The following is a 72,089-nucleotide window of genomic DNA, read 5'->3' as shown; positions in this document are numbered from 1 at the left end:
TTTCCAATCTTAATATCCTTTTCATCGAATGTTCTTCGAGATAGATGATAAGATCTTTTGAGTATGTTTATTTTGTGATCTAGGCTTTTCTTGCTTCAAGAGTGGTTCTACGCATTTTTCAATGAAGAACCATCAAGCCAGCAGACATGTGATCTACCCAAGTTCAGTGAAGAACTCTTTAACATAAACAACCCTGTTTTGTTGCTTCTTAGGCAATAAGTACTTTTACTTCAACTTTATAGGTTGCTAGTGATGCTTTGTTTGGAATTACTTATCCAAGCAGTTCACAGATTTGTGGAAGACTTTCTAGCTATATCTTAGAACATAGAAATTAATATTTATTTTCCCACGCAACAACTCATGGTCTCCAATCCCTGTTGCCATTTCAAAACACGATGCTCTATAGCTCGTCCTTATCAATGGTTAACTCCAAAGGGTCTTGCTTAATCCTTTGCCAGTGTTTATGCGTGTAGCATCAATATTTAGCATATCTTTATTTCCTTGAATCAAGAACTATTCCTATGTACCTTTTCAAGTACCATAAGTATTCTTGATCTCAATCTAGTTGATCTTCACTTAGATCAATAGAGATTGGTATATGTTCGTCATGCCTAAAGTCATACGATACGTTTTTGGCAATCCTCATATTATATCATACATGATAAATTCTTTTGCAGAATAATTCCCAATTGAATTCTATTCATGTAACTTTAGCTCATTCTAGTTTCAGTAGATACTAAATCCAGCTACATTCTTTGACATATAATATAGGTTAGGAATCTCATTTAGATCTTTTGATGTTTAACTTAGTAAATGCTTATACATAGTTCAAACATTATTTGCTTAGATTTATTCACATGGGTCGAATATCTTCAATGGAGTATTTCGTGTTTGATTTAGTAAATGCCATTACTTAATCCAAAACAATAATATAAGATCTTTGTAAATAGATCTTAATACCCAGTATGTACTAAGTTTCGCCTTGGTCCATCATTGATGAATAATCTCAAATCTAAGTCATTAGCATTTGAATGTTATTTCACAATAGAGAGATATGTATGTGATACACATAGGACCAATTAAGTTTTACGTACTCCCACTAAACTTCTTATATATCTGTACGTTTTATGAAACTAAAATACTTATTAGTTTCACTAAAATACATTTCCAATTCCCAATTGCTTGCTTAAATCTGTACTTAGATTTCATAAGCTAGCTTTTCTTTTCAAGTATTTATTTGGATCCACAAATCCTATGACATACCATGTACATAGTTTCTTCCAACATTTGACTGAGGAAGATGTTTTGTTATCCAACTGCCATATGTACCAATATGCAATCATTGCTTGAATTATAGACTTAAGAATTACGATTTTGCATGAGGTTTCAACACAATCCACATCGTGAATTTTCTTGTAACCTTTAGCAACTAATCTAGCTTTGTGTGTGAACACAATTTCATATTTGATGGTTTTTATCCTTAAAACAAACTTGCAACCAAAAGGTGTGAAACTATTCTTGCAAATCAACAAAATTTCAATTTTGTCATCAAAACATTGAGTATGTTTTATGGCCTCTAACCATCTAAAACATTTGAGTCTATATATGGCCTCTAACCATTTTAGGGAATCTGGGTTTCGTCATAGCTTTCTTACAAGTCACAAACTCATTAATCTACATGATAATAGTTTGACTGCAAGTTGTAGGTTTCTTCACTATCTAATAGAAGAATCTCATAGTGACTTGAACTCTATGCATACATGGGTTTAGAACATCAAACAACAGAATATCAATAGCCACTTGAAAGTCCTTTGAATATTCTGTTCTCCTTGAAGCACTTGTAAAGTCTTCTAAGAGATGTTTATTCTTTAAAGCCACTTCTAAAGTCCTCAAAGAATAAGTGTTCGGATTTTCTAAAGAACTTCGAAAAGCCTCTGGAATGTCCGTTTATGTTTGTTGTTCGCCTCGAAGAATTTCGAGGTCTATTTTCTCCCACTTGTCATTTTGGAAACGAATCTCCAAAAGGACATTATTTCGAGCAAACAAACATTATGTTCTCAAAAATTCGTGGTAGAAACAATACCCTTGTGTCTCATTTGAATAAATCACAATGAAACATATATCTATACTTGGGCCTTAGTTTGTCGAATGACAAACACTAAGCTCCCACTGAGTTTTGCAACTCTCTAGATATATTTTATGAAAAGTTATTCTGAAATTACTTTTCAATAGCTTTGATGAATTTGGTTTAGTTTGGTGGTAGTTGAGCATTTTGTTTTAGAAATTATAGGAAAAGTCTTTATGATTCATCATTAATCGAATCAAGTACTAATTGACTTCGATTATTCCAACTAAGATATGCCATATCTTATGGACCTAGATTGTGAAATTACAACACACAATCATTGATGATCATATTTGGTCTCAAGTAATCATCAACATGATCTAACCTAGATCTTTATGATTTCTTGCCAAGTGGATTTTATACTTCTGAATCTTTGAACTAGCCAAACAGATTGAACTTATATCACATTTGAGTAATTAAACCTATATTCACTCAAATCCATGTGAAATAATAAAGTCATAAAATCTTTCTTTTAGCTTTGAACTCTATTGTCTAGGCGTTCTAACAATAGTTCATATCTTTTGTTACTTTCAACAAGTAAGACTAGTCGTCTTAAATTGATCTACAAATCAATGAACTTTCAAAAGTCCATCAAAATAGAGCTTTTGAATGTTAATTTGTTGATATGGTCTAAGCAACAATGCCAAAGATTAGTGGAACTCAAATCAAGGGGTTGATTTGAACCTAGTAAAGTTCTTTAAAGAGTTGTTTGTTTTAATCAAGCATATTGACTCAACCTGTAATTGAACATTTCATTCAAATAAACAAACAAACATTGTTTTTGTTCTTCTGAATGTGAGTCTTTCTGTGTTTGAAAACAGAAATTTAGGTATGCTGATTGTGGAACAAAATAGCCATTAAGTTCCAGCCTTTGAAAGGACTTAAAACAAACTAGATGGCCCTACAACTAATGTAGCATTGCCATGCTTCATTTCCCACTTGTAGGCCATTAGTGTAGCCTAGCTTCCATTGTTTGAGTTATTACCGAAGTAAGAACCTCAAGCGGTATATGATACCAAGGAAGTTTCATTGCTAGGCCACTTCTCTTTAAACATAAACTTATAGGTAGGAACGGAATCGTAAATTCCTTTCATTTGTTCCTTGTTTTCCTATTTCTTGTACCCTTTCTTATAGTCTTAAGAATTGAATTCTTTAGTGTTGACTTTTATACTTTGTTTAGACATGTCTAATGTTACTTCAACAAAGTTCTTACCATTTTATTTATGTTGAATGTTTTGTTTCAACTAGATGATCTTACCAGAAGCTTCTAAAGTTCTCTAAGCATCGATCTATTCGAATGTCTAGTGTCTAGACTCATTCGAGAATTAAATGGAAAAAGATTTTAGGTTGTTAACCATTGGTAAAGCTGAGCGTTTAAACTCAATGCTTTATGATCTCAAAACTACATTGTATTTTGAATTCACAAGCACCAATCGGTTCGCCATTCGACTTTGATACTCGAAAACAACCATAAAAGTCGCTAAAAGAAACGTACATTTTAAATTGCTCATTTTCTCTCATTTCCGTGAATCGTTCTTGGATTCACTACCAATCGAGGAAATTTACTGTTACCTTTCTAAAAGGATTTATTGCCGTGCAAGATATTTAATTATAAACAATAATTAAAACATATATTGAAGCATGCAAAGTCTAAACATTTATCATGAGTAATAACTTGAAAATTAAAGCAATCATGCAATTTAAACAAGTTATTAGCATTTTATTCGAATTTATTGTTCCGGCAGGTGTGAATAAAATGATTCCAAGACCCTAAAATCATTGAAGAATTAAGCACAGTTTGTCGACTCAATCCTAAAACATTTTAGGTAAGCAAAAACCTTTTGCTAATAGTATAGAAACTATTCTTGGTTGATAGGTACGTCTAAGAACTTATTAGGTAAACCTATCGATTTTTCCACGACATAAAAGGACTCCTTACTTATATCGTTGAGTTTCACCAAAACTAACATGTACTCACAATTATTTGTGTACCTTGCCCCTTTAGGACCAATAAGTAACACCTCGCTAAGCGAAAACTATTACTAGATTGATGTAAAGGATATCCAAGCAAGTGTATATTTTGGCATGGCACCTTTTAACTCAATTTTTAAGTTTGGAACTTAAGGCTTTTACTATGTTGGTTAGATTTTGAGTGAACTAAAATCCTTAATCATGCAACATAATCAAGCCACAATCTCATGCATAATTAAGACATATTTAAAGCAATAAATAACTTAAAGTATGCATAAGATAAATGTGATCTAGTATGGCCCGACTTCATCTTGAAGCTTCAACTTCAAAGTCCGTCTCGAAAATCTCCGTTGGAGGCACCATTTTATTCAAATAGGATAAGCTATAATTAAACTAATTACAACTATTTGATGGTACGCAGACCATATTTGAATTGAAAAACAATTTTGGTACTTTAGACCAATTACATTCAAATTAATGGTACGCAGACCATATTTTCTATCCTATTTGGGCCATACTAGTCACTTCATAACCTGCAAAACAGTACATATACAATATATACCATTCACCCATTGATGATCATGAATGGCCCACATAGCTGGTTAGTAAAACACGTTATGCATCACAAAAATATTTGCAGCAATTAATCAAGGGCACCAATAATCTACAAATTATTCAGTCCTTATTAATTCTAATCAAGTTGTTTTAACCTTAAGGATTTGTAGACCTTATCAAGAGTTTATGACTAAAAGGGCTCCCACTTAAACCAATAAATTCATATGCTTTACTAATTTTAAACATAAAAATGTATTTCTAGTCTAACCGGAAACATACAAATTTAATTAAAATTTAAAGCTCATATAAATTTATAATTGAATCCACATATTTCATTTATTTTCAGTCGTATTTAAATTAATTCATGATTTTAATTTTAGTAAAATAATTAGAATAAATGAAATTTATTATAATTATAATATTCAAAATTAAAATCCAAGAAAATAACTTAAATTATTAATTTTAAAATTAATTAAAATTACGTAAACTGAAAATTTCAAATCAAAATTTTAAAACGATCTAATCGTAACATAAGGTGCGCAACATCATCACGCAACGCACAGCCATAGGCCACACGCACGCAGCCATCGCTGGCCATGTGCGCGCAGCCTATGTGCTGCGTCGCATTCGTCGCTGCACACCATCGCAAGGTACCATCAAAGCACACGAGGCAACTGCTCGCTGCGCGCGCCAGCGCTCGATGCACGTGAGCCATCGCTCGCTGCGCGCTGTCGTTCGATGCTGGGCGTAGCGCTCGTCGCACGCGAGCCAGCGCTCGCTGCGCGCGAGGCATCGCTCGCTTTCGCGAGGCAGTGCGCGTTGTACGCGACTGCTCGCTGCCTTGCTCTCGCCCTTGCCCACTCGCCCATCGCTCACAGCACACGACACAAGGCAGGGCTGCTGCCTTGTGCTCGTGCACCATAGCCTTGCTCATTGCATTCGTACCGCATGGGCGACGAGCTCCCTTGCTCGTCGTCGCATGCCCGCACTATACAATACCCCTTAAGGGTAACACGTAGCGTCCATTGCTTTGTGCGTGCAAGTTATATGAGCGAATCGCATAAAAATTAAAATTTTATTTTCAAAATTAATGACAAATTAATAAATCATATTAATTTCATAATTTTAGGGCGAAAAATCGAAAATTTATTAATTAATTGATTTCCGATTAACATGGATTCAAGTCTAGGTCATAAAAATTTAAAATTTAACACAAATTTACAATTTTTATGGTGGTTTTTAATCATAGGTATCTAATTAAATTATTAACTAATTATGAAAATCAAATTAATTCTAAATTATTCCAATTTTCAACAAATTACAAATTAGATTGCATAATTAACAAGGCTAGGCATTCAAACTTGTTAAACATATACAGTAGGTCAGTCAAAAATTCAAGATTTATCAACAAGAATCGCAAATATTTAATTTAACATCTTAAATTTACAAAATTTTGCGTTCGAAAAACTAAAACCTCCGAAAAGTTATAGTTAGGCTTCGAATTTGAGAATTCTGGGTTCGGCCGAAAAAAATTGTTTTTGTCAAAATTTTAGAATGCCTTTTACATGCGGAATTGACACAAAAATCACTCGATTTGGATGAGTAACGAAGAAACTGCCGAAAAACTGCGTACATATAATTAAATAAACGCAATTTGCAATTAATTAACAATTACGAAAATTAATCACCCCTTTTAATTTTTGCAAATTTGTAATATTTAACCATGTTTATGAAAATTAGATTAAGAAAATAATAAGAGGCTCGTGATACCACTGTTAGGCTTTGATACATATGACAAAACATAAATCATGCGGAAAAACCTTAATGCCAGGAAACATATTATTTACACATAATCATTTAGCATAGTATAGATGCATACACTTTGTAGCGTGCCCTCCCTAGCTGCGCCCGAACCGAACAAGAACAAGTCTTTAGGACTCCAAATGTCGTCCCTCCGTAGAAAGTCCACAGTACGTCCGGATCCGCCTCAAGATTGACCAACTAGAATCGCCCTTAAGGTGCTTAGGAATTTTCGGTTATTATTGTGCAAGAGAGTGGCTGAATTTTCTTTCAAAACTTACCCTTTTGAATCCTTCAATCGTGTTTATAAATTATGACCCTAGGCCCTTATTTATAGAGGTTTGGAAAGGGGAATTGGAATCCTAGTAGGATTCGATTTAATTAAACTTAGAATCCTACAAGGACTCTAATTAATTAAATAATCCTAATAGGAATAGGAATTTAATCATACACCAAATCCTAATAGATTTAGGAATTGTGCATGGACACAAACACACACGCACGGAGCCACGAGGGCGCCCGCACGCGTGCGCTCGGCCCACGCAGCCCACGCTGGGCAGCCTTGCCTTGGCGCGCTGGGCCTGCCTTGCGGTGGGCCTGGCGCTGCCTTGGGCTGGGCGTTGGCGCGCGTCTTTGCTTGCTGGGCGATGGCCTGGCTTCGTGTTGGGCCTTCGTCCGGCAGGCCTCGTCCGATGCTTATTCGTACGATACGCTTCCGATTAAATTCCCGGTTCCGGAATTCATTTCCGATACGAACAATATTTAATATTTCCGATTCCAGAATTAATTTCCGTTTCGAACAAATATTTAATATTTCCGTTTCCGAAACTATTTTCCGATTCCGATAATATTTCTGATTCTGACAATATTTCCGTTTCCGGCAATATTTCCGATTCCGGCAATATTTCCATTTCCGATAATATTTTCCGATACGTACCATGTTTCCGTTTCCGGCAACATCTACGACTTGGATAATATTTATATTTCCGATACGATCCATATTTCCGTTTCCGGCAATATCATCGTTTCTGGAGTATTCATTTCTTGCTTGTGACGATCTCAGCTCCCACTGAAACCAAGATCCGTCGATTCCGAATATCCATAGATAGAGTATTTAATGCCATTAAATACTTGATCCGTTTACGTACTATTTGTGTGACCCTACGGGTTCAGTCAAGAGTAAGCTGTGGATTAATATCATTACTTCCACTTGAACTGAAGCGGCCTCTAGCTAGGCATTCAGCTCACTTGATCTCACTGAATTATTAACTTGTTAATTAATACTGAACCGCATTTATTAGACTTAACATTGAATGCATACTTGGACCAAGGGCATTATTTCCTTCACTTTATTCTCTGTTACGGCGCCATGTTCTACTTGTTCCAGGGTCTTTGCGGGAGACTTCTTTGTTGATCATGCGGTGTCATGTGCTGGCATCGTGGGTATTAAACATCGGTATAATGTGGTACGAGATACCCTTGTTGATGTTTGTTATCGCTTTGGGATTTCGGCGCGGAAAGAGGTTGATATTGGTCTATCTGGAGGGAACGAGGGGGCTCTCTGACCAGCAGACGTGTTGCTCTACTCTTGGGGTCGGGGCTGTGATGTGTGTGTGGACTTGACGGGATCATCCCCTTTGACACAGTTTGGGTTGGCTGGATTTGTCCCGGGCCGGGTTGTGGCTGATGCGGCTATTCGGAAGCGGGTCAAGTACGAAGCACGTTGCAGGGCCATTGGTTATGGCTTTCTTCCGTTCTCTTTCTCTTCCTTGGGGGAGCTGGATAAGGATGATGTAGCGTTGCTGAAGCGGATTTAGAAGTTTTCTAGGACACGGGACATTGGGGCTCGTGCTGCTGCTCATATTTTCACCAGGATAGGCTTTGCTATAGCCAGAGGAGTGGGGGCCCAGATTGTATCTCGGCTTCCCACTAACTATTTGTAAATTATTTGAATTTGTTAGCATTTGATTTATATAATAATAATAATAATAATAATAATAATAGTAATAATAATAATAATAATAATAATAATAATAGTGTATTAATTACTACAATACTACGTACATTCGCCTCATTATAATAATAATAATAATAATAATAATAATAATAATAATCTGGTCTGATATGAACTTAATTTTATGATCTGATCTGATATGATCTGATCTGAACTTGTTTTTTCTGATCTGATCTGATTAAATCTGAAATTAAATAAGTAATAAGGTCCTGAAATAAGGTGATTAAACATGGCCTTAATAGATATACTGATTTATTATTTCCTTTTTAGGAAGATATAATGACATTTTTGGCTCTGTTTGGCAATTTTCTATTAGCAGGTTTGACTAATTGTTAACTGTTTGTTCTTTGTATTAGTAGGTCTGACAACCTGATTGAATTAGCTGATTGTGTAAGGTGTTTGGTAAATTAGTTGTTAGCTGTTTAATGTGTGAAAGGAACATTAATAACATTGATATAAAATGAGGTAGGTTAGTAAGGGTTATAATTTTAAATAATACTTCCCAGTCTAATTTTACTTGCTCCATTTTCTCTAAAAAGTTCTCGCAAAAATTGTCAAATAGGGCAAGTAAAAATAGACAAAGGAAGTATTAGGACAAAGTTGTCATTTTACACTCACTCATTTAAACTTCTAATGCAAAAGTTTTTTTTTTTTTGGTAAGCAAGCAATATAATTATGAACCAAACAAAGCCATTACAACCTAGCCAACTCAAACATAGAAGGCAACACACCTACTGCTAACTGCCAATCAAAAGGTTTTTCAAAATTAGCTTTTTTATCCCAAAACTCTCTTCCAAATCTGTGTTAACCAAACACTTCCGTTAACCTTTTTAAACGATCTTCTAATTCACCTTAAAAACTCTTTTTTCTCCAAAAATCTTAGGCAAAATTTTCAGAAAGTACCTTCTTTTTGCCTCACTTTTTTTTTGTGAACGTACTAGTATCTTATGTTTTCAATTTTGTCAAATAGTACCTTAAATTAAAAGGTTGTGTTAAAATGGTACATTTTAGAAACATTCCGGCCAAATTATCAATTTTCTGGCCATTGATTCCGTTTGTTGGCACAATTTAAGAGGGAAATCAACGCGTGTGAACACGCGCTCATCAACTAACCACATTCAAAGTTTCCAGCGCCCTTTCTTCTTCTCATTTACTCCTCTGTATTCTCTGCTCAAATTAATTTCCTCAACCACTATTTTCAGTCAAAATTAAACCTCAACCACCATTTATCTCTTTCAAGTTCCTAGATGTTGTCATTGATTCTAATTGTTGTTGTCATCGTCCTTCCTTGTGGTTCAGAAAGTGCCAGTGTACGGTTGAAAAAGAAGGAAATCAGCATATTGAACTTACCATACTTGAAGGTCAGTTTTGTATTCTAACTGTTGAAGGCTGATTTCCCTCTTGAGTAGATCAATTTAGGATTGCAAAATTCTCTTTTCAAGCATCAATTGGTTAATAACATTCTTATGTCGGTCAAGGATACCTTCGTCCACCCACTCAAAAAACTTGCATCCCTTCTTCCAATCGCATAATCATAGAACTTGCAGGCTATGAACTTTCATCCTGTGTTTTCCATTGTCCACGCCTTTAATGGCCTAGAATAAAGAAGTCCACAATAACATGTGGAAGAAATCTTCGAAGAGATGAATGAAAAAGAGAAGACATCTGCAATGAGAATCACTTTCAATTCATTACATTTTGCACCAAAAAAATCAAGAGATGAAAAGATAGAAAATCATACATTTGGATCTTGAAACTAGTTTCTTTCTCCCCAATAAACCAGTTAATTTTCCTCCAAAAAACTTGAGTGTAGATCTAAATTTTTTTGTGTATTGTTGTTCTTATAAGAAGAGTAAATGCGCGTGATTTTTGACTTGGTTGTACTACACACACAGTTTTTTGGAGGGAAGCTTGAATCAATGGCCGGAAAATTGATAATTTGGCCAGAATATTGTTATAAAGTACCATTTTTAATACAACTTTTTAATTAAAGGTAATATTTGACAAAATCGAAAACATAAAATACTAGTTCACAAAGTGAGGCAAAAAAAAATTACCTTTTGACAATTTTGCCAACATCTTATAACAAACACCCTTTTTTAATTTTAGGGGGTTTTATTCGACGTCTTCAATCGCTAAAAACACCATCGTATTTGGGGTGAAATGACGATTTATCCTTTTAAAGAAAATTGCCCCCATCTCCCTTCACCCTTCCCCTTCACATTTTTTAAACTTTTTTTTTGAATCGAAATTAATATATAAACAAATAAATTTTTTTAACAATTTTATTTTTTTTCAATTAAATTAATTATTTTATTTATGACATTATTATTCAATTTATTTTTTTGGCAACACTTTTTAAATTATTCGAAATTAAAAGCGAAAAATAATCTAAAATTTTATTTTTACCCTGTAACAGCCCGCCCTTAACGAGCTGCTTTCTAAACACACTTAGTCTTAATTTAAACAAACTCAACGTAATTACAACTTTAAACCCTGCTAAACAAACATTAATTCTTCAAACAAATTCAAAGATTTAATCACGATTTAGCCTATCTCAAAGACACTAATCAAGACCCATAAACTTAATTAATTATTAAAAATTTCGACAGCACTTCCCCTAAATATGGACAACCTAAAATAATATTTAAGAAATTACGCCAGATTCTCTTTCACCTGGTTTAATGACATCATTCCAAATGTATAATATATCCCAAAATATCACCAGGGTGTCACTATAACAGCCCACACTTAATGAGCTACTTCTAAGCACATTTAACTTTAAACCAAAGAAACTTAACTTCACTACTACTCCAATACAGATATATATATAACCCACAAATATATAAACTAAAAAGCTTTAGGAAGAAATTATACAGCCCTTTAACAAACTCTATGAACTAAATTACATTTGACGAATCCACAATCAACCTTGGACACATAAGGCCATTTGAGAAGTCTACGAACCTTGAATCTGAACTGAGACCTAACTCTTGCTACCTGCAAAACATTTTAACTCTTCCCCCACCAGGACAGGTTCAAAGAACAAAATCAGCGGAAATCTGAATACACACATCCAACCTGAAATGCATTTAATAGGTGGCTTAAAATAACTTTTGTTTTAGTTTTATATTTTTGCTTTGAAAAGCGACTTTGCCTATAAAACCCATTTGGAAAGTATACTTAATAAAACGTCATAACTTCATTGAAATCGATTGCTTTTACATGGCGGGGAAAAAAAAATCAATTTTTTTAACACAAGGGCCGCCCGGAATTCGCGGCCCGAACCATGGATGAGCCGCAAATCTAGGAAGAAATACCATCTAATTAAATAATAAGTCAAATATTTTGTATTAAACTTTGTGCCAGTCAAACCGGTTCAAGTATTCCGGGACGGAGGGTGCAAAAAGAAATTAATTTTTGACAATTTTGCCAAAATCTTATAACAAAACACCCTTTTAATTTTATCCTGGTTGATCTACCTCCGACGAATAATGAGAAAGTATAAATCAATATTTGATATGTATTTCAAGATACATATCACCCACTAAACGACAAAATATGCTAAAGACAAACGTCAAAATCTATTTTTTTTGAAAATGACATCGGATTTTGAAAAATGACATCTATTTTACCAAAATGGCACATATTTTTTAAAAATGACATCTGTTCTTTGAAGATTGGGCACATATTTTAATATATTTGTCTTATTTCTATTTTATCGTTTATTAGGGGTGATATATATCTTGAAATATATATCAGATATTAGCCTATCCGCCCTCCGATTATACGAGCTAGCGTTTACCATCCCTGATATGGAGCACTCTGTAGGATACTAGAAACAAAATCTCTCTATCGAAAAGGACAAAGCTGCACCCTGACATCGAGTGTCGTGCTAAGTTCCGCACATGCCAACACGACCCTCGTCATACTTGTATCTCTCCCCCGCAATCCACTCTCATTTTTCTTCTTCGTCTTCGTCTTCTTCTTCTTCTTCTTCTTCTTCTTCTTCTTCTACTACTATATAGCGTAATAGTACAACTGTATAAACTCATTCCAAATCTTTAATTAATTATCTCTTTTAAAATTACGAGTAATTCTCTATCCCCCACTTTTCTCCCCTTTCCCTTTTGTCCTTTTTTGAGGAGAGAGAAAAAAGGAAAGAAAACGAGTTTTACCCACTTACGGAGTACTTTCCTACTACTACTACTGAAAGTAAGTCTGTGTGTGTGTGAATGTCTGGTAATTCCAATTGAAAAATGATGGATCCACAGCAAATTTCGACGCCGCAACTACAACCCCATGACGGTGGAATTGGAACCGGAAATGGGATGATGAACGGGGGAGGAATTGACGGAAATGGGGGTCATATTGGTGGGATTAATGGTGTTTTGTATGTTAAAGTCATGACTGATGAACAACTTGAAATTCTTCGCACCCAAATCGCGGTTTATGCTACCATTTGCGAGCAGCTTGTAGAGATGCATAAAGCTATCACTGCGCAACAAGATCTTGCTGGTTTTTCTCTCTCCTGTTTTTATGATTATATTTACCTTTATTTACTGCATTTATTGAACTGGAGTTTGTTTTTTAATTTAATTTCCCTGACAAATTCTGGGTTTTTGACTTTTATTTTTTTTATGGGTTTTAATTTTATTGGGTTTTGAGTCTGACAACCTGAAATTCTGGGCAATTTGCAAATTTTAAAGTAATTGATTTTAAGATGAAGCCTTAATTTTGGATATTTCTGCAGTAATTAGGTTAGGTGTTATCCTTGTTTGTGGAAAGTAGAAATTGATCCAATTGAACATCTAGTTCTCACCCCCTTCCATGGTGGTTTCAGTTTCCCATTCGGTCCGAAATTAAGTCAAGTTAAATCATTGATAGTGTAATTCGATCTAGTAATGTGTCGAATATGTTTGAATGGAGGGAGTAGTTTAACAAGGAGAGTGTGAATTTCTTTTGACAATTTATTCTTTATGGGGGAGTTTCTGTACTTGTATGAGAATGTTTTACCTGTTCAGATATCTCATAAATGTTGTTGTTTGATAAATTGTACTTTGTGAATTACATTTGGCACAATGGTCAAGGAAGATCATCATTTATTAAGTATACTGGAGTACAATCAAGTCCCATGCCCTCTTTTGCATTTGGTCTTGTTGTGCATTAATTGTGATTTGGTTGAGCTTTGAAAAGTTTGGGTCCATTTGTGAATGCTTCTTCAGGATAATCTTAGCAACAGTGAAAGAAAATAATGTGTTAAAAGAGTTTAACATAATGTTCTTCAAATGTTCATCGATTTGATGTATTATTTATGATACGATCTCGAACTTACGAGGGCATTTGCTTTATTTAGGGAGATCAAATTGTAACACTGTCTAATGCTACTAAGTCCTTTATCATGTTAGAAATATGTCAAAGGTAGTAGTTGCATAAGAAATTGAGGTGGTTGACTGACTTAGCATTATATTATAAGCTTGTTAAAGTTTTTGATCCAGATGATTGTATCCTTGATGAATATCTCACTTCATAACACTTTTTTTGTGTTTCTTATGATTAAAACAGGAGTTAGGTTGGGAAATCTGTACTGCGATCCATTGGTCACTGCTGTGGGGCACAAAATTACTGCTAGGCAAAGATGGACTCCAACACCAGTGCAGCTTCAGATCCTTGAGCGCATCTTTGACCAAGGCACAGGAACTCCAAGCAAACAGAAGATCAAAGAGATAACTATTGAGTTGTCTCAACATGGGCAAATCTCTGAAACAAACGTCTATAATTGGTTTCAAAACAGGCGTGCTAGATCAAAAAGAAAGCAGCAAAACAACAATGCGCAAAATAATGCTGAATCAGAGGTGGAAACAGATGCAGAATCACCCAAAGACAAAAAGACTAAGCCTGAGGATTTCCAATCTCAGCCTAACTCGATGCTGAGGGCTGAGGATTCTTTTTTCCAGAACCAGGAGATGAGTTCGAGTATGCACACAATTGACTCACAGTCTGGCAAAATGGATTCTGTGTTTGCTTCTGATGGCAGTTCAAAATCAACCCAGTGTTTCAGCCAACTAGGTTTCTATGACAGCATCCTGCAGAACCCAAGTATGTAGCTACATGAATGTTATCTTACCAACTTTATTGTCTATATGTATTCAATAAGCTCTTTCCCCATCCCTGCACCCTCTGTTCGTTTATAAAGTTTACTGTTTGCGCCTGCCTCCCTTTCACAACGAGTATAAATTAGCTGAATGTTGGCTAAATATGACTGCTTTTCTTCTGTCAAGCATGTGATTTTATCAGTTCTGTTGTCTTACTGTAGATTTTAGAAAAGTAAAATGAGGGTGAAGGGTCGGATAGAGTTGTTCCAAACAATTAATCAGTGATCTTGACTCATACCTTCTTGTATCTCAGTTTTTCTAAAGTGCGTTCAGGCAGTTCAGCATTTGGGTGGTGGTGTGGTGGTGGTGGGGGTGGGGGGGGGGGGGGGGGGGTTAAGATATGAAAATTTCCTTGAATGGACATTAAATGCTGCCATGTAGGTTTCTTTTTGGAAAGGCATTTAGGTCATAGATTTTTCTCAACACCCACCCTCGGCCCCTCCTCTTAACTCTTTAGCCACGCAATGGAGTTTGGAAATGAGGAGTAAATACAAGCCACTAGAAAGACACCTTAACTCTATCCCCTACACTTAAATCTCATTATACACTAACTGGGCGTCATTCAGTATTTTGAACATGACACCAGAAGGCAGTAAAGGAAGGCCATAATTTTGAAAGAACGGTTGCTGCAGCAGTGCAGCTTAATAAACACTTTTTGACTTTGCTTCAACTTCGCTTCTCATGTTGATTTTCTTGTTTAGTTCATAAAATTTCCCATAGCTAATGGGCTAACAGCAGCTTATTTGAGAGAAGTCGAGCTACTATTTTTTCCCTTGCTCCATTTCTCCATCAGGTCGTTTCAGGTCGCATGTTCTTTCTGTCTGGAGGTTTGCTCCATACCCAGCCACTTTCTGTCGGATTTCATGCAGTTAAATTAGTTGGATAATTGTTGCAATAGTTCTTCATATGTTCGAATGGGAAAATAACTCAGTGGTTTCCTATTCACCTTCTGTCTAAAAGAAGATGGAATTCTAATGTTCGAAATATGGAGTATAATGGATAACCTCAGCAGAAATTGGAATAAATGCATATGGCCCATAGCCCATAGGGACGGTGAAAGTGTCATTTTCCCCCATTACTCTCTTCTATCTCATCCAGCAAGAGCCTACTATTTTTGCATCCGAAACCATCTTGTTTCCAGCACCAGTTTGCTTCTGTTATTTGTGCCTTCATTGTTGAATTTTCATTTGACTATCAGTTGTGTTGTATGCCAATACCTCATTTATAGCAAGCATGTTAGGGACATTGGACTTGTTGATGTTAATTCATTCACGGCAGATTTGCTGGAGCTTGTGTATGGGAACTGTTAGTGTCGAATTCTTTACACTGTTAAAACAGTTTTCTAGCACAAGTATTTACTCATCTTGAATAAGTCCTTGAAACTTCTCTTGTGATTGGGGAAAAAAAAACACATGATGTAAAATAATTGATTAAACGCTTGTTTCTTGACATTAACTTGTTATCTCATGATTCTTACAAGTATTACTAACTGTCTAAGTACTTGTGGAAGTTGTTCACCGGTTTTTTTTTTTTTTTTTTATTATTATTGTAAATGCAGGAATAGACGATTTGATCGGTAAGATGGAAGTGCCTGGAGGCTATAACGCGTACCAGTCAACAGAGGACTACAGCATGACTGGCTGATATTTAACAGTTGTTGCTACTACTCTGGTATATATATTTATATTTATTTTTCATGGAAAAAACATTGTTTGCAGTTTGAAGCCAAGCCGGGACTCATGCTGAGATTTCTGAGCTAGGTAGCAGCGAAACCACTGATAAAGGAATTGGAACCCTTTGAAACAATGCCCTGAGAGTGATCAAGTTCATTTTATATAGTCTGTAATGATACTAATGATGCAGCTTATTAAACTTCTGGTGTGTGAAAATGGTGGTGAAATTTTTATTTGATTTATTTTCAGTATTTTTGAAGTCTGATACGTCAAAACTGTAAAATCTTTGACGGATTCATGACAGCTACATTTTATTTTTTCCCCCAAAACCGCCCCGCTTGCTGGAGAGTGGTGTGGCTTGTGTTTATGTAATGCAGTCTTCATGAAATTGAGATATTGTATTATTGTATTTGTATGCTGTTCAATTACTCACCTATATGTAGTGATTCTATTTGAGCTTCGTATATATAGTTCTTACCTCTTAGGGCTATGCAACCTATGTTTAACATTTTCGATCTTGAAAATAAATTAAAATGTTTTTGGCTTCTTGTAAAGACTCAAGATCATCTTTCGGGTTTCATAACTAGTTTTAAATAAATGAGGTATAACATGTTTTGTTAGCCTTAAGGGAATTTTAGTTCATGCAGCATATGACATAAGTTGAACAATTTTCATCAAATTGGTAACATAAACTAACGTGATTAATATTTACATTGATTTAACAACGTTGATTAGGTTGATTATTATTCTCCTTAATTTGCTCAGAAGATCAAAGAATGTTTAACTTAAAGGCTCCACATCCATTGAAGGTGGGGTACAAGATCACAGAATGCATGTGCTTGCTGTCCAAGACTCCAAGTATTCCTTAGGTGTTATTGACGAGGTTAAAGCTATATTTTCTTCACCTTATTTTTATTGTTTATTTTTCGTATAATAAGACCGGATAAAAAATAAAAATAAAATCAAATCAGACCAAAAACAAGAATCATTCAGACCAGGGAGAATCAGATCAGATCGGGTGAATAATCCAACTCAAGTTGTCGATTGGTAGAGATGGCCAGTGGGTCGGGTTTGACCCAGCCCGCCCTAACACAACCCATAGTGAGTCACATGGGTCGGACACACTTATGACCCATGACACAACCCAACCCAACCCGGATATTTTTTGAGGTATTGTGGGTCGGATTTTTTCAACACAACCCATTTCGACCCACCCCATCGGACCCGATACAACCCGCCACGGCACACCCGACCCACCCAACCCAACACACGAACCCAACCCACCCAACACGAACCCAACCCACCCAACACGAACCCAACCCACGAAACTCATCATAATTTAAACAATTTTATATGCAAATGCTAATAAATTCTAATTTTATTGTGTAAATATAAATTAACCCATTTATGTGAGTAAGTGAATTGCATAAAAATTAATTAATTTAATTCATACAAATATTATAACCTTTTGTCGCTAAAACTCATGTGAACCCACCGAACTCACATCTGTCGCAACCCACCAAACCCATCAGACCCACCCGACCCGCACAACCCACCTCGACCCACGTCCCATCATGTACTGTGTCCATTTTTTCCGACACAGCCTACGACTCGATCCACCCTAATTTAACTGAGACGGGCCGTGTATCAATTATCCCCGACCCACAACCCAGCCAACCCGACACGTTGGCCATCTCTATGAATTGGACTCAATTCGTCATTGGCTAACATTGGTTCGTCGTTGTGAACTGACGGAAAAATCTGCAAATCAAATAAATGATATATTTCCTTGTATAAGACGATCGTTGCATTGATATAAATGATGTTCAGATCTTCCATTTGATCTGTCCTTGCAATGATTCTTGTTTTCTATGTTATTACAGCAATCCCTTTGATTAACGAGTTGATTAACTAATCACAGAAACTTTTATTTCTTTCTTTCTGTCCTTCCTCTTTTGACGTCTCCGGTGCCCAACACAATTATCATTCACTACCAATTCAAGTACATTCTCTCTCTCTTCAGTCTTGATTAATTTATAGTGTTCATAGTTTTAATATTTTACATTTTCAGACTGTAATTCATATATTTAATTAATAATTAAAGTTATGACATAGTTTTACAAAGTTTACAACATCGTAGGTGAGGTTATTGTTGGAAGTATTTAGGAAGATGTAGTGGGATTTAGTTTATTTGTGGTTAATTGATTGAGTAATGTTGATGATCTTTGAGTATGGAAGAGGAATTACAAAGATACTTTTGTGGGGAATTGTTCTTGTTGTATTGACTAATGCTTTACAATGGTACATATTTATAGTAGTACAATGTTGGTGGTTTCCACCACTACACTTCTCTAGACTATTCTATTCTAGATTATTCTACTTTCTTCCCATTGTAGATAGTTCTAGGTTTTTCTACTCTTAGATATTTGTTTAGGATAGTCTAGATATTTTATTACATGCTCCTAGATTTTTCTAGATTACAATTACATGTTCCTAGATTTTTCTAGATTATAGTTTTTAACACTCCCCCTTAATCTGAAAAATCTTGAACTCCAAGTTGTCGACGAAATTGGATGAATTTTTCTGTTGAGATTGCCTTTGTGAAGATATCCGCGAGCTGCTCCCCGGTCTTGCAGAATTGTAGCTCGATCTCCTGCTTCTCGACTAGTTCTCGGATAAAGTGATGACGTATCTCGATATGCTTCGTGCGGCTGTGGAAGACTGGATTTTTTGTCATGGCTATGGCAGACATGTTGTCGCAATAAACTATTGTTGGGTCTTCTGTCGGCTGTCGTAGATCACCAAGAATTCTCTTGAGCCAGACTGCTTCACATGATGCACCTGTTGCTGCAATATATTCTGCTTCTGATGATGATAAAGCCACAGTCGCTTGTTTCTTTGATGACCATGAAATGGCTTTAGTTCCCAACTGGAATACATAGCCACTTGTACTCTTCCTGTCGTCGATACTACCAGCCCAATCACTGTCGGTGTATCCCGTGAGCTTGTAGTCATCTTCAGTCTTGTATAATATTCCATAGCTTTTTGTGCCTTTGACATACCGGAGGATTCTTTTTGCTGCTGTGAGATGAGCTTACTAGGTTCGCTCATAAACCTTGACACGATGCTAACAGCATGTACGATGTCGGGTCTTGTGTGTGTAAGATATATGAGAGATCCGACCAAGCTTCGATATATTGAGGCATCTACTTTCTCCTTGCCATCATATTTGGAGAGCTTCTCATTGGGTGCCATTGGTGTGACAAATGGCTTGCAATCTTCCATGTGAAACTTCTTGAGTAGATCGTCTGCGTACTTTTCTTGTGATAAGAAGATCCTTCCTGGTCTTTGCTTGACTTGCATGCCAAGGAAGTACTTCATCTCTCCAAGGTCGGTCATTTCATATTCCGACATCATGGCCTTCTTGAATTCTTCGACCATTCTTGAGTTAGTACCCATGTAGATAAGATCGTCTACATAGAGGCACAAGATGAGAAAATCATGTGACCCTTGGGTCTTTATATAGAGTGATGGCTCACTTGGGCTTTTTGTAAAGCCATTTTGTAGAAGATAGCCATCAATCTTGCTATTCCATGCACGAGGAGCTTGTTTGAGCCCATAAAGGGCTTTTCGAAGGCGATATACCCTTTCTTCTTGGCCTTCAATGACATATCCTTGAGGTTGCTCAACATATACTTCTTCATTGAGCTCTCCGTTGAGAAATGCAGATTTAACATCTAATTGAAAAACTTGTAATTTAAGTTGAGCCGCAAGTGCGAGAACTGACCTGATCGTCTCCATGCGGACTACTGGAGCATATGTCTCAGTGAAGTCGATTCCTGGTTGTTGTGAGTAGCCTTTTACGACCAGACGAGCCTTGTTCTTTTGAATTGATCCATCTTCATGCTCCTTGATCTTGTAGACCCATTTGAGGCCTATCACTTCCTTGTCTTCAGGCTTGTCAACGAGCTCCCATGTGTTATTTTTCTCAATCATTCGAATCTCCTCGTTCATTGCTTCGATCCATTTGTCTTCTCGTGTTGCTTCATGAAAGCTTAGTGGTTCACCGGCAAAGAGAGCCATGATAGCATAATTGCATTCATAATTCTCCAAGTAAGATGGAGGACGCCGATCACGTTGAGATTGTCGAACTGCTTGAGTTGGTCTTGAAGAACTTGAAGTTTATGTTGTGCCTTGTGAACTGAAAGGTGATCTTGGGATCCTTGGTGATGATGGACTTGATGATGATTGTGTTGCTGGCTGAATTGGGCCTTCTTCTCCATTTGGGCCTAGTGGAAGAATGTCTCCTTGAGAAAGTTCTGGATCATTCTCGTTCCATTTCCATTATGCTCCTTCATCAAATTTCACATCTCGAGAGATGATTAATTTCTTGGATTCGGGATTGAAGAGACGATATCCTTTTGATTCGTCACTGTATCCAATAAAGATACATTTCTCTCCTTTTACATCCAACTTTTCTCGATTTTCTTTCGGGATGTGGGCAAATGCGATGCACCCAAAAACTTTAAGGTGCTCAACTCTTGGCTTTCTTTTGTGCCAAGCTTCATAGGGGGTGACTTCCCTAACAGCTTTTGTGGGAGATCTGTTAACAATATAGACAGCTGCATGGACAGCTTCCGCCCAAAAATATTTAGGAAGATTTTTCCCTTGCATCATGCTACGGGCCATTTCAGCAATTGTTCGATTCTTCCTTTCCGCAACACCATTTTGTTGAGGTGTGCGTCTTACTGTTAATTCCCTTTTAATACCATGCTTTTTACAAAAGTCATTGAATTCACTACTTGTGAATTCTCCCCCACGATCTGTTCTTAAAATTTTCAAATAATGCCCACTTTGTCTCTCCACGAGGGCTTTAAATTGCATGAAGTGAGAGAATGCTTCTGATTTATGCTCCAAGATATATACCCACATCATGCGTTAAAAAGCATCAACGAACAATAGAAAATATCTTTTTCCGCCGAGAGACGGAGTTCTGGTAGGGCCCCATATATCTGAATGAACAAGCTCTAACGGAGCTCTAGCCCTCCAGGATGATGTAGGGAATGGCAATCTATGCATTTTGCCATATATACAGCCCTCACATATTTTTCTTTCATTATTTATTGGTGGCAGTCCAACCACCATTTCCTTTTTCTTTAACAGTTTTAAACTGTCAAAGTTTAAATGCCCGAATCTTAGATGCCACAGTGTGGATTCATCAACAATGGAGGAGAGAGTCATATTATTTTCTAATTGCATTTTTAAAGGAAATATTTTGTTAGGAGTTATATGGACTTTTGCAATTATTTGGCCATTTTTCTTATCATATATGAGGCATATATTATTATCAAATTTCACCATATAGCCTCTTTGAATTAGTTGGCCTACACTTAATAAGTTTTGTGTAAGCCCAGGGACATAGAAAACATCATGGATGAATTTAGAGGAGCCGTCTTTTGTTTTAACGGAAATAGTCCCTTTGCAAGCAACATCTTGGCCACTTCCATCACCAAGTGTAATTTGAGTTTTTATGTTTTCATTTAGACTGACAAATGAATTTTTATTGCCAGTCATGTGGTTTGAACAACCACTATCAATATACCAAGTGTCACTTGGTTCATGTTGGGCATTTAAGCAAGTATAAAATAATTGATCGGCGTTTGTGTTACTTCCGGTGAAATTAGCCTCTTCTTTTTGTCGGTACCAACAATCTTTCTCAAAGTGAGTGTGCTTGTTACACCTTTTACATTTATACCGACAATCTTTTGTATTATGGCCATTTTTCTTGCACAAATTGCAATATGAACTTGATTGATTATTTTCTCGACTCCCTTGATTTTTAAAATTTCCTCTCCCCCTGCCACGGTTATATGAACTTCCTCTTCTTGATTGATAATTTAAACCGTGACCATTTTTATTTTCTCCATTGTTAGAAAATTTTAGTTTAGCTTGAAAAGCTTGTTCTAGTGGCTCTTCTAAAAAATTACGCATTCTTTCTTCATGAGCTAAGAGTGAACCCATTAGCTCAGTTAAAGTGAGTGTTGATAAATCTTTATTAGCTTCTTCTATTGCAGCCACTATGTGATCATATTTTGCTGTAAGACTTCTTAATATCTTTCTTATAATTTTAACATCTTCTATTGTGTCTCCATTAGATCGAATTTGATTAACGATGGTTGAGACTTGATCAAAATATGATTGAAGATTTTCATCTCTAGACATTTTTAAAGTATCAAATCTTCCCCATAAAGATTGTAGTTTAAAGAGAATTACCTTTTCGGAGCCTCTATATTTTGTCTCCAAGATGCTCCAAGCCTCCTTGGTCGTTGTAGCAGCCATGATGGTAGGAAGGATTGTTTCATCTACTCCACGATAGATTAAGGATAGGGCATAGTTATCCCTTATCCTATTTTGTTTGTATTGCTTCCTTTTTGCTTCATCCCAAGTAGCCTCTTCAATGGCATCCTTGGGTTGTTCGTACCCATTTTGGACTAGCTCCCACAAATCTTGTGAGATAAATACAGATTTCATTTGCATACACCATTGTTGATATTTTCCCCCTTTAAATAAAGGTACCCAATTAACTTGGGGATAGTTAAATGTGTTTGAGGCCATGTATATTTAAGTGGTGGTTTAGGTTGTATGCAAGAATTATTGGTTGTTTTGGAGGCTTTGGAATAATTGGCTCTTGATACCAAATGTTGGAAGTATTTAGGAAGATGTAGTGGGCTTTAGTTTATTTGTGGTTAATTGATTGAGTAATGTTGATGATCTTTGAGTATGGAAGAGGAATTACAAAGATACTTTTGTGGGGAATTGTTCTTGTTGTATTGACTAATGCTTTACAATGCTACATATTTATAGTAGTACAATGTTGGTGGTTTCCACCACTACACTTCTCTAGACTATTCTATTCTAGACTATTCTACTTTCTTTCCATTGTAGATAGTTCTAGGTTTTTCTACTCTTAGATATTTGTTTAGGATAGTCTAGATATTTTATTACATGCTCCTAGATTTTTCTAGATTACAATTACATGTTCCTAGATTTTTCTAGATTATAGTTTTTAACAGTTATTGCTTTCGAGGTGATGTAATCCTTGATGAATAATCTCTGGGGTATTTGATTTTGTTTTGTTTAATCAATTGTGAGACGCTACATTAAGAAATAATTAATCTTCACCAACTATTTCTTCATATTTTTAAAATATAATTACAGAGTATTAGAGATTGATTATTACTACTCCCTACGAGCCATTAGATAAATTTTAGGTGGAGGGGTTATCTTGTTAAATGTCACAATAACGCCGCAATAAGGCAAATGCTGCACTCCCTCAATTTTTATTTGCTTGTATTACTTGCATGGGCACACAGTTTTAGGTGGCTGGCAAAAATAATATTAAATGATGCAAGTGTAAATTGTTTATTGGCAAAATTACAAGTGGGGTATAAACACTCATTTTAGTTAAGTGATGTAAAATATATTTGGAGAAAATATAAAGAATTAACAAGTGAGGACTAAAGATTGGAAGAAAAATTACAAAACAATGCAAAAATCTTCCAAAAGAGGAAATGATGCAACTTGCAAGTAAATAAAAACCAACTTTAGGTAAGATGGAAGTAAATAAAAACGGAGATATGTAATTTCTGGGACACAAGTATCATCCCGCAAACCCGCAACCTTATAACCTACGAAGTATTATGCTAGTTGGCATTCACGCAAATAAACCATTTGAACGATTTGCCTGATTGCCCTCATATATTCTCTTCTTTTACAGTTTGCAATAATTTGTGGAAAAAGGAGGAAAAAATGGAAGGGGAAGAGAATGCAAGTCATCATATTCCATTAATTCAACGAGTAGATGAAGGAGTCATAGAAGATAAAGAAGTAATAGGAGAAGGATCCTTGAGTAAAGCTGAAATATTTGATGAAGCAAAGAGACAGTTATACTTAGCAGGTCCACTGATTGCTGTAACAATCTTACAGTTCTTAGTCCAAGTTATTTCAGTCATGTTCGTTGGTCATCTTGGCAAGCTACCTCTTTCTAGTGCTTCACTCGCCACTTCCTTTGCTTCTGTCACTGGATTCTATGTCTTGGTTAGTTAAGTTCTGATCACAAACTTGTTTCGTTGCAGATTGTTTTACATGAGTTAAAACTGAACTATCTGATGCTTACTTAGGATTACCAAGTATATACTCTGATGAACCGCCTTATGACTGTTATATTGTTACTTGTTTTTGTTAGAATATGCCTCGAATCAGTCATGCCCCCCCTTACTGCAACGCCCCAACACACGTTATTTGTTATGGTACACAAGGGTTATCTGTTTTGGGCGTATTTTCTGGGCTTTTCCACGTCTGTCTAGAGAATATTATATAAACTCTCTAGGTCATAACCCAATACTATTCTGTAATCTGTACCCCTCAAGATCGATAAATCTCCTCCGCCTTGGATGTAACTAACACATCGTTAGTGAACCACGTTAAATCTCTGTGTTCTTTATTTATGTTATTTATAATCTTTCTTGCTTCCGTTATAACATTTACAAAAGCTGAATGACTGATATTTGAAATGAACTCTTATATCAGCTGGGAATGAGTAGTGCATTGGAGACACTGTGTGGACGATCCTACGGAGCTAAAAAACACGCAATGCTTGGCCTTTATACACAAAGAGCCATGAAGTCCTTCTAGTGTCTAGCATTCCTCTATCACTCGTTTGGTTTTACACTAAGGATATACTTATCTTCTGCCACCAAGACCATGAAATAGCAGAGGGAGCAGGAACTTTCAACCAGTGGATGATCCCGAGCCTCTTTGCCTACGGACTACTTCAATGCCTCACCAGATTTTTCCAGACTCAGAATATTGTGCTCCCTATGATGCTGACATCCGGTGTAACAGCTGTCCTACATGTTTTAGTGTGTTGGGTTCTTATCTTTAAGCTTGAACTTGGCATTAAAGGAGCTGCTTTAGCAAACAATGTATCATATTGGATTAACTTTTTCCTGCTGGCGATTTATGTCAAGTTTTCTCCTGCTTGGATGACGACTTGGACTGGGTTTTCTAAGGAAGCATTTCATGATTTATGGAACTTTCTTAAGCTTGCTGTTCCTTCTGCATTAATGATTTGGTATGTCTGTACTCTGAAATTTCACATATTCACATTATTTTTTTGTGTCAGAAATTAATTTCTGTATCAACTATTTGTGCTGTAGCCTCGAGTATTGGTCATTCGAAATGGTTGTACTTCTAGCAGGTCTTCTGGAAAAGCCAAAACTTGAGACATCTGTGTTATCAATTAGGTTTGTGGCCTTATTCAGTTCTTGGATAGAAGCTCCTCTTTTTCTTGCGGAAATAGTTAATGAAACGCTTGCTTCTTTTGCAGCCTTAACACATGTTGGATGGTCTATATGGTATCTGTTGGCCTTGGTAGTGCCCTCAGGTAACTTTTTCCAAACTAGTGCTAATTTCCCTGTCACTTCATCATTAACACCCCAATTTCTTATACCTGATCATCCCATTATGTCGGGCCGGGTCAAACCTCGGACCGCTTTTTGTGTGCCCAAAAACTGCTATTTCGGGCTAAAGATAGCAGTCTTTTTTGGGCCGGGTCAAACCTCAGACAGTTTTTTGTGTGCTCAAAACCCGCTATTTTGGGCCAAGATAGCAGGCTTTTTTGGTCGGGCCAATTTATAACTAAAAGTGTAGTTTTATGTTGCTCAAAACCCGTCAAAAAGTAAAAATCAGCCCGACCTGAAAAAGGGGCCTATAAATCTGCCCAAAACCTGCTAATTTCAGGCCGGGCCGGGCTCAAGTTGATCAGGTCTACAATTTCTATATGGAGTACATTGCATCTTATAATTGTAATTGCAGCACAAGAGTATCAAATGAATTGGGAGCTGGACGTCCAAGAGCAGCCCGGTTAGCCCTGTTTGTGATGGTCATTATATCAGTTATAGTGGGCTTAGTAGTAGCAACAACGACTATTTCAGTACGATACACATGGGGAAGACTGTATAGCAATGACGAGGAAGTAGTGAGATACGTAGCCAAGATGATGTTACTTCTTGCCATTTCCGATTTCTTAGATGGATTTCAGTGTGTACTTTCAGGTAGCTACTCCAATTACTACTAGTTGTCTCCCAACCCATTTCTTTGTGATTGTGTTATTACTTTGTTCTAATTTTTTCGAGGAACATAACATGACATAACATAACTGATAGGAGCTGCAAGAGGTTGTGGGTGGCAAACCATGTGCTCAATCATAAATCTTGGAGCTTATTACTTTGTGGCACTTCCTTGCGCGGTGTTCTTTGCTTTTATCTTGCATATGGGAGGCATGGTAACACACACACTTGAACTTTCTGCATTGTCTACATCTGATCAGTTCACACAATGACTTTGAATCCTTCAATTTTTCTGGGAATATATGCAGGGACTGTGGATGGGGATTATCTGTGGACTACTTGTTCAAGTCATAGTGCTTGTCACTATAAATTTGTTTACAGATTGGAATAAAGAAGTAAGAAACATTTTTTTTCTTCTTCTGGTATACTACATATGAATCTTTGCTGATATTGTTGCCACTTCAATTGCAGGGAAGTAGAGCGTTGGCCAGAACGTAGAGTTCATGGAACAATCACTGAAAACTAGAAGATTATGCATATGGGAAACTCAGATGTAGCTAAATGATACTCAACTCGAAGATTATAACTCAGAGATTAGGACAGAGTTCAGAACTGTGGCACATTGATTGCAACATGAAGAATAACATTGTGCCTTTGGCAAATTCTGAGATAGCAATCTAGTTATCTCCTTTCTGTTAGAGAAAACACTGCACACAGAAAATTGTTCTTTTATCATTTATTAACAAGAATTAAATAGAGAATAATGCACCAAGGTAAGTTTGTTCAATTGAAGGGGCTAGCTGTTGTAATTTTGGGTTAAAAGGCAAAATACGTAGAATAGGAGTAAAAACGTGTTTAGGAAATTGTTGCGCCGTGGTAACCAAACCACTGCCTTGAAAACGAGATTTTGTGCAATCGGGGTGCACAATTGTATCCAGCGATTCGTTCCCTAAGTTTTATACAACTCTCAACACACAAACGCACTTTTGGTGATGAGATGGATTCACATACATTTATGCCCAAAAGAATAAGAAGGAAAAAGGTTTGAGGAGATATGAATAATCTGTTATGAAATATAATATGGATGTCCATTATACCCCGTTAATATCTCCGGAATATAACTGTATTGTTCAGTTAAACCCTAACTATTGTATATTATATGTCCATTATAACTGTATTGTTCAGTTAAACCCTAACTATTGTATATTATATATACCCGGTACTATATGGAATAATACACACAACACTATTCTCTTTCTTACCTCTCTTGTTTATTCACAACACGGTACCATATGGAATAATACACACAACACTATTTTCTTTCTTACCTCTCTTGTTTATTCACAACACGTTATCAACACCAAACCCTAACCGACTAAGCAGACGAAAAACAAAGAAAGACATCTATCGTTGAGGTAAATATTATTATACTCGCTAATCTTATTATTGAAAATTTGAGATTGATATAGTGTACATGCGAATATATGCAATTGGAGTACATATGCGATTGAAAATTTGTTAATATTTTTTTTTTGTTTAGAATAGAGTACCCTGCATTAGTTTAGTTTAGGAAATTACAGAAAATTTGGGGATTGTCTTCCTCCACTTCATCACTGTCAGATGGAGGACATATACATATTACATCATTGTCTTTACAAATAGCTCCATAAACATCCAGAGGGGGGTTAATATTTACAAAAACAAAGGGGGCGCAGTTTTGAGCCCTTGCTTTCTTAGCCACATGATCCGCATCCTTCACTCCTTGTCTCGACACGTTCCTTAGGGACCCTGTTTGCATTTTTCCAAGGTACTCCCTACACAATGAATATATGTTAGACATCCTGTCCGATGGGTTGTTCACGTTGTTAATTCCTAGCACTGCTCTTTCACAGTCCGATGAGATTGTAAGGTCATTCCATTTGTTGTTCAAGCACCACTTTATTGTATGGAAAATAGCCACGGTTTCTGCACACAGGGCGTCTGTTGCTGTTGTTTTTCCCGCCATTGCAGATTTCCAATGGCCGTCTTTGTACCTGCATATTGCTGCATACCCTACTGCTAGAGTTTGTTGGCAAAAGGAGGCATCAACCTGGACAGCAAGGTTAGAAGTAACCAATTCAAAGACGACAGAGTTTGGGTGTTTTCGGGGTATTGGGACTGTGGTAGAAAACTCTTTAGCTAGCCAAAGGGTATTCTTCCACATCGAAGCAATAGTCTTAGACTCCTTTTTAAACACCCATGCGTTTCTCCTAAGCCAAATACCCACAAAAAGTAAACAAAAACACTGGACAGGATGGCTGATGTGTGAGTCGGGGGTTCTTTTTGATTAATATTATACTCCAGCCACTCTCTAAAGGGGAGGGAAGTGCCATTCTGGGGGTGGTTAGCCTTTTGGGCTTCACCCCAAAATTCCGCTGCCCTAGGGCAATCCCGGAACAGGTGATTCATGTCCTCTTCCACATTTGGGCAAAACAAGCAAAAAGGGTTTGGTATAATGTTTCTTTGGGCCAAATGGACTGCACATGGAATTCTACCCCACATAATTAACCACAGGAAGAATTTTATCTTAGGGGTACACTCCACTCTCCACGGAATTTCTCAATCCCCAATTTTACCTTGAAGAGCATGGAATTCTTTTTCCCATAGCAGGGAGTACGCAGATTTAGAATCAAAGAACTTTCCCTCCCCCAAGGAACACACTGGAAAATCTGATCCCTTAGCCGGAATTGGGTTGGCTAGGATCCATTGATGTAAGTGAGGAGGCATGGTCACAGAGAGATTTCCAAGATTCCAAGTATTATTGATAATTATACTACTCACTGTGAGATTACTCTCATTCTCTTTTAGGGGCCCATGTATGATATCTCTTAATTTTCCTTTCCCGGTCCAGTTATCCTCCCAAAGGTTAATATGTTCCCCATTGCCAATGCACCAAACAGATAGGTCAGAGTACTCGAACCACCCTTTCCCCACATCATGCCAAACATGAGACCCTATTCTAAAGCTTGCCGGATATCCCCTATTAGCAATGTACTTTTCTCTAATCAAGGTGGCAGCAAGGTTGTTGGAGCTGTTCAACCTCCAACACAATTTAATCATTGCAAGCTTATTGAGGACCGTGGCTTTCCTCACCCCAAGCCCTCCCAATTTGGACGGTGCACACACTCGATCCCAAGACACAAGGTGGGTTCTACGCTTATCCTCACTAGAGTCCCATAGGAAGTTGGCACACAAACTATCTATCTCATTTAGAACTTTCTTAGGCAGGGAAAGGGATTGCATAGAGTAGTTGGCTATGGATGAAAGGGTTGACTTGATGAGCACTAGTCTTCCCGCTTTGGAGAGACATTTGGCCTTCCACGAGGCCAACTTACTACGGATTTTCCTAGCTATATGGCTAACTTGGCTTGCAGACGGTCTTTTATCTGTCAAGGGGAATCCTAGGTAGATGCCTAGGTCTGGACTTTCTGGAACTTTCAACAGGGAGGTGAATATAGCCTTATCCACAGCCGGGGTGTTATTTGAGAAGTAAAGCTTACTCTTTCCTGGGTTCATTTTTTGTCCCGATCGAGCATTCCCAGAAGGAGTCCAAGGTGTTGGACATCCCATGGAGGGTTTCCTGTGACACTTCTCCAAACAGGAGGAGATCATCAGCAAACAGGAGGTGGGATATTGGGGTGCCATTCTTTTTCAGGAGGAAAGGTTTCCACACACCATTCGATTGGGCTTCACATATAAGAGTGGAGAGATACTCCATACAAATGATGAACAGATAAGGGGAGAGGGGGTCCCCTTGGCGAAGGCCTCTAGAGGCATTGAATTTATCCGATAGGACACCATTAATTCTAATTCTAGAGGATGTGGAGGAGACACATTACATGATTAGGTCCGTGGAGTCCTTATCAAATCCTTGTCTGTGAAGGCAGAATCTAATGAAACTCCACTCTATTCTATCATAAGCTTTTTCAAGGTCGATCTTAAGAGCAAACCACCCCCTTTTCCCCTTTTTTTGTTTCATTGAATGAAGAATTTCTGACGCCGCAATGTAGTTTATGTCACAACCCCTCCTCAAAAGAAAGCTATTTTGGTCTGGAGATATAATCGAGTTGAAGAGGGGTCGGAGTCTGTTCACAATAACTTTTGACACAATTTTGGAACTCGTATTACACAGACTAACCGGCCTAAATTGCTTGATATTTTCTGGTTTTTCTGTCTTTGGGATCAGGCAAATAGAGGTATCATTGACGCTGTCAGGGAATGATTTTTCACTAAAGCACTTTTGACAAAGGCCAGAATGTCTGGCCACATGGTTCCCCAGTGGTTCTGGAAGAATTGAGCATGGTACCTGTGAGGGGGTCGAAAAAGCAAGAGGCTAATGCGTGACCTCGTCCCTCATGGGTGTGACGCTTCTTTTTGTCAAATCAAGTGTAATCGGATTTCCCGTGAGTTTACACCCAATTGACTAGTAATATAGGAGACGCCATTCAGTTTTTAACGACAATGAGAAAAACTGACAAAACCCGGTTATCGTGACATAAAGGGAGTGCAATTATGTTTGACCACGACGGCCGTAGGTTCCCTTGTGATCCCTGGTGGTGGGGATCGCTTAACGTACACCCGCAGGGTAGAGATTGAGGGTTCGGGGGACTGTAACTACCGAGAGGAGTACTCGCTCTTCGATAACTCCAGAGGCAGGATATCCTTACTAGCTCAGCATAAATAATTGAAGGGACATGCGTTAACTATTAAACTAATCTGAGTCGATTTTAACAATATGCAACATATAGTACTAGATCGAACGCGATTATCTGATTTAGATTGTTTTAAGGGACCTAGCATGATAATCCAATTTCCCAAAAATATCATACTTATTAGGCGTGATCGAACAATCAGATTTAGTTAGTTTAACAATTCATAAAAGGGCGAGGAAAGCAATTAAACCATGGAAAAGGGACACATTACGACGCACCCTTGAGAGGTGCGTCACGGTTCTCAGAAAACTAACCACTTTGACTTTGCTATTTCTCCTTTTATTTAACGAATCTCAATTTATGGGACGGGATACGTTCTGTTCGATTTATGGATCGATTGCGACAGAACGCGTGATCAGTTTTGCAGTGTGAGGCTTAGGCTTAGGGGTTCAGAGTCAATACTCAGAATAATCATTGTGTGTTGTCTTTTTCACGTCGAACTTAAGGCCCTATTTATAGAAAAGAGTTCGTGGAAAGATAGAATTGTAGAACTCTAATCCTCGAGGAATTAGGAAAAAACACGTCCCAGGTATTTTCAGCGCCCAAGGCTGGGCGTCAAAGATTTAGGCGCCCAGCTCTGGGCGTTGAAAATAGGATCCATGCAATTTCAGCGCCCAGGGCTGGGCGTTGAAATTGATGTTTGGGCCGTTTCTTTGTCAGATTCGGACTCTTAGAATCCGGAGTGTATGAGGCTTAATCGAGTCTTTTAGTGCGTATCAATTTTATGACGGGATGCGTCTAGGCCCGTTACGAACTCTAGGCTCGTTAGGATTTTAATTAATACGTGACTCTTATTTTCGAATCATATTAGGAATAGGATTCTCTCATAATTTCTATCTCATTTAGGATTTATGTTGGAGTGCAACACCTAATTCTGACAGGTTTCTATCTTTTATGACTTGCCACTTTTAACAACTACCCATTACAGCAGTTACTATTTTTAGCAGGTTTCCATAAATAGCAGGTTTCTATAAATAGCAGGTTTCGGGTGAAATGAAAAGGGGAATTGAGATTCGTCATTTTATAGGAGATGCGTTGTCAAGTGGAGATTTATGCTTTCATCATCGAACCTTCCCTTTCGGGAATGGGGACAAAAGTAGGTGTCTACAGTTAGCCCCCACTTTGACTGAGTCTTGGAGTAAGACGATGGTCAAAGTATTAGACGGAGTGCGTCGCACAAGCCATGGTGACCTGTTTTTGCGAGGGTCTCACGAGCCCCCGAGTGATAACATTTGACTTAAGGGTCATCACTTGAAGTGTCGACATATCCCTCACGTGTCATTGGGATTTGTCAACTGATAGTATAGAAACTTCCTCACTTTGTCATTGGAAGGATCTAAAGGTGCGTAGAAACTCCCTCACTTTGTCATTGGGAGTAGCTACAGATGTTTTCGAAATCAAAGCTATAAAGTGTAATTGGGCCTGGCCAAGCCCAATCACGAGGTAAAAATTTTTTGTTTTTTTTTTTAAAGATTCTCATTTTCAGGGTTAGCTAAACGAGAAAACCCCCTTGTTTTTATGGGACGTAAAACGAAGGAAAATCCAGCACATCGTTCTTTTTGGAAAAAACGGAAAACCAATACTTTAATTTTTGGAAAAAAGGAAAAACTACTCACATCGCTCTTTTTTGGAAAAACGGAAAACCAATAACTACTCACATCGCTCTTTTTTGGAAAAACGGAAAACCAAAAGCTACTCACATCGTTCTTGGGAAAAACGGAAAACCAAAAGCTACTCACATCGTTTTTGGGAAGAACGGAAAACCAAAGGCTACTCACATCGTTTTTTGGGAAAAACGGATAACCAAAGGCTACTCACATCGTTTTTGGGAAAAGCGGAAAACTAAAGGCTACTCACATCGTTTTTGGGAAAAGCGGAAAACCAAAGGCTACTCACATCGTTTTTGGGAAAAACGGAAAACCAAAGGCTACTCACATCGTTTTTGGGAAAAACGGAAAACCAAAGGCTACTCACATCGTTTTTGGGAAAAACGGAAAACTAAAAAAAGTTATCGCTGCAGCGACTAAGGACCTGCGCGGTTAGTGACGCAGACCCCGCCGGCTGAAGATGGCGAGCCTGTCCGCTAAGGGTGGACATCCCTGAATTCGTTTTTTTTTCGACTTGGAACTCGCGTGGTTGGTGACGCGGTCTTGCCCGCTGAAGATGGGCAAGTTCCTATTGCTTTTGTTCATCGTGATTTCTTTTGAGAATTTCTTTTCTTATTCATTCTCGCAGGAGCGAATTCTTTCGAGGGATGCTCGGATTTAGTTGTAACCTGAATGTGGGTTGACAACGTGCTTAGACGGACCATTGTTTTGTGGTCATCTTCTTTCGTGGTTTTGAGCTAGTCTTTTCGGCTCAATTTTGCCACTACCTGGGTCCTTGATTAGGAGACTATGTACGAGTGTCAACGGCGACCTTTCCTTGAGGTCGAAACCCGTTCTTTTGAGCTTACCCAAACATGGGACTGCGTATAGCGTAGTCCGGAAATACGATTTTGACTCCGCACACTCTTTGTTGGAGTATATATTTTTTCCGCGAGCCCCCAAGCACTTGGGCTTGTCGGTTACTTTTCGCCAAGAGGGGGACGTTTATAACGTCTTTTAATCATATTTGGGGCCGCGCTCGTACGTGCGAGCGGCCTTTATAGTGTTGTGCTATTTTGGCGAAGTCGTGGAGTGCGACTTCAGTTTTCGGGCGACAAAGTTTATTTTCAAATAACATCCGGTTTAGCTTGGCCCGGATTAATCTTTTGACAGACAAACATTTTTCTTTTTGAGAAACCAACGACTTAACAATATTCTTTTGGTGTTTCGAAGAATGACCTTGATATTTATTTTGTTCATATTTGGTTTGAAAAGCGTACACATATTCCTTGAGAGAAGTGTAAGTTTCGAACAAGTTCTAACATTCATTTTTGCTATTTGGGAGCTAAAGGTGCTTTTGGGCTTAATCTTAATTGCAGTGGGGCCTCGTGTCTGGCAACACGGTTTTAAGTCCTTTCCTGTTCCGCGTTTTGTGAAATCTGGGCCTTGGGCTACATTTCCGGCGCCCAAGGCTGGGCGTTAATTATTTAGGCGCCCAGCTATGGGCGCTGAAAGTCCTTTTCTGGCGAATTTTGACTTTCGGATTTCTTAACGCGTTTCCGAATGGGATCAGGATGTCACTTGATGCGTTCAGCTATATATAGGGGCTAGATACGTCCCTATTTTCCATCACTCTCAATTTCCTTCTTTCTTTGCTGCGTTTTAGTTACCCCTTGCTTTCGTCATGTCGATTCCTACTTTCTCACTCCAACGGGCTGTTAGGCGTTGGCTACGGGCCCTTACTCCTACAGAAAAGGCCTTGTTGAAAGAATACCACTTAGAGGCACTTTTAGGCTTACAACAAATTAACATTGACTATAATTTTCTGCACGCAGCCCTAAGCTTTTGGGATTCCGATCATCATGTTTTTGTCTTTCGGGGCAACGAAATATGTCCTTTGCCAGATGAATTTGCTGCGATCCTTGGTTATCCTATTAATGCTACCCCTGCCACTCCTGGCACTATTGAAGAGAGTAAAACAACCATAGGGGCTTTCCTAGGACTAGATGCTAACATGCTTGCTGAGATTGTTGTAGGTGATGAGGTTAATTTGGCAAAACTTGTAAAACACCACTTTAGGCCTAGTAAGAATATGACCGAACAGAAATTGAATGTTCGAGCCCTTGTATTTTGCTTGTTGAATCATTTTTTGCTGTCGAATAACAATGGTGAGTTCGGTGACATAAGGTTGATCCCCTTGATTAGCCAGATGGAAAGTTGTTATTCTATTATGCCGTTGGTTGTTGCCGAGACTTTGCTGAGTGCGGATGAGCTGAAGAAGGATGCCAAATCTGAATATTTTAAGGGAAGCCCCTTATTACTGCAGGTAATCGATTTTTTTTGCGCACGTATACATTGTTTGCATATATATTTTTTATTCGTCCTGCCTTGGGGCTGAGTTTCAGCGCCCAGGGCTGGGCGCTAGAATTATCGGCGCCTGGTCCTTGGCGTTGAAACTGCGCCCCAGGAACCGTTTTTTTATTTTTTTTTATTTTTTTTTATCGTACCCGTTTTTTGCAGATTTGGCTCGTGGAACGGCTTAGGCTCTTGGAAGCTCCTGCCGATCCTAAACATTATCGCCCTATAGCCTTGGGTAACCGAAAATATTTGCACCGAGGCCAGGACGAAGCCGAATGGGCCTCCTTTTTTACTCATGGCATCTGTTCTATTAAGTGGGTGGTACCATGGTGGGGTTTGACTACTATGACGGGGGGTTCTGATGTATCGGTTTATGTTTCTTTGTTGGGGCTATCTCGGCCCACTTATATTTTCCCTTATCGAGTCATGCGTCAATACGATTTAAGGCAGACTATCCCCCTTTCTGATACGGTACCACCTAAAGTAGCGGCCTTTTCACAAGCACGGGTTCTAGGGTGGGCTAAGTATTATGATGGTCTCCCGCGTTGGGCCGTAGCTACAAATGGCTTTGTGGGTCTTTCTGAAAACTACAAGTTGTGGATGAGCTCCGATGATAAAGCTGTGAGGACCGAGGCTCGAAATGGGGAGCCGGCTGAGCTTTTGATACCTCGTATTCGTGTTAAGTATGAGGGTCCTGATTCTGCCAAACCTCGTACCCATGGTATTAAGACTGTGAAAGCTCGTCCTGATCGAAAGCGAAAGGAAGTTCCTCCCCGTTCCAGTTCCAGGCCTAAAAAGATGCCTAACATGAAGGGGCTTGCTGTTGTTAAAAGAAATGCAAGCTCTCGCGGAGATCGTCGCCGGAACAATGTATGGGTTAGGAAGGCTCAGCCGCCTGTAGAAACAGTGACTAGTCTAGTTGATGATAATAATCCTTCTCCCACCATTGTCTGTGCCCTTGAGGCTGAGCGGGCTATAACTGAGAATGTTTCTGAAGCCTTAGCATCTTTGGAAGTTAGTGTCCAGGAGCCGGTTCTTATGGAGATTGATATAGGGGCAGCGCAGAAGACTGTGGGGGTGGATCCTGCGAACATTGCCCTCTACAAGACTTTATTTGATGATCCGGAAGAACTAGAGTAGTGTAGTTCTTGCTAGGGTGTAGGTGCCCTTTATTTATTTCAGTTGTGTTTGTTTTTTCATTTCTTAGCACTTTGTTTTCCTTCTTATTATTTTTCAATAAAGGCGTATTTTATTTTTCATTTTTTGTTTCTCCCCTTTTTTTTATTTTTATATGTCTAACACTTTTTGCACATTTTATATATGTTTTTTTTATTGGACCGAATCCTTGGTAAGGATTGCCTACGTATCTTGTCAGAATCAGGTCGCGCGTAGTTCTAGCTAGAATAAATTCTAAGATGCCGGATTTTGATAGATATGCCCTGAGATGGAAGCATATGACTTAACCGGTCAAATGAGTGAAGTATTTTCGTCTGCCGTTTTTTGTTTGCCGTAAGTCGCGTAAAAAATGAAATTCGACTACTTTTGTATGGCTATATTTTCTTGGTGAGCCTATTTGGATACGTGCTGTACCCCCCAAGTGTTCGTTATTTTTCCGTTATGTGCGGATAAAATGACGAGCACTTCTAAAAAAATTTAGGCAGGCAGAGAGTTTCAACGCCCAGGCTGGGGCGTCAAAGATTTCGGCGCCCAGCCCTGGGCGCTGAAAATGATTTAGGCGGTCAATTTTGACGTTTTGCTTCACGTGTTCTTGCATTTCTCTCTCTTTTTTTGTTTTAGTGCTTTGATTTTTGCTCGTATTTAAAATCAATTTTGAGGCTACTTCAGAGACTTTTTGACTGTTAGCATGAGATGCATTTTTGTTCGGATTATTTTTTTTCTATTCGTGACTCGAAACAGTTTTGAGAATGGGGTTAGTGTGTGGAAGATATGAAGATTATTGTATAGGCTTTTGGATGGGCTGAGGTGCGTGTTGATGCGGGGGGCGGTGTCTAGTTTTTATGAGTTTTTTCTTGAGCAACCTTTGTATTGTTTGAATTTGATTTCCTTTTGATTTCTTTGGGTTGCGTGGGTTAGACCCTCATGTTTTGGTAATATGATAATGTGGTTCTCTTTTGGGGTTTGATGAATTTTGATGTCACGATTCAAGACCGAGTGGGCCTTGTTTTATTGGGCCTAGAGTGGGCCGCCTCTTTGCAAGTACGTTTGGTGCTCTTTTAGTGTTAGAAATAAAGTTTTTTAGGAGGAATATTACGCCTTTATTAATTTGGAAAGTAAGGAAAACACACTGAAATAAACTTGACCTATATTCTAAGGGGTCTTAGGACCATCTAAAGTCTTTATTATTTTTCTACCAATCTAAAGAACTACTAGGCGCTTTTTATTAAGGTGCTCTATGTGGCTCAAGCCTTGGGTTTAGTCTCGTAAAACTTCGGTCCTTCACCGGTACTCATCTTGAATTCTATTCCTTTTGCATTGACCCACTGATATGTCTTCACCCATCCGTTCTCGATTCTTCTAGTGTTGATGCAGGAGCGATTAACCGGGTTGGATCGAAACCTTCATCTTGTAAAGCTAGGGTAGTCATCATAGTCTCTTCCTCTACAGGCCTCGATTCGTTAAACAATGTCCATAAAGCTTGGTTGTCCAATATTTCAGCTGTTTTAGTCTTGGTGAGGTGGGGTGCCTCATCCAAGGTGTGGCAGTCATGGGAAACTTCAAATCTGGGCCAAGTTTCAGTAAAGAGGTCCTGGCCCGATTCTTGAGACAGGTAGATATCTTCAGCATCATCATCCCACACACCGCATACTTCTCTCTCGATTCGATCCATAGGGACCACAGCGAGTGGTGCACCTTGAGGTGTAATGTACACCGTAGGGTCGAAGTTCTCATTTTCTGGTAGGTCGAGAGAGATGTGACAAGAGTCGAGTGGGCTCTTGTTGTTGTTGGGTTTGCCAACGTTGGGGAGAGGTTTTATTTCCTCTATCATATCCTGGATCGTGTTCTTTAGGTTCCAGCAGTTTTCGGTGTCATGCCCATTTCCTTGATGGAACTTGCAATAAGTACCTTCGACCCAATATTTGCTCTGGATAGGAGGGTCACGGGTGGGGCCTATAGGTCTCAACTTTCATTGATTGGTTAGTCTTTCGAAGGCTTGTACCAAAGTCGACCCGAGTGGGGCAAACTTTCAATTTCGGGTCCACCTTCCCGGGCTCCTTCGGGTTACAGCATGGACCTTTTGGGCTTGGGGCATGTGGCCCCTGCGGTAGGTGCTACTCTTGTATGCATGTTTGCGTTGTACTGTTTTTGTGGGGTCATCCTCGATCTTTATTCCCATATCATAAACCCTCTTGAAGGTATCAAGGCTCAAGTATCTAAGATGTTGTTTGTAAGTTGGGTCCAGATTGTCAATGAATTTTTGGGCTAATTCGGTTTCAGGAGGCGAAATGACCAGTAATGCAAAATGTTTGGCTTGCGCAGCCGCTAAGGATTCGTTTTCCATTTTTAGTTGGTTCACGAGCAGGGTCATTTGGGTTATTTGGTTCTGTAGCTCTTCTATAGACATGTTTCAGGGTGCGAATCGAGTTTGGGGGAGCGGAGGTCCTTGAAATGGGGAAGGACGGACGGAGCTTGGAGTCACTAAACCTGGTGTTGGCGATATATCTTCGAGACGTACTAACCTTTGATTTCCCGATCGGCACCAAGTGGCAGGACCAGTCCTATGCATAAGATAAGCTAAAGTTTAGGTCCCAAATTTTCAAGTATTACTTAGTCTAGACTTCGACTCTCTCTATTGGTTTTTCACTCTTTCTTTTGTTGGTACAATTTTTAGTTCTTTCTTTTAATCATTCTTTGGATTTTCGAAACACTTGCCCGTGTGACATTCATAATTATTAGCATGTTCGGTTTTGGTGCCGAGCATTGTCGTCGTAGGAGGCCTAACAACGACGCAAAGAGTTATTAATTTTTTATGAGTCGCTTTTAGAATCGAGTGCTTTTCTTACGCCCTCGTAGCAATTCTTTTTACGAACGGTTTTTTTTTGTGCTACGTATTTTCCTTTTGCGCGGGCACCGAGGCTGCTGCGCCTGACCAGAAGGCCAAGCAGCAACTTCAGCGCCCAGCGTAGGGCGTGAGAAATTCTGGCGCCCAGCCAGGGGCATTGAAAATGCGTCCCTGGCTGGTTCTCGTTTTCTGTTTGCGTCTACTTTTGTTTATGCGACTTCGATTTTGCGTGCTTGCCTAATAACGTCCTTTACGCGTTGTGCAGCGTTTGTGGGATTCGTTACAAGCCATCCTGAGCGTCGCTTATTTTTGTGGCGATCGTTCGGGTTTGCGGAACACGTATTTCGGTATAACTCTTTGGCAAATTGGTTTATGAATGTTTGGGCAATTTTTAAGGTCGTTGGTTTTTCTAGGATAGTTTGTCACACACAATCATATATTTCGCTACACATAACTAACATTCCATCATGAGGCAATAATAATATGTCATGTAGTTTATGATAGGCTTCTATGGGTAGTTATTTGCGCCTGGCTTGGTACCGCTTCTATCGCAGATCCACCACATGCCCCGGTCGGGGTAGTGCTTTCAACAGACGAATTTCGTCCCAGAAGGCCAACCCGCAAGTGCAAGCCAAGGGGGCATGCAGGCGAGAGGACCTAGTGGGCGAGCGATTGGGTTTGGGACGGGTGTACTACTAGCGAAAGTGCCGAGTGGACAACATTCGAAGCGTATGCACCCCCCCGGTTGGCGATGGGTATCCTTAGTCCCAACTCCCGAGATGAAACACCAAGGGAGCCAAGATTCGTTATGTGGTTCTGTCCGTTCACATTAATATGCTGATTTTCAGGTCGTCCCAACTTGATAGGGAAATAAACGCGGGGTAGGATCGTTTCACCCTTCGGCTATTTTGATTACCTACAAGCACGAGTATTTCCTTCACTATCCCCAGTGGAGTCGCCACTGTGAGGGGGTCGAAAAAGCACGAGGCTAATGCGTGACCTCGTCCCTCGTGGGTGTGACGCTTCTTTTTGTCAAATCAAGTGTAATCGGATTTCCTGTGAGTTTACACCCAATTGACTAGTAATATAGGAGTCGCCATTCAGTTTTTAACGACAATGAGAAAAACTGACAAAACCCGGTTATCGTGACATAAAGGGAGTGCAATTATGTTTGACCACGATGGCCGTAGGTTCCCTTGTGATCCCTGGTGGTGGGGATCGCTCAACGTACACCCGCAGGGTAGAGATTGAGGGTTCGGGGGACTGTAACTACCTAGAGGAGTACTCGCTCTTCGATAACTCCAGAGGCAGGATATCCTTACTAGCTCAGCATAAATAATTGAAGGGACATGTGTTAACTATTAAACTAATCTGAGTCGATTTTAACAATATGCAACATATAGTACTAGATCGAACGCGATTATCTGATTTAGATTGTTTTAAGGGACCTAGCATGATAATCCAATTTCCCAAAAATATCATACTTATTAGGCGTGATCGAACAATCAGATTTAGTTAGTTTAACAGTTCATAAAAGGGCGAGGAAAGCAATTAAACCATGGAAAAGGGACACATTACGACGCACCCTTGAGAGGTGCGTCACGGTTCTCAGAAAACTAACCACTTTGACTTTGCTATTTCTCCTTTTATTTAACGAATCTCAATTTATGGGACGGGATACGTTCTGTTCGATTTATGGATCGATTGCGACAGAACGCGTGATCAGTTTTGCAGCGTGAGGCTTAGGCTTAGGGGTTCAGAGTCAATACTCAGAATAATCATTGTGTGTTGTCTTTTTCACGTCGAACTTAAGGCCCTATTTATAGAAAAGAGTTCGTGGAAAGATAGAATTGTAGAACTCTAATCCTCGAGGAATTAGGAAAAAACACGTCCCAGGTATTTTCAGCGCCCAAGGCTGGGCGTCAAAGATTTAGGCGCCCAGCTCTGGGCGTTGAAAATAGGATCCATGCAATTTCAGCGCCCAGGGCTGGGCGTTGAAATTGATGTTTGGGCCGTTTCTTTGTCAGATTCGGACTCTTAGAATCCGGAGTGTATGAGGCTTAATCGAGTCTTTTAGTGCGTATCAATTTTATGACGGGATGCGTCTGGGCCCGTTACGAACTCTAGGCTCGTTAGGATTTTAATTAATACATGACTCTTATTTTCGAATCATATTAGGAATAGGATTCTCTCATAATTTCTATCTCATTTAGGATTTATGTTGGAGTGCAACACCTAATTCTGACAGGTTTCTATCTTTTATGACTTGCCACTTTTAACAACTACCCATTACGGCAGTTACTATTTTTAGCAGGTTTTCATAAATAGCAGGTTTCTATAAATAGCAGGTTTCGGGTGAAATGAAAAGGGGAATTGAGATTCGTCATTTTATAGGAGATGCGTTGTCAAGTGGAGATTTACGCTTTCATCATCGAACCTTCCCTTTTGGGAATGGGGACAAAAGTAGGTGTCTACAATACCCATCTACCCCCGGGGCTTTAAGTGCCCCAATGGCAAACAGGCTGGAGTGAACCTTAGCTAAAGAAGGGGGGTAGGCTACACAAATGGTGTTGTCACAGGTCACTGGGGAGGGAATGACAACGGACTCAAAGGAGAACAAACTCTTAAAATAATTGACAATGTGTTTAGAGGTTTGGTCTGGTGGAATTTCTTCCCCAACATCAGAGAAGAGATTTTCAATTTTATTCCTCTTGCGTCTTATTAGAACTGATGTTTGGAAGAATTTTGAGTTCCTGTCTCCTTCAGTTAACCAGTTAGACCTGGCTCTTATTTTCCAATAAGATTCCTCATCTTGATAGAGGGACTGAAGTTGGACAGCAAGGTGATCCTCTAGGTCGTGCAGGTGAAGACATCTAGGGCGCGACTCAAGGGCTTTCTGAACCCCATATAATCTAGCTAAGGTCAGCTTCCTTTCATGGAAAATATTTTTAACATTCAAAGCAGCCCACGAAATAATTTTTGGAGTAAGGTCAGTCAACTTTTGCACAAAATTCAGCCCCGAATTGATCCATTCCCAGTCAATGAACCCCGGGAAATCAGGGTGGGAATACCAATTAGAGTCAATTTTAAACGTTTTTGCCACTCTGATCAGGGGTTTTTGTTTAAAACATGCAAATTTTATTGGGCAGTGGTCCGAGGAGTCCCTGGTAAGGTGTGTTAAGGAGTCAGGGAATTTTTCAAGCCATATCGGGTTAATCCAAGTTCTGTCAAGCCTTTGGAAAATTGGTTTTTTTCTTTCTTTTATTAGTCCAGGTGAAGCGATTACCAACAAATCCCACATCAAGGAGGCCACAGGTATTCATACATGCCAGGTACCTATCAACCCTTTTGTTTTTAACAGCCCTTCCCCCCAATTTTTCAGCCTGACCAGTTACATCATTAAAATCACCAATAACCAACCAAGGCATATTCATATGAATAGATAAATTTTCCAAATCACACCAAGTATCAACACGACTTTTAAACTTTGGACTCGCATAAATGCCATGTATTGCGTGTAAATCCACCCCGATTGGCTGAAAGTCAATCGTGATCGACTTCCACATCAACAGAATTCCACCAGAGAAGCCATGTGGTTTAGCAATTTCGAACCGGTCGAAGGGCAGTGTTGCAGCAATCTTAGTAGCATGGGTTTTGGAGGTTTATATTTCTGTGAGTATTAGGATATCGGGGGTGTGCTCATTGACCAGGTTCTTGACGTTCTCTTTGAACCCATTACGTGTTATGCCTCTTGCATTCCAAGCAATTATAATCACTGGAAAGGGTGTGGGGAAAAGTACCGTGTTGGAGCAAAAGGCCTTAGTGTTTGTGACCCTGAGTCGGTCCACAAACCCCCCATATCTCTGTTGAGAATAGCTCCCTCTCTCTTGGAGTCATGGTGATCGTTGACTCCCATTCCTGAGTCACCATGTCCTTCGTGGCTTCTATCTGAATTTTTACTTAGGGAATGCGGTCTATTGTTGACACCACCCATATTCCCGGGCTTGAATATGGGAATACTGCTTTCATCGATTTTGAGCTCAATATATAGTCTATCCGCAATTGAGGGAGTATTGGGGTCGGGTCCACCATGAATTGTAGTTCCTCCGGGACAATGAGTGGTGTTGTTGATGTTCTCTCCTTTAGAATCCACAATCGTAGAAACACCGCCGCTTCCGGGCAAATAGCTTGGAGATCGCGGATGTCCGGTAACCTCGCCGGTGTCATGAGCCCCCCTTCCTTCGGTGACATCATCATTTTTAGGTATGGTGGGCTCACTAGTTCCGACGACAGGATGAATTCTCGGTTTTGTCTCGGCGACACCGAGTATCCCTGAACTGTGGACAGGAGAACAAAGTTCATGTTGTTGAAGTTGGTTTCGGGGTATGTCGGGATTAGTGTTTGGTCGAAGGTTATCAATGGATGGGTTGTTTTCGTTTCCACAATGACCGGTAGCGGTGGTTGGATCGGAGGAGATTGGAATGGTAGTTTGAATTTTGGGTTTATGGTTGAGAATCTTCGCATGTGGTTGAGGACGGCTGGAATTCTGAAGTTTTCCTCCTCCTCCGAATCCGATTCCAGGTCCCATTTGGAAGGGTAGCTGTCTGAGTTGCTGGAAGACATTGGTGGTTTGCGAGGGTGGTTTTTGTGTGCCTGGTAATTTCTGGTTTTGGTGAACTGTGGTATCAGTTTGGTTGGGTGCGGGTAGAGGAGAAGAGTTGGTAGGGTTTTGGATTGGTTTCAGTTGGGGTATGACGGTGTCCTTCTGAATGGACGGTTGGATGTGTGTTTTTGATTTGGGTGGTTGGGATTTGATTGGGGTTATTACAACTGGCATTTGGTTTTGGTGGGTAATTGTTTGGTTTTGAGGGGTGGCTGATGGGTTGGGTATTGTTTGTTGTTTTTGGTGGTTATGGTTAGTGGGATGGTATCTTTCTCTAATTGGGCTGGCCCAAAACTTACTTTGACTTGCCCTGTTGACTTGATTTTGGTTCAAATTTGAAATCGGCTTAGCTTGTGGCCCGTGCGTTTTCCCGCCCATGAGTTCTGGGCCGTACGTTTTCCCGCCCATGGCATGTTGGGGTTTCTTTGACTTTTCCGTGTTCCTCCGTTTGACCTCCTGCCATTGTTGCTCCTCTGGTTTAGTACTCATGTCTGCGACCCTGTCGACCTCCATGTCTGTGGCCCCTGTTGTGGTTGTTTTTTCTTTTTCTTTCCCTTTCCCATGTTGTGGTAGACCTCCAGCGGCTCCACCTGTTGGGGCACCTTTTTGACACACCTGTGCCGAGTGTCCTATCGTGATGCACCCAGTACAAAATAGTGGGAGTTCACAAAATTCTAGTTTTTGTTTGAAAGTACCCACCCAAATGTTATCCTTCAATGGCTTTAGAAGAACTATCAGAACTAGGATTTTTGCGAATCTTACCCTGTTTTGTTCAATTGCCCTTGTATCCGTTTTGAGGAATGTTCCTAAGGAATCCCCAATTTTTTCAGCATTGTGATGGAATGCAGTTCGATTGGGAGTTTCGGTAACGATATCCACACTAGGATCTTTGAAATTACCGCTTCCGACGGCCTAAATCCCGGCGTCCGTTGTTGGACAAGAACCATAAACTGGTTAATGAACCACGGTCCTTCTGACAATATAATATCCCTTTCCACGGCGGAATTGAGGGTGATATTATAGAACCCTTTCCCAAGTCCTATCAGTTTGATGTTGTTTGAGCATTTCCAGATATTTTGAAGGGAGGTTTTTAGGTAATCAATCGAGAACGATTTTCCTACTACCTTGATTATCAATGACTCACACCACTTGGAGCATAGCGGTGTCGCTTCTTCTTCTGACAGGGATAGGAATAGGTCTGTGGTTGGGTTGAAGGTGGGAGGGGGGGTGGGTAGGCAGATTGACTGGACATCACAGGATATGGAAATTGGTTGTGTTGGGGGGTAGGAGGTTAGGGTGGAGAGGTATGTTTTTTTTCTGCTGGTTGCCTAACTGCCCTTCTTCCGGTCTCCCTTGCTGACTCCTGGTGGCTGTCTCTGGCGGTTTCTCTGGCGGTACAGGTGGAGGGGGGGGGTAGAAAAGTGGAGTGGGTTCTCTCTCTTTCTCTCTCTCTCTCTATCTCTAACATTTTTATTATACGAAGTATTATATGGAAATTTGTTAGTATATTTGCGGCTATTTCCGATTGGAGTATTTTGCGGCTATATGCGGACACGCGATTTGTAAATCATGTTAATTTGGCTCATTTTTTTATGCGATTACTTTTTCTTTGCATAAGTGATTAATGTCCCCAAGTCCGTGATTGGTCCTTCATCCACTTTTGTACAAAAGTAATCTGGAGATTAATGTCCCTAATAGGGATTTGCGCATTCGTAATTAGACCAGTATATGAGATTCGTACCAATTTACATTGGAAATTCTTTAGCATTACATTTACTTTTAGACTTTCTGATTACTTTTGTGGGATAAACAGGATGCTACTTGATGTGGGTAAAAATACCCCACCTACGTGGCACCAACGTCACGCGACACGTGGCTCCTGATCACCGGTCAGCCGCCTATTTTGGCTGCCACCTAAGAATCAGCCTATGCTGATGTAAGATTAAACTAAATGTGCTAGTCCTTTTTGAGGCCCATGGCCCATAAGGAATGTTATGATAGTGACACATGTCATTATCTGGTAAACTAGCCAATCATGTGACATGACTCTAGGGTTTTCCCCCAAAAAGGGGGGAGACTATAAATACATCCAATTCCCAAGAAATGGACACACAATTCTAGATAGAGAAACATTCTACTACTTACCTTTAATGCTTTCTGTTCATTAATTACATCTTCCTAAAAACCCGCGTCTTACTTAAGCATCGGAGGGAATGTTCCTTCGGGGATATTCTTGTTTAGTAGGTACGCCGCCGATGTGGACTGGACTCGACACTACGTGAAACCTGATACCTCCTCGTCATCATACAAAGGAAAAACTCCCACAACATTTGGCGCCCTCTGTGGGGAGGTAAGGTAACATGGTAGACGTCCAGCACTTCGGAGACGCGCCCATCAGTCGAAACAAAAATGACGAAACCGCAATCAATGGTGATCGTCCTCCTCGAGGGAGGGACGATAGAAGCCACCAGTCTGTAGGGCAAGACGGTCGTCCTGAACCTCCTCCTGAGTCACAACCCGAGCAGGTCCAAGTGGAAGATGAGACGGGTCAACCTTTGTTTCCTCCAGGTGGCCACTTGAGGACTGATGCCGACACAGTTATGGAAGAGAACCCAGACTTGCCGGTGTCTGCTGGGCAGCTCAAAGATATCCTGGCTGGATTCAAAGCACAGATGGACACCCTCCAAGATGAGATCAAGATTATCCGTTCTCAGTCTCATGGGACGGGGATTCCGTTCTTTAATGGACTCACTCGGTCTAATGTCTGGCGGCAAGACCAAGCACGAAATGACGATCATGACAGACGCTTTGACAGAACAAGAACTTCCTTTCAGCCCATAGCTTCGCGTCGGATCCTGCCAACTTCTCGGCCTGAACCTGGACCGTCCCGAAGAGTACCGATCATTCAGCTAGATAGGCCCCAAGAAACTGAGTTGTCAGATACAGGTTCCACTCCTGTCATGCAAGATTCACCCCTAGCGTCAGCCGCGCGGAAGCGAGCGGCGTAGAACATCCCAGAATAGAAGGCATGATCCAATATGCCATATTCAACAAGGGGTAGCCGGCATCATCCTCGATTACACCACCCCATTCTGTGCTGATATCATGAATGCTCCCAAGGAGCCTAAAGTAAAACCACCTGCTATTGACGCCTATGATGGCACGTCTGATCCTGATGTACACCTCTTGGCCTATCGGCATCATATGTATGTCCAGGGAACTACTGATGCAACCTGGTGCAAATACTTCCCGTTCACTCTGAAAGGGGTTGCCTCCAAATGGTTCGAGAAGTTTCCTGCGGGAACGATCAACACATATGCCGAATTGGAGATGTTATTTTCAGCAAGATTTATGGCTTATAAAGAAGAGAAAAAGACGAGCATGCATTTGGGTCGAATACAGCAAGGAAAAGATGAATCTTTGCGAAGCTATGTTCGACGTTTCAATTTGGAATCAGGACAGATTCCAGACCTGCCTGACGGGGTGGCGTTTGATAATTTCTTTAGGGGACTTAAGAAGGGGTCCTTTAAGTTCGATTTGGTGAAGAAAAGTGTGAGAACTATGGCCGACGCTCTGGATGAGGCCGAGTCCTTTATTCATGCCACTGAAATCTGCTCCGTCCCCAAAGAGTCTAAGGAAACGGAGGCCACAGATCATCCTCAGCGCAAGGATAAGTCAGACAAAAAGACCAGCCGTCCGAATGGGACATGGGCCATTGAAAAGAAAGGATATCAGACAGATCGCTCCCAAGGACAGAAGAGAGGACGACCCTATGACAAAGAAAGGTTTGAATACAACACTGACCTGTATACAATACTGCTAGATGTCAGTGATAGGTATGAGATAGATCGACCGTTCCCCATGAAGTCGCCGGTGGAAACCCAGGACAACTCGCTTTACTGTAAGTTCCATTGCGATGTGGGACATGAAACAAAAGATTGCAAGTCCCTACGAAGGGCTCTCGATGGATTAGCCGCTAAAGGGTTCCTGAAATCCTATCTCAGCACAAGCACAGGGGGAAGTGGTAAAACATTCTACAAGAAAAGCAAGTCACCGTCATACCGACGTGATGATAACGACACTGACCCAAAAACTGTAGCCGTCATCTCAGGAGGTCTAGCCGCTGGGGGCCCAACAATGAGAGGTCAAAAAGACTATGCAAGCCGGTTAGGACAGGTCATGTTGTCTGGAAAATCTCTAATTCACCATTTCCCTAAAGTGGAGATTTGTGAATCTGACAGGGGCAAGATCGCCACTCCACATGACGACCCCTTGGTCATTGAATTGAAGGTAGAAAACCTCACAGTAAGGCGTATTTTAGTAGATACGGGGAGTTCGTCAGACATTATCAGCACAGCTTGTCTAAGTCGTCTTGAGCATGATCCAAAGATAATTGAAAAGATACATTATCCGATCATTGGATTCGGAGGCGGCATAATTCATCCCCAGGGGATAATCACTCTGCCCCTACGAGTTGGAGGCCGGCATCAAAGTAAGAACTTGAACGTCCGCTTTCTAATTGTAAAGGACCTCACTGCTTACAATATCATACTGGGTCGTCCAACTTTGAATCAGGCCAAGGCAGTGGTCGTCACTCATCTTATGCTCATGAAGTATGTCTGTGATGAAGGTCAGGTCGGCACAATTCATGGTGATCAACAGCTAGCAAGAGATTGTTACCTCACTACGCTAAGTCCCGAGGCTTGGGGGAAAACTGACGAAGCCAGAGCAAGCTCAAAAAGAAAACTAGATGAGATGGAGGAGAAAGTCAAGAAAGAGACCTTTACCATTGCCACGGCTCACATGGAAACTAGGCGGCCTGAGCCAGTTGGTGGACATTATGAAATCATCCTTGATGAAGCACGTCCAGATAGGACGGTGCCAGTAGGGGTCTCTCCTGACGACCAGCTTGGGGCACATTTAGTCACTCTCCTGAGGGAATTCCAGGACATTTTTTCTTTTGCTGTGGAGGAGATGTCAGGAATTGATCCAAGCATAGCTGTCCACAAGCTCAATGTAGACGAGTCCTTAAAACCTGTTCGTCAGAAGAAGAGAAATCATGGGGAAGCAAGAAACAAAGCCGCAGCTGAAGAAGTGCAGAAGTTGTTGGAGGCTGGGTTCATTCGGCCAAGTCAATATCCAGATTGGGTAGCAAATGTAGTATTGGTGCCGAAGCCCAAAAAATCCTGGAGAATGTGTGTGGACTATACAGATTTAAACAAGGCTTGCCCAAAAGACAGCTTCCCTCTACCCAAGATAGACCGGTTGGTAGATTCAACGGCTGGCCATGCTTTGATGTATTTCATGGACGCATACTCGGGCTTTCACCAAATTCCTTTGTGGCCAGATGATCAGGAAAAGACGTCATTTGTTACTGAGCAAGGCCTATACTGTTACAAAGTGATGCCGTTCGGTTTAAATAATGCGCCAGCCACATTTCAACGCCTAGTCAACACTGTCTTCTCTTGTCAGTTAGGACGAAACATCGAAGCTTAAATTGATGATATGATAGTAAAAAGCAAGTAACGTGAAGAACACTTGGCTGACTTAAGAGAAACTTTTGAGACGCTCCGAAAATATCAGATGAGGTTGAATCCAAAGAAGTGTGTTTTTGGGGTAACGGCTGGAAAGTTCTTGGTATTCCTTATTGATGAAAGAGGAATCGAGGCCAATCCTGATAAAGTACAAGCAGTAATAGATATGACGTCGCCAAAATCAGTCAAGGAAGTCCAACGCCTGACAAGATGTCTAGCGGCCCTGGGGCGGTTCTTATCAAGGGCAGGTGACAAGTGTCATTACTTCTTCGGCACAATCAAGAAGAAGAGGAAATTTGAATGGACTGAGGCGGCAGAAACTGCCTTCGTTCGATTAAAAGAACACCTCCACACCTTACCTCGGCTTGTCAGTCCTCTTCAGGGGGAAACTTTGTATGTGTATTTGGCCATTTCTGAGTGGTCCTTGAGTGCTGTGTTGCTAACTGAAAGGGAGGGAGTGCAACTCCCCGTCTATTTCGTGAGCCATGTCCTGCAAAACGCTGAAGTAAGATATTCTACAATTGAGAAGTTTGCACTTGCGCTGTTTATGGCTAGCAAGAAGCTGCGCCCTTACTTTCTGGCACACAAACTAGTGGTATACACAGACCAACCTTTGAAACAACCCCTTACTAAGCTAGACGCTGCTGGACGAATGCTGAAATGGGCAATTTAGCTGAATGCATTTGATATCTCATATGAGCCTCGAAAAGCTATCAAGGGACAAGCATTTGCTGATTTCATTGCAGAAATGACGAGGTCGACTTTTGAAAAGAATGTGGCGACTCGCTGGACAGTCTATGTACTCGTCAACCCAGAACGGGTGTGGAGCCAGCATAATATGTCAATCTCCTGAAGGAAACAAGTATGAGTATGCCATGAGATTCAATTTCCAAACATCCAACAACGAGGCAGAATACGAAGCTTTATTAGCCGGCATAAAAATGTGCAAAGCTGCTGGAGCTCAAGAAATACTTGCCTTCTCTGACTCACAGCTCATTGTGAGTCAAGTGAATGGGGACTATGAGGCAAGAGACCCTAACATGATCAAATATATGCAAGCTGTGCATCAAGAAATAGAACATCTAAAGAGCTTTGAAGCTAAGCAGATTCCCAGAACGGAGAACAATCAGGCCGATGCCCTGTCAAAACTAGGTACCTCGGCTTCCTGTGATACCCCGCATCACGTGTTCTGGGAATTGAAAGATAAGCGAAGTATTGAGCAGGAATTGTGCGCTCCTATGGTAGCTATTCTGGATCGGTCGTCAACCTGGATGGACCCTATCATTGCTTACAAAGTGGACGGTTTGCTTCCGGACGACTCAAGTCTGGCCGCCAAAATACAAAAGAAGAGTTCTTGGTTTGAATGGTGGAATGGAGTTTTTTACAAGAAGTCATTTTCTAGACCCCTCCTGCGGTGTGTCACTCCTGAGAAAGGGAAAGAAATTCTAGATGATTTGCACCAGGGATTATGTAGCTCCCACATTGGAGGACGAGCCTTGGCAGAGAAAGCCTTGCAAACTGGTTATTACTGGCCCACTTTGAGAGAAGACGCCCTAGCTATGGTGCAAAAATGTGACAAGTGCCAACGGTTTGCTCATCTCATCCACAAGCCGGCCCACCCTCTCACTCCTATCATGAGTCCCATTCCGTTTGCCAAGTGGGGAATGGACCTGTTAGGGCCATATACAGCGGCCCCTGGAGGCCGGCGCTATGTGATAGTGGCTGTTGATTACTTCACCAAGTGGGTTGAAGCAGAGGCTCTCAAAAACATAAAGACAAGTTATGTGAGGGCGTTTATCTGGAAAAATCATGACTCGCTTTGGAATACCACAAGCTATCATCTTTGATAATGGGCCTCAGTTTGAGACGCCTAAGCTGAAGGAGTGGTTAGCAGACAACGGCATACACAGCTGCTTTGCCTCTGTGGGACGACCTCAAGCCAACGGCCAAGTCGAAGCATTTAACAAGATTATCTCCGAGGGGATCAAGAAGAAACTAGATGAAGCCAAGGGTCTATGGGCCGATGAGCTGCCAAACGTCTTATGGTCCATCCGCACCACGACTAAGAACTCAACCGGCGAAACCCCATTCCTGCTAGCCTATGGAGCTGAGGCCGTGTTGCCCATAGAAATGTGTGAACCTACACTAAGGGTCATGTTATATGAAGAGAATGCCAACTGGGAAATGATGAAGTTGGCCCTTGACTTTTTACCTAAAGTAAGAGGAAATGCAGCATTGAGGCAACAATTGTACAAGATAAGGATGGCGAGGGAGTACAACAAGAAAGTCTCCAAAAGGGTGCTCAAGGTAGGAGACTTTGTTCTCCGAAAGATGGAATCTGTGGGACGAGCCAACGAACAGGGTAAACTGACGCCCACTTGGGAAGGACCCTATGAGATCTATGACGAGATCAGAGATGGAACCTATCGCATTCAGGACATGCAAGGCCGACCAATTCTACGCACCTGGAATGCAGACAATCTCAAAAAATATTTTTTCTAGGATGTATTCTGACTGTCTTTTATGAAAGAATCTGTGGTCTAGACAACGGCCGCTAATGGTCCTAATGGAGTAGTAGTCTCCCTTGTAACCGGCTAAATTCGCCTTACAAAGTAAATAATACTACTCTTGTTTCGTCCTATTTATTACTCTTACTAACTTACCTAACATATACATGCAAAAAGCCTAATCGAATAAAGGCCTAAGAAGTGGCCCCAGATTAGCACAACATTTACAAGCCTATTTGATTGAAGCCTAAGGAGTGGCCCAGATTAGCATAAACATAGGCTGATCACCTATTAAATTGTAAAAATCGTTCCCGAAAACACGAACGTCTATTTCTCCAAGGCAAATAGGTTCATTCCTATATGCCGCGGCAACAAACATGCCGCTCCAAATTGACGACGGGGGAAAATCCCCAAACAAGTCATATGCCGCGGCTTCAAACATGCCGCGCCCAATTGACGACGGGGGCAAACCCCCATACAACTTATCATTTTCTTAAAAACGAATATTTTTCTAAGGCAAATAGGTTCACTCCTATATGCCGCGGCAACAAACATGCCGCTCCAAATTGACGACGGGGGCAAATCCCCAAACAAGTCATATGCCGCGGCATCAAACATGCCGCGCCCAATTTATGACGGGGGCAAACCCCCATACAACGTATCGTTTTCTTAAAAACGAATATTTTTCTAAGGCAGATAGGATTACTCCTATATGCCGCGGCATCAAAAATGCCGCGCCCAATTTACGACGGGGGCAAACCCCCATACAACTTATCGTTTTCTTAAAAACGAATATTTTTCTAAGGCAAATAGGATTACTCCTATATGCCGCGGCAACAAACATGCCGCTCCAAATTGACGACGGGGGCAAATCCCCAAACAAGCCATATGCCTCGGCATCAAACATGCCGCACCCAATTTACGACGGGGGCAAACCCCCATACAACTTATCGTTTTCTTAAAAACGAATATTTTTCTAAGGCAAATAGGACTACTCCTATATGCCGCGGCATCAAAAATGCCGCGCCCAATTTACGACGGGGGCAAACCCCCATATAACTTATCGTTTTCTTAAAAACGAATATTTTTCTAAAGGCAAATAGGTTTACTCCTATATGCCGCGACAACAAACATGCCGCTTCAAATTGACGACGGGGGCAAATCCCCAAACAAGTCATATGCCGCGGCATCAAACATGCCGCGCCCAATTTACGACGGGGGCAAACCCCCATACAACTTATCGTTTTCTTAAAAACGAATATTTTTCTAAGGCAAATAGGATTAATCCTATATGCCGCGGCATCTAAAATGCCGCGCCCAATTTATGACGGGGGCAAACCCCATACAACTTATCGTTTTCTTAAAAACGAATATTTCTCTAAGGCAAATAGGATTACTCCTATATGCCGCGGCAACAAACATGCCGCTCCAAATTGACGACGGGGGCAAATCCCCAAACAAGTCATATGCCGCGGCATCAAACATGCCGCGCCCAATTTACGACGGGGGCAAACCCCCATACAACTTATCGTTTTCTTAAAAACGAATATTTTTCTAAGGCAAATAGGATTACTCCTATATGCTGCGGCGTCAAACATGCCGCGCCCAATTTACGACGGGGGTAAAACCCCAATACAAATTCGTCGTTTTCTTAAAAATGAATATCTTTCTAAGGCAAATAGGATTGCTCCTACAGGCCGAAGCAAAAAGTAAGCCGACGATCAGAAGCCGCGCAACAGTCCCTATACTCAAGTTCAGCGGCAATCATACTGATTGATTGACTTACGTCAATAAATCAACTAAAATAAACTTGGGCGTGGGAGTCTTGTCCAGAGACTTGCAAACACCTGCTCTGGGGCATAAAGTAGACGTCCAATCATACACGACAAAATGACAGAGAAGGCGTTTAAAAGTCTAAAACTGAAAAATCACATAAAAAGGTGAATAGTCTGCGCCCAAAACGGCGCAAAATTCAACAAAAATAAAAATTATCCAAACAAACGCCATAGGCGTTGAAATAAAAATAAAATTATTCATTACAGACGCTCTTGGCGCCATAAAAACTGATTTTTTGATTGACAAGGGGAGTGGAGTTAGGACCGAGCAGGACGAGCAGCGGCGGAATGAGCGGAGGTCGACGTACCCACACCATCTGGGCCGTCGACAGCAAGCTTGGAGGTTGGCTGAGCTGAAGTCCCCTCCTCCTGAGCCGGTGAGTTCACCTCCTCACTTTCGGCATCAGAATCCTAAAACACAGGAGGAGGAAGACCTTGTTGCTCGGCCTCAACGATTGCACCCTGCTTGCAAATTTGCCGCTCAAACCAGGCGAAGGAGAAGTCCTCCATGCAGGCGTCCCAGGCTCGGCGAGTTCTCTCTCTTACGTTCTCTGCAGCCAACTTGGCCTCGGCCTTGACCCGAGAAACCTCAGCCTGAGAAGCCGAGACCAACTCTTCAAGACTGGCCACTTGCTGGCGCAAGCTCGCAGCTTCCTTCACCTTGGCCTCGGCCTCCTGGAGGAACGACTGGGCAGAAAGGGCTTCGGCATTAATTGTCTCAATAGCAAGAATTTGTTCATTGATTTTGATCAAGCACTGCCTCTTGTCACTCCTCAGGACGGCCAGCTCCTTGCTTTGAGCTTCGATGGTATCCTGCATCTCAAGCCGAACCTTCTCCACTGTCGCCATGGCATAGTCACCGGCATTTATGGCTTTATGCACCTGCCGCTGAAGCTGACTGGTGACGTCAGCTCGCCAGCGCTTAAAGCCTTCGGCCTTAATAAGCAGCTGCAAGAAAAATGTAAGTAAGAAAGAGTAAAAGTTGCTAAGTACAGGAATGAAACAAGAAGACGGATGCTTACATCCAGGAGAACCGCCTACATAGCCCTGAATTGCGCATCCGCCGCCGGAGGGAACTGCTCCACATATTCCTTCGGCACGGCTTTAATCACCGAAGAGATGATCTTATCCTTATCTCGGGACGAGAAATGCCGAGACGGAGGAATATTGCGGAACTCATCGTCCAAAGCCGCCTGTCGGCCAGAAGCTATACAAAAAGAGAGGTGAGAGTCCACAAAAGTACTTGATCCAGAAAACAATTTAACTTGAAGAAGTTAGCATCTACCTGGGTCGTCGCCCCCCACATGAGGAGGACGATGAGCTTCTGGATTCTGGGCCACCTGAGCCGATGGCTGGTCGTCCTCACCATCAAGGACCTCAACCGGCGTAGGGGAAGCAGCCCTCTTGCTGGGACTGGACCCGCCTCTGGCATCCCCTCTTTTGGCCGAACCCTCCGTAGGAGGATGCTGCCGCAGAGGAGTCACTGCCATAGGAACGACTTTCACTGGAGAATCAGACGACTTCTCTGGCAAGTCCTCCCTCTTAGGACGCCTGATCCCCGCGTTGACCTTGGGACGCTTCCCCGCCATGGAAGTGTCCTTGTCCTCGGCCTTGCGCTTAGGGTCGGCCGAACCTTTCTCGCCCTTCTGAAATATTGGAGTAGGAAAGATATAATATAAAAAAATGATATAATAATAAGAAATATATAGACAACTCACTCTTTCCGGAGCACCTCCGCCAATCCCTTTCAGCTTCTGGTCAACCATCTGGGTTAACCACTCCTTGGTGCTAATAACCCTCTTCTCTTGAGGCGGAAGCTTGGACATGGCGACGGCTGCAAAAAGGAGATTTTTTATAAAAGTTAGTAAGCAAGTAACATCCAATACATAAAAGCAGTAATGCTATGATACCTTGGTGCAACCCATGGTCTAGGCCAGCCGCTGCCAGGAACACAGGGTCCTTGAGCTGAGCACATGACGGAAGCCAAGACAAGGGAATGTTCAGGTTCTTGGTCTGTGTCGTCACGGCCTCAGCCTGGAAATGGACCGTGATCTGATCCCATTCCTGTGCCGTTAAGGCCGGAAATTCCTCATCCCCTCCTGCAAAGTGAGGTTTTAACTGCCAACGGCTAAATTTTAGCTCCGCCTCCTCGTCGGCGGTCCACATCACCACCCACCTCATTCTCCAGAAGTGATGTTTTGACGGCTTGTCAAAAGTGGTAGCATACTCCCCCTTGTTAGCTAATTGGAACCAACCTTCGGCTCCCTTTACTTTCTGAAAACGCACCAACCTAAGAAATGCATTGAAAGACGGCCTCAGGCCCAACAGCTCACATTTTGCGACGTACCCAAGTACGTTCGTCCAAGAATTGGGTGACAATTGGCAGAGGCCAATGCCGAACCCATCCAATACCTCCTCCACAAAAGGATGGACCGGAAACCGTAAACCACTTTTAAAGGCTCCAGCATACACAGGAAACTCGCCTGGGCCCACGTCAAAAATGGTGGACGCCTCACTCTCAGGAAACCTCATTTCATAGCCAGGGCCAGTATTCATGGCAGCGGCATAATTCTCCTTATGTCTCTCCAGCCATTTTAACCACTTCGGGTCAGCCCCAATATGACCCGCGTCAATTTGAGCATTCTCACCCTGGACGCCTCCAGCAACAACCTGAGGCACTCCAGCCGCCTCCTCTTCAACTTCTTCACCCACAGCCTCGCCGCCGCTCTCATCTGGTTCCGACTCCTCAAACGAGGCGGCGGGATGTTTCGATGGACCAGCTTCCATCTCTTCCATCCAAAACTCATCAAAGTAAGTACCTCCTTGACGAGCACTGCTAGTCTCACCTGGGGGAGTCCGGCTTATTTCCCCTGCCGGCACTTTTATGGATCTCCCTCCTGAGAAAGAAGGGTCCATCTGCTGACCTTTAAGCCGCAAGTCAGTGATGTTTGCCGTCTTTTTCGTCTTCGCCATCGTGTCCTGCATAAAGACGCAATGGGAGGCCGAACTTAACGACGGGCTTAAAAAATGTGGGATATTGGTGCGGCGCAGATCAGACCACCATATCCAGAATTTCCAACCTTAACGGCTCAAGAACCGTATACCATCGTTCCAAAAGGAAAAGAAAAATGGACGATGCCAAGACTGACAAATAACAAAAAATGCAGGAAATAACTAACATACTGTAATCAGGTGCTTACCTCAAAAATAACAGAGATGATGGCGTCAAAGGTAAGCGTCACGAAAAGGAGACGAAGGGCTCGTGCGGTCTTTCCTTCGTCTTAGGATATGGGCCGAATCGAAGACTGCGTCAGAAATCTCTGTAGATTCTCTCTCAGAAAAGCACAGAGGTGAATTTTGGAAAGTGAAAAATGAAATTTTTTACCCCCCTCACATATATATGGGGAGGACAGAATAGGAAAAGTAGCCACGTGGTGCACTCTCCCCGGTTCAAAGAACCTAATCAGGAGATCAGCGGTCAAGAATGGGCATCATGCAGACCATCTTACCTTAATACCCTTCTCGAGGGGCAAATGATGTGGGTAAAAATACCCCACCTACGTGGCACCAACGTCACGCGACATGTGGCTCCTGATCACTGGTCAGCCTCCTATTTTGGCTGCCACCTAAGAATCAGCCTATGCTGATGTAAGATTAAACTAAATGTGCATGCTAGTCCCTTTTGAGGCCCATGGCCCATAAGGAATGTTATGATAGTGACACATGTCATTATCTGGTAAACTAGCCAATCATGTGACATGACTCTAGGGTTTTCCCCCAAAAAGGGGGGAGACTATAAATACATCCAATTCCCAAGAAATGGACACACAATTCTAGATAGAGAAACATTCTACTACTTACCTTTAATGCTTTCTGTTCATTAATTACATCTTCCTAAAAACTCATGTCTTACTTAAGCATCGGAGGGAATATTCCTTCGGGAATATTCTTGTTTTGTAGGTACGCCGCCGACGTGGACTGGACTCGACACTACGTGGAACCTGATACCTCCTCGTCATCATACAAAGGAAAAACTCCCACAACACTACTACGTAAGTAATCACTATGTATGATAGACTTGATTTCCCATATGAGAGCCTCGTCACTTTGTTTAATATTGGACTTGATTTCCTTTGTTCGTGCGACTTAAACATAACTACGATATTGAATTACAATTAGATATGAACATGTTTATTATCTAAGTCTTAATTTACAATATTCAATTGTAGTGTGAACTATGTCGAACTTTACAAAACTTGAATTTGCGGGCCCTTGATATTACTAGAAATAACTATTGTCTTGGGTGTTAGTGAAGGAAATATGTCCTTCACCCAAGGTGTATTAAGCCTAATACCAAGGTTCAGATTAATTGCGAACAATTAATTCAGTAAGATCAAGTGATCGGAACAGCTAGCTGGAGCAATGCTTCCGATCTGTGAGTTCTAATCTATATTAAGCTCACAACTTACTCTTGACTGAACCCATAAGGTCACACCAATGGCATGTAACAGATCACCGGATTGAATGAATCGGAAATTCATTTAATAGATTTTCGGGAATTAGTTTGGAAAACGTATTATACGATACGACCTTGCGTCGGAATCGTATATCGTATCGCGAATATTCGTACGCTGGGCGAAACAAATAATCGTATCATACGACAGGTGATTCGTCGTATACGATACGATAAATAATAGCCGTAAGGCGTTAGTCGCGAATACGAGCCGCATCGGAGCTGTCGGCCCGTCGAGCCAAGCGCGCAAGGCCCAACGAGCCAGCGAGCTCGCAAAGCAGCAAGCAAGCCAGCCCGGGGCGTGGCAGCGTGCATCACCGCACAACAACACAGCAGCGAGCACGCAAGGCCTACGGCCCATGATGCTCGGCTGCGCGCGCTGTGGGCTTCGGCCTGCAGTGTGTTGGCTGGGCGCGGGTTGTGCTTGTGTGTGAGTGTGGCCGGTCAAGGCCCTTGGTCTTGGCCGGTTACACTAAAATAATATAATTAGGTTATTATATTTTTCCACACACTGACAATTCAGTTTTCCATCTAACCTAAACCTAATTCCTAAATTAAATTCTTCAGTTTTTTCTCTGTAAAAACTGTTCATCCCGAAAAGCAAAAATCTTGTGCGTTGTCTAAGCTACAATAATCAAGACGGGTCTGAACGTGTCGGGGAACCAAATAGAGGAACGACAAGTGGAGTTCTTTATTTGTGTTCGTTGATACAATACTCGGGAAAACACGCTTCGAATGTAAGTTTGCTTAAACTGTGCTTTATACATGTTTCCTGGCTTTGGGGATGTTTCTCACATGTTATGTATGTTTAACTGTATTCCCCTAAAGTTAGATGTCGAAATTCACCTAGATGCAAAGGACATTGGTGATACAATCAAAGAAGGAAATAAAGCAACAAGTCAAAACAAAGCTAAGGCTATGATATTTCTTCGATATCACCTCCATGAGGGTCTTAAGGTTGAGTACTTGACTGTAAAAGATCCACAAATCATTTGGAGTAATCTAAAGGAGAGGTATGACCACCTGAAAACTGTGATAATTGCCTAAAGCTTGTTATTATTGGTTACATTTAAGACTACAAAACTTAAGTCTGTAAGTGAATATAACTCAGCTATGTTCAGAATTACTTCACAATTGAAGTTATGTGGAGAGAAAATCACTGATGCAGAAATGTTAGAGAAAACATACTCTACCTTTCACGCAAATAATATTGTCCTGCAGACACAATACCGTGAAAAGGGATTTAAGAAATATTCTGAACTTATATCTTGTCTCCTCGTGGCTGAGTAAAATAAAGTGTTATTAATGAAAAATCATGAATCACGTCCAATTGACTCTACTCCATTCCTTGAAACGAATGTGACATCCCATAATGGGAAAGAAAAATATCAAAATAACATGCCAACAATAGTGGTCGAGGACGTGGTTAAGGACGTGGACGTGGACGTGGACGTGGACGTGGACGTGGACGTGAATATGGTCTAGGCCGAGGCCGAGGTGGTTCTTTCAAGAACTCGTATCCGCACCAAAAGTGGGACAATAAAGATGGTAACAAACAAGAGAAAGATAAAAGTGAGAATGTGACCAATGTATGTTATCAATGTGGAGGAAAAGATCATTGTTCTAGTACATGTCGTACACCAAAACACCTGGTTGAGCTCTATCAACAATCATTAAAGAAAAAGACATAGAAAGTAGAAACAAATCTTGTGTACGAAGATGGCGAAGGTGACCTTGATTGTGGAAATACAACTCACCTGGAAGTTGTTGATTTCCTCACCACCCTTGAAGGGAATAATTAGTCGTAGAGTCGTTTATGGTCATTTAAGAATAAAATTTTGTTTTCTTAGATTCATGTTATTTTATTTTGGATTTTATTTGTTTGAACTATGACTTTGTATGGGATTGTTAAAGTTCGATAATTAAATTATTATTATATATTATTGTCATTTCATTTCATTTATTTGAAGAACATGAATACCCCTCAAGTTTAGTTGAAGATTTATGCCTAGCAGACAGTGCAACTACTCATACCATACTGAAAAGCAAGAGATATTTCTCTAATTTGACAATGAAAGAAACTAGTGTGAGTACTATATCAGGTAGTACAAAGATAGTTGAAGGCTCCGGAAGAGCAAAGATATTATTGCCTATGGGAATGAAATTTGAAATCATTGATGCATTATATTCTCCCAAGTCTCAAAGAAATTTATTGAACTTTAAAAATATTCGACATAATGGATATCACGTTGAGACAATAAGTGAAGGAAATGTTGAATACCTTCACATCCCAAGTATTACCCAAGGCACTAAACATATTTTTGAGAAATTACCTGCATTCTCCACTGGTTTGTACTACACTAAAATCAATACAATTGAAACATGTGCTACAGTAAACCATAAGTTTACATATAATTTCACTGTTTGGTATGACCGGTTGGGCCACCCCGGTTCAATAATGATGCGAAAAATAATTGAAAATTCATGTGGACATTCATTAAAGAATCAGAAGATTCTTCCTAATGATTTATCATGTGTTTCTTGCGCACAAGGCAAGTTGATAATACGACCTTCACTGGCCAAAATAAACTTTGAATCTATCAATTTTCTGGAATGTATACAAGGAGATATTTGTGGGCCAATTCACCCATCATGTGGAACATTAGATGTTTTATGGTTTTCATTGACGCATCGAGTAGATGGTCACATGTATCCTTGTTATCAACTCGCAACCTGGCGTTTGCGAGATTACTTGCTCAGTTGATTAGATTACGAGCACATTTTCCAGATTTTCCTATGAAGGTAATTCGTCTTGATAATGCTGGTGAATTCACTTCTCAAGCCTTTGATGATTTTCGCATGTCCATTGGGCTAAGTGTTGAACATCATGTAGCACATGTTCATACACAAAATGTTCTAGTTGAATCATTAATCAAGCGTCTCCAGTTGATTGCTAGATCATTACTTATGAAGTCCAAACTTTCAATCTCTGCTTGCATGCGATATTACATGCAGCATCATTAATTTGCATCAGGCCAACGAGTAATCAAAGGTTCTCCCCATCACAATTGGTTTTTGGTCAGGAACCAAATATTTCCCATCTGAAATTTTTTGGGTGTGTTATATATGTTCCAATTTCTCCACCACAGCGTTCTAAGATGGGCCCTCAAAGGAGGTTAGGAGTATATGTTGGATTTGAATCCCCATCAATAATTAAATATCTAGAGCCATCTACAGGGGATCTATTTAAGGCTCGATTTGCAAACTGTCATTTTAATGAGTCAGTCTTTCCAACATTAGGGGAGAAAATAAACAGCTGGAGAAGGAAATCAGTTGGAATGAATTATGATTGTCTCATCTTGATCCTCACTCTAAACAATTTGAATTAGAAGTACAAAAGATAATTCATTTACAAAGCTTAGCAAATCAATTGCCAGACGCAAATAGAGTGACCAAGTCACATATACCAGCTGTAAATGCTCCAATTAAAATTGATGTCCCAGTGGGAAAATATGAAACTGCTAGTGAGTCTACAGCACGCCTAACGTACTATTGGTTCTAAAGATAAGAATCCTCGGAAAAGAAAAGGAGCGACGATTGATAATGGCCAGAATGAGGAAAAAAAGAATTTTGAAGGATCTCCAGAAGAGACTTTAGACATGACGAATAAAGAAATTCAGGTACCTGAAAATGAAGAGATATCAACTAATTATGTCATGTCTGGAATAAAATGGAACCGAAATAAAATCAATGTTGATGAAATTTTGCATGCAATGTAGCAATTGATGTTATGGATGAAAATGAGGATCAAGAACCAAAGTCTATTGAAGGGTGTACACAAAGTGATAATTGGCCAAAATAGAAGGAAGCAATTGGGGCAGAATTAAAATCTCTTGCAAAGAGAGAAGTATTGGATCAGTAGTCCGTACACCCAAAGGTGTAAAACCAGTGGGATATAAATTGGTCTTTGTGCGAAAGAAGAATGAAGATGGTGAAATTGTGAGATACAAAGCACGTTTAGTTGCACAAGGATTCTCACAAAGACCTGGAATTGATTATGAACAAACTTACTCTCCTGTGGTGGATGCAACTGCTTTCAGATTTCTTATCAGTCTGGCAATAAGAGAAAGACTTGATTTACGTTTAATGGATGTAGTCACAGCCTACTTGTATGGGCCACTGGACAATGACATTTATATGAAAGTCCCGAAAGGATTTAAACTGCCAGAAGCAGCAAATTCTAGTTCTCAAGAACATTATTGCATAAAATCAAATAAATCTCTTTAAGGATTGAAACAATCAGGGCGTATGTGGTATAATCGCCTAAGTGAGTACTTGTTAAAGGAAGGCTATAATAATGACCCCATAAGTCCATGCATTTTTGAAAAAGAGATTTGGGACAAGATTTGTAATAATTGCAGTGTATATATGTTGATGATTTAAATATTGTTGGGACTCCTTAAGAGATTTCGCATACAGTGGAATATTTGAAGAAAGAATTTGAGATGAAAGATCTTGGAAAGACAAAAAAATTCTTAGAGCTACAAATTGAGCACCTAAAGAATGGAATCCTTGTGCATCAAAAAACATACACAGAAAAGGTACTAAAAAGGTTCTCTTTGGATCAAGTACATCCGCTGAGTAGTCCAATGGTTGTAAGATCACTAGATGTGGATAAAGACCCATTCCGCCCTCGGAAAAACGATGAAAAAATTCTTGGTTATGAAGTACCATACTTAAGTGCAATAGGGGAATTGATGTACCTTTCCAGTCATACAAGACCTGACATATCATTTACAGTAAATCTGTTAGCAAGGTTTAGCACATGTCCAACTCGAAGGCATTGGAATTGGATAAAACATGTACTTCGTTACCTCCAAGGAACGAAAGATATGGGATTATTCTTTTCTAACCAAACCAAAGAAGACTTAATTGGCTTTGCAGATACAGGGTATTTGTCTGATCCCCGTAATGCTCGATCACAAACAGGATATATGTTCACATGTGGTGGTACTGTCATTTCTTGGCAATCCATGAAGCAAATTATTGCAGCTACTGCCATTTCTTGTCAAGGTTGTGTGTGCTCGTAGAATTGACATTCTTATAACTTTCTAAACATTAAAATGGATTTTCTTGATATTTTCCGATCTTTCTACGTAATGTTGGTCTCCAAATAAAAAAAATATTACTTAACTTTGGAGTATTTGGAAGACTCGTAATAATCTCATCTATAAGTACTTATACTAGACCTCCATAAATATTTACGAAATGGGACATACTTACCTGTAATGATCATATGGATGCTAATGTTCCTAGGAATTGTGTTTCTCAATCTTCCAGCACCATCCGGGTTGCATGGTCACCCTCATCCCCTGGTTGTTTGAAAATTAATTTTGACGGTTGCGTTCGAAATAATTCAAGACCAGCAGATGTTGTTATTAAAGATTATTTGGGTAATAATGTTGTTAGTCGCACATGTAACCTTGGCACACCATGCATCTTCGATTTCTTGCAGAAGCATTAGCTCTTCGCAACAATCTTATGTTAACTATTGAAAATAAAGTTCGTCATGTTTTCATTGAAGGTGGTGACTTATTGGTTATTAATATTTTGTAATGTAAAGTACAATGTCCCTAGAAGATTCAGTTGGTAATGGATGATGTTAAACATCTGCTAACTCACTCTAAAGAAGTTACATCTCAACATATATATCGGCAAGACAATCGTGCAACACATTATATTGCAGCCACATATCACCAAATTCAGACTCACAATATATTGACCCTTAACTAGATAATAAATTTTCTTACTTTATTTCTTTAGATAAGTTAAGTTACAATCTTCAGAGAAGACTATCATAATTTTCATATATTTTTCCTTCTTAAAATAATAAAAATAAACAAACTTATATCAATAGAGTCTCGTAGCTCAGTTGGTTAGAGCGTTGGTCTTATGAGCCGAAGGTCGCGGGTTCAAGCCCCGCCGAGACTATATTTTTGCATTCTAACTGTAGTTTTGCAGTCAAAAGTCTTGCACGCACAAGGTGTTCACACCGGGATATCCTTTATCCAAATTTTTGTAACTTTTAATATATTTTATTAACTTTATATTATGAAAAATAATTGATGGATAAAATTTTTAAAGTGTCAAGTAGTTACCTTTATCCATTACTAGTGGTTTTAAAGGAATGTTTTTATTAGAATAAAAAAAATTATCACTAAAAAATATTTTGTTGGCGTAAAAAAAATTATCACTAAAAAATTATCACTAAAAAAAATTATCAGTAACAGTAGATAACTTTGACATTTATTGGCGTAACTTTTAAGCATTTTAATTTAAATTTTAATCCGGTGTACAATATTTATTGTGCACCACTTTTAAATAAGAAGTAGTTTTTGGGTCCGGGCGATGCCCCGGGTTACTACATTAATGACATTCACATTTACTTATATTTTCTTTTTGCAATGATAACATGAACACATGTAATATCTTAGTGGTAAAGACTTTATTGTTTAAACTCAATGTCAAGGGTTCAAACCTTATGCAAACCATGTTTGATATTTTTTTTAATGTGTATGAAGATCACATTGAGCAAACCACTGATAAGAAGAGCTCCACGTGTCACATAAACTTTCTTTTAAACGCCTTTTAATATATAGTATAGATTTGTGTTTTGCAGTTGTTTTTGCATTTAAATTGTATTTTTGCAGTTGTTTTTGCATTTTAACTATTAGGTACATCTACGAGAGTCTTTCAGATTGTTGCAAATTTTCTACAAGTATCTCTAGAATAGTGAGATCATAATAGATTGTTCACTTGTATTTTTTTTAACTACAATATGATATGTACATAGTACGATCCATTTTCTTTTTAATATGCCTAATTATTGGACTTAAGCTGATGTTTGGGACTCACTTTTTGAGTTTTTCACCTTTTGAGACCTGCACTTTTTTTTCACCCTTTAGATCGTTAACTTCACTTTTCGGCAAGTTAACTCACATTTAACTCACCTTTAACCACAACATAATAAAATAAAATAAAATAAAATAAAATAAAAACAATTTAAACCATTTAATCAAAATCTGAAAGTTATAGTGAATTAATATTTCCTAAATTTGTACTTTGTATTTATTTAGGCTATACCCCATTACAAGTGCATATACCTAAATGTGTACTCCAACATACTTCAGTTCAGACTATTGCTTTCTAAAATAAACCGCCAGTACTTGTGATAGATTTTTAACATATACTTCCCCCGTTTTTATTTACGTGATACAATTGGAATTTATCACTATTAACACTTTTTTTTGACCGAATTTTGTTACTTATGCGGCATGTAAAATATAGTCACGTGAGATCTTGTTAGAATCGTATTGATAAATATTTTTAGACTATCAACTTTTTATAATTTTTTTCTTTTACAAAATTAAAGATATTAACGATAAAAATGTGCATTGTCAAACGTGACTAAAAAATTGTGTCAACAAATTAAGAAAGGAAGAAGTATACAATATTATTAGAAATTAATATAAGGGAAATTCTTGTAGCCTTATACTTTTGTAAATTCTCATTGGTAACAAAAAAATTTCCACTTTCTCTAAAATAGCATTAACAATATATATTTTCTCTAATATAACATTATTTCAATATTGTCAACCAAATTAACCTAATTAGTACTAACTGTGGTTAAGTATCATTAAAATTTAGTAAATAATCGAACGTATGTGTACTACAGACCTACAGTCCCTCCTCCCAAACTACTTCTCTGATAATTCATTGGCGTTGTTTTCCTTCTCCTCCCAAGTCCTACGTCCCAAAGAGAAGGTCTTTCATTGCCCGCTGCAGCACGCCCTGTCGACCGAGGGTCTACTTCGTCGCTTTTCCTACATCACCTCCTCAATTTCCTCCACTTCAGGTTTTCAAAGTTTCATTTTTTGTTAAATTGTATTATGTACGAATATTTAGGGGGTGGGTTGCATTATAATTGTATATTATGAATTATGTATTGTTATGATCGAATTATTTAAGATTGAGAATTGTGTTCCATGAAAAAAAAGATTGAGAATTGTGAAATATGGTTAACAAAAGTGTCGGGTTAATTAAGGGAGGGGGGAATTAATTTGGTTGAATTATGTATTGTCATGAATCATTTAAGGGTGAGAATCATGAATCTTAAAATTATTAAAGCCATCATATAAACGCATAAGAGGTAAAAACTAGTAAAATAGAAAACGCAATGCCTTGAAAGCAGTAATTAGTTTGGAAAAGAGGTGGTTATTCTGATTTTGGATTGAATTATGCATTATGTATGGTTACTAAATTATGCCGGTCGAGTTGATAATACTCATTTTATTTGTATAATTGCAGGATGGGTGATAATATTCTGTTAAAGTTTATGTTTAGAACCGGTGATGTTGATGTAGTTGTGGAGGATATTGATAAGGCCATGTTGACTGACTTGATAATCGATTATTGCGATAATGCGGTCAAGCAGAAAATTGAGATTTCTAAATTTCCTAGCTTTACATACATCTATAAGATGCAACACATGCCTCTGGACACTGACAATGAACTAATGGAGATGTTTAGTAATTTGAAAGGTAAGGATGTGATCAACATATGGCCATATGGGTGAGTGATGAAGATAAGCCATCTCATATTTTTAAAGTTGCTGAAAGTTTAAGGACAACTATAAATGCAAAAGAGCTTATGATGGATGATGGGGGTAACATTGGGATTGAGAGAAATGCTGGTGCTTTTGTAGTTAGTCCTCGAAAATTAACACCTAGGAGAGGCACAGGGTTGCAAGAGGAGGACGAGGTCATTCCAAACTTTAACTTTGGGCAAAATAATGAACCGTACAACGCAAATGCGGTTGATTGGGAGGCAATGGATGTTTTGAATAGATTCTATGAGTCAGATTTTCCATTATCTCCAAAGAAACGCAGAGGTAGAGGCAAGACTAGAGGGGGAGGGAGAAGTAGAGGCAGAGATGGAGGTGGAGGGAGACGGGGAGGAAAGGGATCGAGAGGCAAAGGTCCAACTGGAGGGTTTGATTATTGGTTGAGTCTTGAAAATGAAACAAACATTGCAACTGACCCTAGTGTTGAACATGAACCTTTTGTTGAAGCTGATCAGTCAAATGAACCAGAAATTGGAGTTAGGGTTGTAAGAAGAAGTCCAAGGAAACATAAAAAATCTGTTATTCAACCTGAACTTGTTATTGAACCTCAACAAATTGAACCTCAACATGAAGCTTTTAAAGAACCAACCCTAAGCTTGAGTAGAGGATCATCCTTATCTTCAAAAGCTTTTATTCGTAGGAAGAAGATACCAAAAACAACAGCTAGAAGGAAAGGTTTGCTTGTAAGTAACAGTTTTGTTTCTGAAGGTGGAAATAAGCAATTGAACAGAAGTGTTGCTTTTAGTGCTGATGTTGATGATAACGAACTCTCAATTCAGAATCAGGGTTTTGGTGATGATGAAGATGACTTGGAATTCAATGTTAATGACAGTGACACTAAAGGTTCAAATTCTGATGGTGAAGTGGGGGTGGTTGATGAAGATAATGTGGGGTTGGGTGGTGATTATGGGATGGTTGTAGTGGATAATTATGATCCATATGCAGATAATGTATGCGTAGATGATGCCATAGATGATGATGGGGATGGGAATTATTTTGCAAAGTTGTACAGAAATGGGGAAATGTATGAAGACCAAGAAGATGGGAACATTGAACTGAAACCTTGGCAGCTTTTTTGTGACAAAAGTCATTTGAGAGACGTTGTTAGAGATTATTGTATCCAACGTGGGTTCTCGGTAGTGGTTGACAGAGCTAGTAATTCCATTTACACTGTCTATTGTTCAGCTGAGGGGTGTGAGTGGAGGCTACATGCTTCGAGATTAGCAGATGGTTTCACTTGGGCTATAAAGTCAATCACGAATCCTCAACATACTTGCCTAGGTTTGGAGATCAGAAACCCAATGGTCACAACAAAATGGGCTAGCAGAGTGTTGTTGGAAGACATTAGGGCAAACAATGATATTTCTGCAAAATCATTGAACTTGTTGTTATGGAACAAATTTAAGGTTCGCATGGCTACAAGTACGCTGTACAGAGTAAGAGCAAAGGCACTGATTGACATACATGGTGGTTTTGATGAATCATACGCTCATTTGCCTGGTTATTGTGAGATGATTAGGAAAACTAACCCTGAATCAGATGCTTCTTGTGTGTGGAATCCTACTAATCATGTTGAAAGACCATTGGCTTTTGTCACAATATTTATTTCATTTAAGGCGTGTGTGGATGGACTAAGGCGAGGTGTTAGAGGTTTTGTTGGTGTTGATGGAGCTCATTTGAAAGGGAATTACGGGGGTGTACTATTATCTGCAGTTGCATTGGATGGGAACGATGAGTTATTCCCATTCGCATGGGGAATAGTGTCAAATGAAGATGCAGACACTTGGTGCTTTTTTGTGCATCATTTGAGAGATTTGTTGAGATCAACTGGAAGAGGAGATGAGTGGTGTATTATATCAGATAGGCAGAAGGTTAGTTTGTTGTATTTCATTTCATTCCATTCAATTGTATTTTATGTTTTTATGTTTTTTAATTTCATTTGCATTTTTAATGTTTGTAATTCGCGACGGTATATGAGCAGGGTATTGACGTGGCACTTAACAAGTTGTGGCCAAAAGTGGATGGGAGATATTGCACTAAACATTTGGCTGGAAATTGGAAGAAAGCATTTCCTGGTCCACTCATGCTTTCTCTATTTTGGAAAGCGACCGGGGCATACTCGACTTTCACATTCAGAAAATCCATGGAACAAATAGATAAGGTGGGAAAGGGAGGAAGGTTGTGGTTGGCAAAACTTGGTAATCAGTCTAGATGGAGTACGCATAAGTTCAATGTTGCTACGAAGTGTGATTCAAACACATCAAATTTTGTTGAGAGTTTTAATGCAACGCTTGGTATTGACAGATGTATACCTGTGCTTACACTTTTAGAAGGTAATTTCACACGTCTTTGAACTGTTATAATATTGTACAGTATGTGTTAGTTTATGAATTGTATTAATTTGTTAAATTGTTTGTTTTAGGTATTAGGAGGAATACTATGGTGAGATTAGCTACTAGAAGACAAAAGTGTGAAGAGTGGACAAGGAATGACTTATGTCCAAAAATTGTGCAAAGGGTTCAAAAGATTTGTCATGATTCTAAGACTTGTCATTCATTTCTTTGTTCTGAAGGTGAATTTGAGATATTTGAAGGTAAATCTTACCTACATGTAAGCTTGAACAATCAAACTTGTATTTGTGGACAATGGCAAATTTCTGGAATTCCATGTAGGCATGGGATGAGGGCCATATTAGATGCACAACTTGACCCTCATGCTTTCGTTGATGAGTGGTATTCTGTCCAAAGATACAAGTTAGCATACTCTAGTGGCATAAAATCTATACCAGACTTTGAGCAATGGCCTGATATGAATGTGCCAAAGATATTACCACCAGAGCTGAAAAGAGGAATTGGAAGGCCATGTAGGAATAGAAAAAGAGATGACACTGAGGAAAAGAAGGGGAAGAGAGCAAAAACTGAAATGTGCAGCAAGTGTCGGGATTTTGGGCACAATGCAAAGACTTGCAAGGGAGGGGCTACTGCAAAACAAAAGTGGGGGAAAGGGAAAAGTAAAAAGACTATAGATCAAGGTGTATCTTCTCCACCTCATGATTTCATCAATGAAGCATCAACATCTCAGCAAGGCAGGGCTACCACACAGAGCACTCAACAGTTATGAAGGAAATAATGCCCTTGGTCCAAGTATGCATTCTATGTTAAGTCTAATAAATGCGGTTCAGTATTAATTAACAAGTTAATAATTCAGTGAGATCAAGTGAGCTGAATGCCTAGCTAGAGGCCGCTTCAGTTCAAGTGGAATTAATGATATTAATCCACAGCTTACTCTTGACTGAACCCGTAGGGTCACACAAATAGTACGTAAACGGATCAAGTATTTAATGGCATTAAATACTCCATCTATGAATATTCGGAACCGACGGATCTTGGTTTCAGTGGGAGCTAAGATCGTCACAGGCAAGAAATGAATACTCCGGAAACGATGATATTGCCGGAAACGGAAATATGGATCGTATCGGAAATATGAATATTATCCAAGTCGTAGATGTAGCCGGAAACGGAAACATGGTACGTATCGGAAAATATTATTGGAAATGGAAATATTACCAGAATCGGAAATATTGCCGGAAACGGAAATATTGTCAGAATCGGAAATATTGCCGGAATCGGAAAATAATTCCGGAAACGGAAATATTAAATATTTGTTCGAAACGGAAATTAATTCCGGAATCGGAAATATTAAATATTGTTCGTATCGGAAATAGATTCCGGAAATGGAAATTTAATCGGAAGCGTATCGTACGAATTAGCATCGGACGAGGCCTGCCGGACGAAGGCCCAGCACAAAGCCAGGCCGTCGCCCAGCAAACACGCACGCCACAAGCCCAGCGCGCGCCAAGGCCACGGATGCGTGGGCCTTGCTGCGTGGGCTGCAGCTCGCACGCATGGGCAGTCCTTGTGGCTGCCGTGTGTGTGTGAGTTTGTGCTCATGCGTGATTCCTGAATCTGCAAGAGTCAGTGTATGATTAAATGTCTATTCCTAATTGGATAAATTAATAGAATTCATGTAGGATTCTAAATTCCAATTAATTCGCATCCTACTAGGATTACGATTCCTTTTCCATAACTCTATAAATAAAGGCCTAGGGGTCATAATTTATACAGAAGTTTCAAAGTATTCAAAAGTGAGTTTTTGAGAGAAAATTAAAACACATCTTGCTCATAAAAGTGCCGAATTTTCTAGTACCTTAAGGGCGATTCTAGTTGGTCAATCTTAAGGCGGATCCGGACGTGCTGTGGACTATCTACGGAGGGACGACACTTGGAGTCCTAAAAGACTTGTTCTTGTTCGGTTCGGGCGCAGCTAGGGAAGGCACGCAACAAAGAGTATGCATCTAATTATGCTATATGATTATGTGTAAATAATATGTTTCCTGGGTTAATGGTTGTTTCCGCATGATCTATGTAAATGTCATATGTATCATAACCTAACAGTGGTATCACGAGCCCCTTATTATTTTCATAATCTAAATTGCATGAACATGGTTAAATATTACAAATTTGCAAGAATTAAAAGGGGTGATTAATTTTCGTAATTGTTAATTAATTGCAAATTGCGTTTATTTAATTATATGTACGCAGTTTTTCGGCAGTTTCTTCATTACTCATCCGAATTGAGTGATTTTTGTGTCAATTCCGCATGTAAAAGGCATTCTAAAATTTTGACAAAAATAGTATTTTTCTGCCGAACCCAGAATTCTCAAATTCGAAGCCTAACTATGACTTTTCGAAGGTTTTAGTTTTTCGGATGCAAAATTTCGTAAATTTAAGATGTTAAATTAAATATTTGCGATTCCTGTTGATAAATCTTGAATTTTTGATTGACCTACTGCATATGTTTAACAAGTTTGAATGCCTAGTCTTGTTAATTATGCAATCTAATTTGTAATTATGATTAATTTGTTGAAAATTAGAATAATTTAGAATTAATTTGATTTTCATAATTAATTGTAATTTAATTAGAAACCTATGATTAAAAACCACCATAAAAATTGTAAATTTACGATAAATTTTAAATTTTTATGACCTAGACTTGAATCCATAACAATCGGAAATCAATTGGATAATAAATTTTCGATTTTTCGCCCTAAAATTATGAAATTAATAATATTTATTAATTTGTCATTAATTTTAAATATAAATTTTAAATTTTCTTGCGATTCGTTCAAATAACTTGCACGCACGAAGCAATGGAC

General features: G+C 39.8%; 3 protein-coding genes, 1 non-coding gene and 1 pseudogene across 4 annotated transcripts; all 5 read left to right on the top strand.

Moving 5' to 3' along the window:
- The first annotated feature begins 12,401 nt into the window (after positions 1-12,401).
- Positions 12,402-16,757, top strand: LOC110775243 (WUSCHEL-related homeobox 8). The gene is made up of 3 exons (XM_021979851.2): positions 12,402-12,983; positions 14,031-14,564; positions 16,179-16,757. Exons 1-3 carry the CDS (start codon positions 12,725-12,727, stop codon positions 16,262-16,264), a joined length of 879 nt encoding a protein of 292 aa, XP_021835543.1. The 5' UTR covers positions 12,402-12,724; the 3' UTR covers positions 16,265-16,757.
- Positions 16,758-23,956: 7,199 nt separating this feature from the next.
- Positions 23,957-27,529, top strand: LOC110775244 (protein DETOXIFICATION 16-like; annotated as a pseudogene).
- Positions 27,530-50,109: 22,580 nt separating this feature from the next.
- On the top strand, positions 50,110-51,934 carry LOC130470073 (uncharacterized). Its single transcript, XM_056839648.1, has 3 exons — positions 50,110-51,120; positions 51,197-51,643; positions 51,881-51,934. Exons 1-3 carry the CDS (start codon positions 50,110-50,112, stop codon positions 51,932-51,934), a joined length of 1,512 nt encoding a protein of 503 aa, XP_056695626.1.
- Positions 51,935-56,897: 4,963 nt separating this feature from the next.
- On the top strand, positions 56,898-59,481 carry LOC130470072 (uncharacterized). Its single transcript, XM_056839646.1, has 3 exons — positions 56,898-56,909; positions 59,020-59,204; positions 59,313-59,481. The coding sequence occupies exons 1-3, from the start codon at positions 56,898-56,900 to the stop codon at positions 59,479-59,481; spliced, it is 366 nt and encodes a 121-aa protein (XP_056695624.1).
- Positions 59,482-64,108: 4,627 nt separating this feature from the next.
- TRNAI-UAU (transfer RNA isoleucine (anticodon UAU)) lies at positions 64,109-64,182 on the top strand. Its single transcript has one exon. It is a non-coding gene; the product is annotated as a tRNA-Ile (tRNA).
- Positions 64,183-72,089: the final 7,907 nt, after the last annotated feature.

This window comes from Spinacia oleracea, chromosome 3 (genome assembly GCF_020520425.1).
Source record: "Spinacia oleracea cultivar Varoflay chromosome 3, BTI_SOV_V1, whole genome shotgun sequence".
Lineage (NCBI taxonomy): Eukaryota > Viridiplantae > Streptophyta > Magnoliopsida > Caryophyllales > Amaranthaceae > Spinacia > Spinacia oleracea.
Note: the sequence above shows the minus strand (reverse complement) of the source record. Positions and strands in the feature narration are given on the sequence as shown.

Coding starts and splice junctions, on each gene's coding strand:
- LOC110775243 (XM_021979851.2), top strand. CDS start 12,725: ATGATGGATCCACAGCAAATTTCGACGCCGCAACTACAACCCCATGAC. Junction 12,984..14,030: donor TGCGCAACAAGATCTTGCTG/GTTTTTCTCTCT, acceptor TGATTAAAACAG/GAGTTAGGTTGGGAAATCTG. Junction 14,565..16,178: donor CAGCATCCTGCAGAACCCAA/GTATGTAGCTAC, acceptor TTGTAAATGCAG/GAATAGACGATTTGATCGGT.
- LOC130470073 (XM_056839648.1), top strand. CDS start 50,110: ATGTGGCGACTCGCTGGACAGTCTATGTACTCGTCAACCCAGAACGGG. Junction 51,121..51,196: donor AAAACATAAAGACAAGTTAT/GTGAGGGCGTTT, acceptor AATGGGCCTCAG/TTTGAGACGCCTAAGCTGAA. Junction 51,644..51,880: donor TCTCCAAAAGGGTGCTCAAG/GTAGGAGACTTT, acceptor TCTGTGGTCTAG/ACAACGGCCGCTAATGGTCC.
- LOC130470072 (XM_056839646.1), top strand. Junction 59,205..59,312: donor TGGAGTAATCTAAAGGAGAG/GTATGACCACCT, acceptor AGCTATGTTCAG/AATTACTTCACAATTGAAGT.